Source organism: Oncorhynchus mykiss, chromosome 26 (assembly GCF_013265735.2).
Source record: "Oncorhynchus mykiss isolate Arlee chromosome 26, USDA_OmykA_1.1, whole genome shotgun sequence".
Lineage (NCBI taxonomy): Eukaryota > Metazoa > Chordata > Actinopteri > Salmoniformes > Salmonidae > Oncorhynchus > Oncorhynchus mykiss.
This window is the reverse complement of record NC_048590.1, coordinates 24,695,979-24,764,053: the sequence shown is the minus strand read 5'-3', so window position 1 is coordinate 24,764,053 and position 68,075 is coordinate 24,695,979. Positions and strand designations below refer to the sequence as shown.

General features: G+C 41.5%; 2 protein-coding genes and 2 long non-coding RNA genes across 4 annotated transcripts; all 4 read right to left on the bottom strand.

The window, feature by feature from the left end:
* Nucleotides 1–9,823: 9,823 nt before the first annotated feature.
* On the bottom strand, nucleotides 9,824–10,584 carry LOC110506229. The gene is made up of 3 exons (XR_002470934.2): nucleotides 10,489–10,584; nucleotides 10,332–10,382; nucleotides 9,824–10,129 (listed from the first exon to the last, which is right to left on the bottom strand). It is a non-coding gene; the product is annotated as an uncharacterized LOC110506229 (long non-coding RNA).
* Nucleotides 10,585–27,478: 16,894 nt separating this feature from the next.
* On the bottom strand, nucleotides 27,479–30,804 carry LOC110506228. Its single transcript, XR_002470933.2, has 7 exons — nucleotides 29,960–30,804; nucleotides 29,629–29,659; nucleotides 29,321–29,349; nucleotides 29,115–29,138; nucleotides 28,680–28,709; nucleotides 28,478–28,503; nucleotides 27,479–28,340 (listed from the first exon to the last, which is right to left on the bottom strand). It is a non-coding gene; the product is annotated as an uncharacterized LOC110506228 (long non-coding RNA).
* A 3,638-nt stretch (nucleotides 30,805–34,442) lies between these two features.
* LOC110506460 (neuronal acetylcholine receptor subunit alpha-3) lies at nucleotides 34,443–46,405 on the bottom strand. Its single transcript, XM_036964255.1, has 6 exons — nucleotides 46,193–46,405; nucleotides 45,084–45,223; nucleotides 42,115–42,159; nucleotides 38,474–38,583; nucleotides 36,468–37,719; nucleotides 34,443–36,364 (listed from the first exon to the last, which is right to left on the bottom strand). The coding sequence occupies exons 1-6, from the start codon at nucleotides 46,230–46,232 to the stop codon at nucleotides 36,239–36,241; spliced, it is 1,713 nt and encodes a 570-aa protein (XP_036820150.1). The 5' UTR covers nucleotides 46,233–46,405; the 3' UTR covers nucleotides 34,443–36,238.
* A 3,061-nt stretch (nucleotides 46,406–49,466) lies between these two features.
* Nucleotides 49,467–61,601, bottom strand: LOC110506458 (neuronal acetylcholine receptor subunit beta-4-like). Its single transcript, XM_021586083.2, has 6 exons — nucleotides 61,125–61,601; nucleotides 53,626–53,771; nucleotides 52,688–52,732; nucleotides 52,119–52,228; nucleotides 50,840–51,902; nucleotides 49,467–50,250 (listed from the first exon to the last, which is right to left on the bottom strand). The coding sequence occupies exons 1-6, from the start codon at nucleotides 61,171–61,173 to the stop codon at nucleotides 50,086–50,088; spliced, it is 1,578 nt and encodes a 525-aa protein (XP_021441758.1). The 5' UTR covers nucleotides 61,174–61,601; the 3' UTR covers nucleotides 49,467–50,085.
* Between the last annotated feature and the right edge of the window lie 6,474 nt (nucleotides 61,602–68,075).

Genomic DNA, 68,075 nt, shown 5'->3' with positions numbered 1-68,075 from the left:
AGTTATGATAGATTGCCATAGATTTTCTGTTAATTACGGAAGTTACTGAAGATTCCTGTAACCTTGGTAAATTACCAGTAGTTTTGCAACCCTAATCGGATTACATTGACCATTTGCACACGTGGCTTCCTCCAGTAACCACGAGCACAACTGTTCCTTGATTTTAACTGCCCGATTTATTCTGTAGTTTCAGTCAGAATTATCACCTTCCGTGAGAACTATGATTTATTAGCTTGATATAACTCTGAAGTGCTTACATGCATAAACAGTTTAGCCGGAGCTATAACAGTATCAGATTAAACACATGAATGAAGGAAAAATACCTCATTGGCTGCTTATTACAGAAGGGAGGAAATCAAATCTTCACACTTATTATTACTGGCATGAATTCATGCTTCATCCTTAATTATTATAACGTTCCCATCCTAACATACACACTTCAACCTTTACGAACTACACCCGAAGGCGTGAAAATGTAACTAACACAGCACGGGATTGCCTTCACACCAAAGGTGTGTTGCTACGATAATAATCCCTGTTACAACAGTTCTTAGCCACGTAGTTCCGTAAGAAAACCCTGTCAAACTGCAGCTACCGCATAATTGTTCAAATAAATTAGATTTAGACGAGATTAGGAGGGTGAGATCCTCTACTCAGACACATAGACAACAACTGTCAGAGTCGTGTGTATAGGTGGCAGGGAAGTCAGGCGCAGGAGAATCAAACTTAGTGGAATGGAGTTGTTTAATGACTTTAAACAAAACATAACTCCAAAACTATGAATAATATAAAACAAAGTAGGTACGAGGACCTGTCGCGCACCAATACAAACAACACGAAATCTGAACAACAAACAATCTCTGACAAAGACATGAGGGGAAACAGAGGGTTAAATACATAACAGGTAATGAATGGGATTGAAAGCAGGTGTATAGGAAGACAAGAAAAAACAATGGAAAATGAAAAATGGATCAATGATGGCTAGAAGACCGGTGACGTCGACCGCCGAGCACCGCCCAAACAAGGAGAGGCATTGACTTCGGCAGAAGTCGTGACAACAACTGAAAGATATGCATGTTCGCATCATGCAGGCCTATGCAACTGTAGGCCTTACAAAAAAATGTACTGCCATCACTATTATGTGGATTCATTAATTCCAGTTAGTGATGTAGGATTAAAAACGTATAGGCAGCCTAGCCAGCCCAATTTTGAAAATAAACTAAATTTGATCACATTCACATTTTCCCCTGACACACAAATGGACTAAAAATACATTAAGTTACCAATTAGTTTACCCTGACCAGATGGACAGGGCACATAGGCTGTATAAAGCTGCTCTTATTAGTAATCTACAGTTGATCAGACTGAAAAATTGTTTAGTTTTCATCCCATACAGCATGTCAGAATTTGAATTATTAAAACAAATATTTCACCCCTTTTTCGTGGTATCCAATTCGTAGTTACAGTGTGGTCTCATCGCTGCAACTCCAGTACGGACTCGGGAGAGGGGAATGTCGAGAGCTTAACGTCCCCCGAAACACAACCCAACCAAACCGCACTATTTCTTGACACGATGCCCACTTAACCCGGAAGCCAGCCGCACCAATATGTCAGAGGAAACACAGTACACCTGGCGACCGTGTCAGCATGCACTGTGCCCGGCCCGCCACAGGAGTCACTTGTGCGCGATGGAACAAGGACATCCATGCTGGCCAAACCCTCCCCTAACCTGGACGAAGCTGGGCCAATTGTGTGCCGCCCCATGGATCTCCCAGTTGTGGTTGGCTGCGACAGAGCCTGGACTCGAACCCAGTTTCTCTGGTGGCACATCTAGTACTGCGATGCAGTGCCTTAGACCACTGCGCATGTCAGATTTCTAATGTTTAGGTGTAGCCTATGCTGCTGCAACCTTTATATCATAAGTTTTTGCTTGTGTCTGTTTGGAATGACATCCAGGGGTTGACCAGGACCAACTCTGTTTAGCTTCAGAAGTAAACCAGCAGTGGGATGCGTTGTGGTATGCTGCTGGCCTGTTTATGTTAGCTTTATTGTCAAACTTGAGAAATACAATTTTTTGAAGCACACATCCTTAGCTAGATGGAAAATGGGGCGACTAAGACTTCCTCACCCAAAAAACTACAAAATGACGGAATTATTGTTTTATCTTTAAATCAGACTGTCATGAGGCAGAAATGGGATTCAGCAGACGATGTCACCTAGATAATATTTTTGAATTTTAGACAGCACATTGCAGCTGAACTCCAGTACTTTTGATCAATCCATTACTCTTTGTGACATAGAAGACAGATCAGTGCAGGCAGAATTGACGCTCTGTCTAATGTAAAAACAATGGTATCAGAGTACATGTAGCCTTTTTTTACAAAGCAATATATTGGCAAAAATAAAATCTGAATTGACAAATATAATAGTATAGCAATCTATGCATTTAATCAACACAAACATACACTACCGTTCAAAAGTTTGGGGTCACTTAGAAATGTCCTTGTTTTTGAAAGAAATGCACATTTTTTGTCCATTAAAATAACACCAAATTGATCAGAAATACAGTGTAGACATTGTTAATGTTGTAAATTACTATTGTAGCTGGAAACTGCTGTTTTTTTAATGGAATATCTACATACAGAGGCCCATTATCAGCAACCATCACTCCTGTGATCCAATGTCACGTTGTGTTAGCTAATCCAAGTTTATCATTTTAAAAGGCTAATTGATCATGAGAAAACTCTTTTGCACTTATGTTGCCAAAGCTGAAAATTGTTGTCTTGATTAAAGAAGCAATGAAACTAGACTTCATTAGACTAGTTGAGTATCTGGAGCAACAGCATTTGTGGGTTCGATTACAGCCTCAAATGGCTAGAAACAAAGAACTTTCTTCTGAAACTCATCAGTCTATTCTTGTTCTGAGAAATGAAGGCTATTCCATGCGAGAAATTGCCAAGAACCTGAAGATCTCATACAACACTGTATACTACTCCCTTCACAGAGCAACGCAAACTGGCTCTAACCAGAATAGAAAGAGGAGTGGGAGGCCTGAGCAAGAGGACAAGTACATTAGAGTGCCTAGTTTGAGAAACAGACGCCTCACAAGTCCTCAACTGGCAGCTTCATTAAATAATACACCAGTCTCAATGTCAACAGTTGCAAAGAAAAAGCCTTATCTCAGACTGGCCAATAAAAATCAAATATTAAGATGGGCAAAAGAACACAGAGGAACTGCATCACGGAATCGCCTTTACACTGTATTTCTGATCAGTTTGATGTTATTGTAAAGGACAAAAAATGTGCCTTTCTTTCAAAAACAAGGACATTTCTAAGTGACCCCAAACTTTTGAACGGTAGTGTACATTATACACAAACATTGTCAGAATCTTACATTCCACATCTGCATAGACCTGAAAGACAAGATAATTCTCCCTGGTTGAGTTCACCTGACTAGGTATGAGTTTATTTCTCGTGTACACACAGTTGTGGTTGCCTGAGTCTTCTCTTGTAACATCAATATGGGTGAAAATAGCATCATTCTTCCTTTCTCCAGCGCTGCAATTCTTATCCCAACTCCATTCTTGCAAAGGTAAACATGAACCTTGTCCTCAGATCCTCTGACGCCAGTAGTGCTACATTTAAAATCTACAGTCCCCCCCTTCAGTCACATTAGATGGTCCCTAGAGCTTTGTGGGGTAGATCTCTGCATGAAACAAAATACTAAATAAGGGGTGAACTGTAACTTCTACTTAAAAAAGAAAAAGCAGAATATTTCATTTAAGTGGTGTCACGGATCCCCCTGGAACCTTCATTGCGCACACCTGGCCCCTATTCCCACTGATCGTATTTATATATATGTCCCCTTTGTTCACCATAGTGGTGTTGATTATTGTTACTATGTCCGTTAGTCGTGTGAGAACCTGTGCTGTGTGTTCTGGGCTTTCGTGCCCTTGTGGATTGCGCAGATGATTACGGGTCTCGTCCCGTGTGATAATAATTTATAATCATTTGTGTCATTTATTCGAGGTACTCCTCGCTTTTTTGTGTGGGTTTCAACCCTGTGTTTTGTTACGTGTTTGGTCTTGTCCCCGTGCCTTTAAACTGCACGCCGTAATTTGGGCTGAATAAAACCCCTATTACTCATTCCTGCGCCTGTCTCCCGAATCACTCATGCCAACGTGACAAGTGTAAGTAAAAATTTGCCCATAAGTGTAAGTTGATTTAGTATCAATAATGTAATTTGTGGTTTAACAGTATATGCTGTATTTTTGTGTCTGAAGAAAAAATACTTGATAAATTCTGAATATGCACAGCAATCCACTCACCATTGTTTCTAATCATTACAAACATACACACACATTAACAAAAGCTTACTTTCTTCCCCATGGACCTGGATGACTAGTAAATTCTCGCCTGTTTACTTCATTTGATCTGGTAGAAGGTTATCTCTGGTGTACACACAGCTGTAGATCCCTGAGTCTTCTTTTGTAACATCCTTCATGGTGAAACTGGTGTCATCTTCAGCTTCTTACAGAACAGTCATTCTTATCCCAACACCATTCTTACAAAGGTAAACCTGAACCTCGACCCAGTGTTGTTCCAGGTCGACAGTGCTACATTTAAAATCTATGTTACCCCCTTCTCTCACCATGAATGTTGAGACAAAGAGCCTCAAAGGGTAGGTATCTGCATAGATCAGAATACTCAATAAGTAGATAACTCCCAAGAATAAGTGGATGATAAACAACTGTTTGTTTGAATAAAATGTCATTTTTTTGTTTTCTGAGTACTGTATATAATGTAGATGCTATATTTTTAAACATATATACTTTACCTGTGTATTCAGATTTGGCAAGTTTGGATGCTGTGACTACTTGGAACTAGAATACTTGATTAAGTCCTGTTTCTCTATGATGCAGATGAGCTTTGTAAGATACTATAAACAAAGATCATTAAAATAAATGTTGCTCTTGATCCTTTCTATCACTCGAAAAGTAGAACATATTCACCATGTGAGTCCTAATGCTGCCATGATGTATTGTCTGTCACGCCCTGACCGTAGTTATCTTTGTTTTCTTTATTATTTGGTTAGGGTGTGACATGGGTGGTTTGTGTAGTTTTGTATTGTCTATGGGGTTTTGTATGTTTATGGGGTTTTCTAGTCTAGGTGTTTGTATGTCTATGGTTGCCTAGATTAGTTCTCAATCAGAGGCAGCTGTTTATCGTTGTCTCTGATTGGGGACCATATTTAGGTAGCCATATTCCTTGGATAGTTTGTGGGTTGTTATTCTACGTTTAGTTGCCTGTTTGCACTAGTCATATAGCGTCATGGTTCATGTTATTGTTTTGTTCAGTGTTCGTTCTTCTCATTAAAAGAGTTATGTACTCTTATTGCGCTGCGCCTTGGTCTCCTCATTATGATGGCTGAGACATTGGGTAGAGGTTTGGTCTCAGAGAAATCCAATGTTGATGTGCCTCAAAATGTAGACTCACAACAGTAACCTCACATTGTACGAATAAAAAAACAGACTATAGCCGATAACGTTCCTCATATGCTGAGAATGGATTCAGCCATACTTTTGTAACAAAGTGTTCAATCCCTTATTATACGTTCAGTTTCAAGAGTAGGCGTGTCATTAGAGAAATGAACAGGTTCTGTAATATTCATTGTGCTAGATGGCTAACTATACAGTTTCACATGTAGCTATACTGAAAAAGAAAAAAGACAAATAAGAGAAGAACTGTGCATGTATCTTTGCATAGACAAAAACTGTGTGAATTTTAAAAAAACTCCACTCAAAAAATATATGAATTAGTCCGTTGTTGATAGAGTCTAAAAATGTTTTGTATGTCAGCAATGAAATTTTAAAGATATGTCACTTTCAAAATACAGAAATCTGGCCTGTATGATGCATTTTGTATCAGATGCTGCATTTGGCATTATATGATGCAATATGTATCAGAAATAACTTTAAAATACAGATATCTGGCACTTATCTTCAAAACTTGATTGATGACATGCAAAACATTTTGGGACAATATCAACAATGGACTAATTAAACAAATACCAAAATATAGTTTTTGGGTAGAGTTTTCCTTAAGATGCATTATAAACTGGGTTGTTCCAGCCCTGAATGCTCATTGGCTGAGAGGACGTGATATATATCAGACCTATACAACGGGTATGACAAAACATTTATTTTTACTGCTCTAATTACATTTTTAAACAGTTTATAATAGAAATAAGTCACCTTTGGGGTTTGTATATGTATATGGTATCCATAAGAACAGCCGTTAGCCGTGGTATATTGGACATAAACCACACCTCCTCATGCCTTATTTCTTAATTATACCAATAAACAATCTATACATTCTTAAGCATTCTGTCAATATATTCAGAATTAATTCCTTCATAGTGAATGTCACTACCCTATAGAATCAGGTAATGTTACAACAAACTTATAGCAAAGAATGCTAAAAACAGTACTATAAATAACCATTGAGCAAAGTAACATTGGTTATTGATTGTATGTTGCTCATTCATTTCCCACATTTTCTTGACAAAAGGCTGTCCCTGTAAAGCTAACTTGCCCCCTGCGTTCACTGTCATATTGTTCCATTGGACCAGGTTGGCAGATTACAGTACATACTGCTGTAGTCCTTTTTAGCTTCAGTGCCTGTGAAAATGAAACAAAGTCCATTGTTTCAATATCTCTTGTTGTGTAACACTAGTATGGAGACGATAATAGACTATTATTAGGCTTACCTCAAGTATCTTCCTTGGGCACTTGCTGCTTGGCTCTTTTCTCTACAATATATTAACACATATCTTAGCATGTTAATAACTTTTGCCAAAAGACAAATAAAAGCCTATTGATCATTTATATCCCACTAAAATGTAACAGCATAATCCCTTGTTGTAGGTTCAATTACAATTATGCCATGTGTGAGGAGTACAGTAAAACTAGTATTTAATGCTTCATGAATGTAGTTATATTTAGGAGCAGTTATTAGCTGCTGCAATTATGTGTTATGCATGTCTCATAAGGCATTATACAGTGAGTATACCTAACATTATGAACACCTTCCTAATATTGAGTTGCACCCCCTTTACCCTCAGAACAGCCTCAATTCGCCGGGGTATAACGTTCCTACAAGGTGTCGAAAGCTTTCCACAGGGATGCTGGCCCATGTTGACTCAAGTGCTTCCCACAGTTGTCAGGTTGGCTGGGTGTCCTTCAGGTGGTGGACCATTGATACACACAGCAAACTGTTGAATGTGGACAACCACAGCAGTGTTGCAGCTCTTGACACAAACCAGAGCGCCTGGCACCTGCCACATTCAAAGGCTCTTAAATATTTTGTCTTGCCCATTCACCCTCTGAATGGCATACATACACAATCCATGTCTCAAGGCTTAAAACACTTTTTTAACTAGGCAGGCCAGTTAAGAACATATTCTTATTTACAATGATGGCCTAACCCATCCAAACCCAGACTACGCTGGGCCAATTGTGCGCCTCCCTATGGGACTCCCAATGACAGCTGGATTAGAACAAGGTACTGCATTAACACCTCTTGCATTGAGATGCAGTGTTTTAGACCACTGCTCCACTCGGGAGCCCCATCTACACTGATTGAAGTGGATTTAACAAGTGACATCAATAAGGGATCATAGCTTTCACCTGGTCAGTCGATGTCATGGAAAGGTGTTCTTAATGTTTTGTGCACTCAGTGTACTTGTTTGTAATGCATTATGAAGAGAGTATTAACAGGAAGGGTTACCAACAGTTGTTATCTGTCAGTAGATCACTACTGTATGTCATCCAGAAAGACATATTAATCATCTTAATTACCTCTTTTTGAACAGCAGGAACTAACAGCCACCACAGTCAATAGAAGAATGACCACAACTGTTGAACTTATCAGTCGGATTACATTGACCAGTATCACACCATGTGCAGCCTCTGAAATAGAGACCAAATGTAGACAGATGCATCATCATTTAGACAGATCTTATTCTAAGTGTATCCATGTGGTCAATGACATGGAATAAACCCCCCTCAATCTTTCACACCCTAAAACTTCCCCTATAACATCAATAAGGAGAAATCTTACTTCAATGGAAGTATAAAGTATATAATCGGCCAGAGAACCTGTGTGCATGCGTATATTGTGGTGAATTTAACTACAGCTAAATGTATGGTAAATGCTCGCTAATGCAGCAGCATTTAAGAAGTAGTGACTTGGACAATTTCTATGATATGATGTTTTGATTACAATGCAACCCAAACATGTAATGTATTTGTTCAATCAGTTACTATGGGTTACTACTTTATCATCTTCTTTGACTTTCTAGGACTCCGTCACCTCGATACCTGTATCATTACAGTTAGAGACTCGAGGCTGTGGGATTCATATGTAGTGACTAATGGTGTAGGTTGGTATCTACTGATGTGGATTTAATTTTTTTCAGCAACATTAGATCTTTGAGTCTGTTTTAGCTAGGGCTTTGTAAGTGATGGGGAGTCACTGTCAGGAACGATGCTGGAGATGACAAGCAGGTACAGGGAGTGAAAATTGAATTAACCACGGACATTGAACAGGACAGGACAGCGTCTGGACAGGAACACACAACAACATTTATGCTGACACAGGGATCTAACCAAAGAAACAGACAGATATAGGAGGGGAAATCAATAAGGTAATGGAGTCCAGGTGAGTCCTTCTAGGGGCACCACCCGGCGTCCCACCTAGGCGACCCTGACGGGCCGGCCGAGGCATGGGCGCTGGACAAGCCGGCTGGGGCGTTGAAGCCGACGGCAGAACAAAATCAATTGGCGAATATCACAGTCAATCAATACACTGGTGGGTAAGTAATACTGTGAAACACTATCATTCCACTATTACTACAGATATATTATGAATATTTTCTGAAATTAAAATACAAAATTCAACAACAACAAAAAACCTGTGTAGCACCTTTAAATTAGAATTCAATCTTCAAAATGTCAAAAACATACTAGAACGTTTCTGGTTAACGATAACAACGTTAATGAAACAACGTTGACATACCTTTTGTTTGGGCTATGGCCTCTTACGACAAGGAATAAATTGCAAAACGTGAAACAAATTTAAAGTTAATATTGTTACAAAAATATGACAAAACAGGTTAATTATTTGAAATATACTCCCCCAGGATAAAGACATGATCATGGTGTTAAAGTTTTGTTGAAACGTTAGATAACTATCTCTACCTTGTGTACTTGTGGAATGGGCCAAAATACCAGTTTTCTATAGAGACAGACATCTTTACCAAATATGGGCAGAGTGTAGTCAACTGAATGATTCAATTTGAAGAAACACATCAGTCCTCTGACCTCTTCTTCATTGTTTATGGTGTTCACATCAGCAACATTGAAATGTGTCTGATACAGTGTAAATAATGATTACCCTTGCAGTGCCAGTCTAATTCCCTGATATAATTATCCGTAGGTTGCAGTTGGACTATGTCTATGTTGTACAGCAGTGGATATTCAAATATAAATCCATTTGTTAATATATGTATTATTTATCACTGGGCTTTGTAGTTGCATACAAGTAAAAAATAAACAACTGTCTGTGAGATTCACATATTTAACTTGTTGCTCAGTCAGAGTATGTAGCCTTTCATTACAAAGCAATGTATTGGCTGAAAATGTGACTGAATTACGAATATTCAAACAGCACTGCAACAAATGGACAAATATACCGTATGAATAGCTATCTTATCATTACAAACATACAATATACAAAGATATTGACAGAATCTTACCTTTCCATTCTTCATCAACCTGAAAGACTACTAAATTCTCCCCTGTTGACCTCAAGTGACTGGGTACAAGTTTATCTCTGGTGTACACACAGCTGTAGTTGCCTGAGTCTTCTCTTGTGACATTCTTCATGTCGAAAATAGCATCATCTTCACCTTTCTCCAGCAGCGCAATTCTTATCCCAACTCCATTCTTGCAAAGGTAAAAATTGAACTTGTCCTCAGGTCCTCTGATGCCAGTAGTGCTACATTTAAAATGGATGTTTACCCCTTCAGTCACGCTAGATGGTCCAAATATCTTTGCTGGGTAGATCTCTGCATAAAAACAAAAACCAATAAGGGGTGAACCCTTCATTTTCTTTTTGAAAATGTGACTTAAGTGGAAGTTAGGATTTTCCTTAAGTGTAAGTGTGTGTATTATTTCTGTTGTAAAAATATATACTGTATTGTATACACTGATGTATTAAATATTTCCAAAACACTAATCACTACAAAACAATAAACAGAAATACTTTACTTTTGTGTTCAGATGTTGCATCTTCACATTTGACAAGGATGGATGCTACGGCTGCATGGACAAATGAATACACTCAGGGAAAGTATTTTGTTCAGGAAATTAACATAAATATTAATTTGAAAATGTTTGTATTATTTGAAAAGTAGAAAATACTCACAGCTCACAAGCCATAGGAGTCCTAATGCTGCCATGATGTTGACTGAGACTTCAGTGGTGGTTTCAGCGAAATGCATTGTTGACGTACCTTACCTATTCAGACTAATGATGGTAACCACACATTGTACAAGTCAAAACCCGGGAACATAGGTCTGTTCGGTGCGTTTTCTCAAATACTTTAGACATATTTAGGCATACTTTTGTAACAAAGCCATTTTGTCATTACAGTGTCACATCCTTATGTTGCAGAGGAGAAGTGGCCTGTTACATAAGCTACCATTGAAATCATCAGCAACTTTGTATCAAATTTGTTTATTTATTAAATATCACATTTTTAGTAACATTTACAGGCTTTCCTTACAGATCTGCTAGTGGACTAATCTACAGTTACAATATATAAACGAATATCTTGCTAAATTTGACTTGTTTACAGATTAGTTTATAATAACTCCAAATTCTACATTCAAAACACTATACCAGTTTGGCAAGTTAAGGAGTTCAATACAGTTGATTCAATTCTCAGTTTATATACTTTATTGAACATTCTATCACCCATCCTACCAGAGGTCCAATTGATTGTGACTGCAACCATGTTGTACTTTATGTATCCCACTGTAGAAGTAACAGTTTTAAATACACTAAAATGTGAACCTACAACATCTGCTTGTCGAACATGTCATTCCAAAATCATTGGCATTAACATGGAGTTTGTCCCCCCTTTGTTGCTATAACAGCCTACATTCTTCTGGGAAGGCTATCCACTAGATTTTTGAACATTGCTGCGGGGACTTGCTTCCATTCAGCCAGAAGAGTATTAGTGAGGTCGGGCACTGATGTTGGGCGATTAGGCCTGGCTCGCAGTTGGTGTTCCAATTTATCCCAAAGGTGTTCGATGGGGTTGAGGTCAGGGCTCTGTGCAAGCCAGGCATGTTCTTCCACACCAATCTTGAAAAAACTATTTTTGTATGGACCTCGCTTTTTGCACATGGGCTGTGTCATGCTGAAACAGGAAAGGACCTTCCCAAACTGTTGCCACAAAGTTGGAAGCACAGAATGATCTAGAATGTCATTGTATGCTGTAGTGCTAGGATTTCCCTTCACTGGAACTAAGGGGCCTAGCCCATCCCATGAGAAACAGCCCCAGACCATTATTATTTCGCCACCAAACTTTACAATTGGCACAATGCATTCGGGCATCCGCCAAACCCAGATTTGTTTGTCGGACTGACAGATGGTGAAGCTTGATTCATCACTCCAGAGAACATGTTTCCACTGCTCCGGAGTCCAATGGTGGCGAGCTTTACACCTCTCCAGCCGACCCTTGGCATTGCGCATGGTGATCTTAGGCTTGTGTGCGGCTGGTAGGCCATGGAAACCCATTTCATGAAGCTCCCAACTAACAGTTCTTGTGCTGACATTGCTTCCACTAATTTGAAGGTGTGTCCACATACTTTTGTATATATAGTGTAGTTCTCAATAAAAAAATATGTATCTGTCAGTGCATTACTACCGTTTATCATCATGAGAGAAAAAGACATCATGATTAGCCTACTTTTCAGTAACTATCAGTCACTACAGTCAGTAGAAGTATGACCACAATGACTGAACATATCAATCAGTTTTAGGGTTGCAAAGGGAGGGTACTGTCCCCTACACTCAACAATAAATAATCAATAATATTTCAACCAGACCGTAGCTTTTTCAATAGGAGAGAGAGAGAAAATGTCTGCTCCAAGCTGTTGCGCATGCAAAACTCTGCTGGCACCCAGCCATCCACCGATGCGATGTGATAGTTCTCGCACATTTTTCAGAATAAAAGGCTGAAACTATGTCTAAAGACTGTTCACACCATGTGGTAGCCATAGGGAAATTAATCTGGTTGATATCCCTTTAAGTGGAGGGAAGGCATGCAATGGAACAGGGAGCATTCAAACTAAGAGGTACTTCCTGGTTGGATTTTCCTTAGGTTTTCACCTGCAATATCCGTTCTGTTATACTCACAGACAATATTTTGACCGTTTTGGAAACTTTAGAGTGTTTTCTATCCTAATCTGACAATTACAGTGGGGCAAAAAAAGTATTTAGTCATCCACCAATTGTGCAAGTTCTCCCACTTAAAAAGATGAGAGGCGCCTGTAATTTTCATCATAGGTACACTTCAACTATGACAGACAAAATTAGAAGAAAAAAAATCCAGAAAATCACATTGTAGGATTTTTTATGAATTATTTGCAAATTATGGTGGAAAATAAGTATTTGGTCACCTACAAACAAGCAAGATTTCTGGCTCTCACAGACCTGTAACTTCTTCTTTAAGAGTCCCATCTGTCCTCCACTCGTTACCTGTATTAATGGCACCTGTTTGAACTTGTTATCAGTATAAAAGACACCTGTCCACAACCTCAAACAGTCAAACTCCACTATGGCCAAGGCGTAAGAGCTGTCAAAGACACCAGAAACAAAATTGTAGACCTGCACCAGGCTGGGAAGACTGAATCTGCAATAGGTAAGCAGCTTGGTTTGAAGAAATCAACTGTGGGAGCAATTATTAGGAAATGGAAGACATACAAGACCACTGATAATCTCCCTCGATCTGGGGCTCCACGCAAGATCTCACCCCGTGGGTTCAAAATGATCACAAGAACGGTGAGCAAAAATCCCAGAACCACACGGGGGGACCTAGTGAATGACCTGCAGAGAGCTGGGACCAAAGTAACAAAGCCTACCATCAGTAACACACTACGCCGCCAGGGACTCAAATCCTGCAGTGCCAGACGTGTCCCCCTGCTTAAGCCAGTACATGTCCAGGCCCGTCTGAAGTTTGCTAGAGAGCATTTGGATCCAGAAGAAGATTGGGAGAATGTCATATGGTCAGATGAAACCAAAATATAACTTTTTGGAAAAAACTCAACTCGTCATGTTTGGAGGACAAAGAATGTTGAGTTGTCCCCAAAGAACACCATACCTATTGTGAAGCATGGGGGTGGAAACATCATGCTTTGGGGCTGTTTTTCTGCAAAGGGACCAGGACGACTGATCCGTGTAAAGGAGAGAATGAATGGGGCCATGTATCGTGAGATTGAGTGAAAACCTCCTTCCATCAGCAAGGGCATTGAAGATGAAACGTGGCTGGGTCTTTCAGCATGACAATGATCCCAAACACATCGCCCGGGCAATGAAGGAGTGGCTTCGTAAGAAGCATTTCAAGGTCCTGGAGTGGCCTAGCCAGTCTCCAGATCTCAACCCCATAGAAAATCTTTGGAGGGAGTTGAAAGTCCGTGTTTGTTAAAGGATTTTTTATCAATAATGACTAATTATGTATACATTTCAGTCAGGACTGACTAATCAGAATACTATTATGTTATTGTATAGATGTATGAATTTTATTTTAACCCTAGTACTGAAGATAATGTGTGTAAATATAATCAAGAATTAGAATAATGACTGTCTGTTCCTTGGTAGAAATGAATGAACTTATAGCCAGACTGGCTAGAATGCTTATCTACACAGGCAGACGTTGGCTCGGGTCGTAAATTATCTTAGTAGGGAAGGACGATGTGGGAAGACTTGAGAACTATACTGCCACTGTACTGGAGAGGAGACGAGACAGGGTAGTACGAAAACTAATGACGTCATTTTCAGTTTATAAACTGTATCATGTTCAGTACTCTCGAGAATAAACGCTGCTGGTTGATTTTGAGACTGGTCTCTGTCCATTTTATGCAAATAAGAGTCTTACAAATTCTTGGGAATTGACAGAGTGTTTAATTTTAATTGGGTATTAAAACAGAGGAATTTAATTCCTGTAACAGTGTTGCCCAGCAACAGCCCCAAAACATCACTGCTCTAGAGGAGATCTGCATGGAGGAATGGGCCAAAATACCAGCAAGTGTGTGAAAACCATGTGAAGACTTACAGAAAACGTTTGACCTCTGTCATTGCCAACAAATGGTATATAACAAAGTATTGAGATAAACTTTTGTTATTGACCAAATACTTATTTTCCACCATAATTTGCAAATAAGTTCATTAAAAATCCTACAATGTGACTTTCTGGATTTCTTTTCTCATTTTGTCTGTCATAGTTGAAGTGTACCTATGAGGAAAATTACAGGCCTCTCATCTTTTTAAGTGGGAGAACTTGCACAATTGGTGGCTGACTAAATACTTTTTTTGCCCCACTGTACATGCCCATAAAGTTATCAAATTAAATCATCAGAAACATGAAGAACATTATATCAAATGTGTTTATTTAATAAATGTTCCATGTACTGTAGAATGTACATGTTTTCCTTGCAGAACTGCTCGTGGACTAATCTACCATTATAACATGTAAACAAATATCTTATGTTACTAAGCTGTTCATTTTACACCAAAGAACAATTACTATATTTTGATTAACTTCACTGTTAACAGATTTGTTTATTAAAATTCCATATTCCACATTCCAAACAGTAAACCAATTTGGCAAATGACAAGTTCAATACAGTTGACATGATTAAAATCTCAGTTTCTTAGTTTATTGAACATTTCACCTATCACCCATCCTACAGTCAGAGATTCAACTGACTGTGTGTGCCACCATCTGGTACTTTATGTATCCCACTGTATAAGTAACAGTTTTAAATACATAACCAATTATAGGTTCAATTACAATTGTTCCAGATGTGGTAAGTACAGTAAAACATGTATTTTATATGGTATAACCACATATTATTCAATATCAGAGCATTATCTTGTGGCAGATTGTGTCCCTTCTATGCGACGCTCGTCCCTCAATCAATCTGTCTTGTAGGATGTGGAACTCATATTCATATATTGATCATCCACCATTCAAATTGTGAAAACATTGTTCCATATGTTTTTACTACAAAAGCGGTGACAGTGATTTAATAGTTTGTCATTGTGAAAAATGCAAAACAAAGCGTTGGCTATCTCCTGCAAAAACTATATGCAAGGACATTGGCCTCCAGTGCAGTAAATCAAGTTGACCAGCTGCTTAGTTTACTGCTGTAAACGTTAGCTAGCTAGTTTAGTGACATAGCTACCTTAGTCTACCTTGCTTTGTTGGGTCAGCTTATCACAACGGCTTACTCGGGACAGAAGGCTACAATATCTCACGGCAGAACAGCTGCTTCATGAAAACTCTGAATAATTTTAGAATCAGCACTACTACAGTAACTTGCTAGTTAGATAGCTTTTGTTGAAAGCATTCAATACTGTGGGCAGCACTAAGCAGGTAGCTGGTTGGTTTGCAGCATCATTTCACTGACTGGCTCAGCTAACACGAGCAGGCTGCTAATGTTGGACACCTTATTATTTGTTTATTTTTTACCCTTATTTTACCAGGTAAGTTGACTGAGAACACATTCTCATTTACAGCAAAAAGCTGGGGAATAGTTACAGGGGAGAGGAGGGGGGATGAATGAGCCAATTGTAAACTGGGGAGGATTAGGTGGCCATGATGGTAGGAAGGCCAGATCGTGAATTTCGACAGGATACAAGGGTTAAATGGGTGTCCTGAATCTCTGTGGTCACTAAAGATCCCATGGAAGTTATCGTAAGAGTAGGGATGTTAAATCTTCTTCAGGATTGGTGGGTCTCCTGCGGGATGGTTGAACTTATGTAGGCTAATGCGATTAGCATGAGGTTGTAAGTAACAAGAACATTTCCCCAGACATAGACATACAGTGCCTTGCGAAAGTCTTCGGCCCCCTTGAACTTTGCAACCTTTGCCACATTTCAGGCTTCAAACATAAAGATATAAAACTGTATTTTTTTGTGAAGAATCAACAACAAGTGGGACACAATCATGAAGTGGAACATGGAACATTTGTCCCTAAGTGTAAGTTGTTCTAGTATCAAGAATGTAATTTGTGGTTTAATAGTATGAGGTATTTTTGCATCTGAAGAAAAAAAAATACCAGACATCAAATTGATAAATTCCAAATATGCACAGCAATCCACTCACCATTATTTCTAATCATTACAAACATACACACTCATTAACAAAAGCTTACTTTCTTCCCCGTAGACCTGGACGGCTAGTAAATTCTCGCCTGTTTACTTCATTTCATCTGGTAGAAGGTTATCTCTGGGGTACACACAGCTGTAGATCCCTGAGTCTTCTTTTGTAACATCCATGAAGGTGAAACTGGTGTCATCTTCACCTTTCTCCAGAACTGTCATTCTTATCCTAACTCCATTCTTGCAAAGGTAAATCTGAACCTTGACCCAGTGGTGTTCCAGGCCGACAGTGCTACATTTAAAATCTGTTACCCCCTTCTCTCACCATGAATGTTGAGACAAAGAGCCTCAAAGGGTAGGTATCTGCATAGATCAGAATACTCAATAAGTGGATAACTTCCAAGAATAAGTGGATGATAAACAACTGTTTGTTTGAATAAAATGTCATTTTTTTGTTTTCTGAGTACTGTATATAATGTAGATGCTATATTTTTAAACATATATACTTTACCTGTGTATTCAGATTTGGCAAGTTTGGATGCTGTGACTACTTGGAACAAGAATATTTGATCAAGTCCTGTTTCTCTATGATGCAGATGAGCTTTGTAAGATACTATAAACATAGATCATTTAAAGAAATGTTGCTCTTGATCATTTCTATTACTCGATAAGTAGAACATACTCACAGGTCACAAGCCATGTGTTACGCCTGTTGTCGGAAGGAGTGGACCAAAGCGCAGCGTGAAAAGTGTACATGATTTTTTTTATTATCAAAAAACACTCTAACAAAGTAAAAGTTCTGTCAGGTAACAGAGACTAAACAGAAAATAACTACCCACAAAACACAGGTGGGAAAAAGGCTGCCTAAGTAGGATTCCCAATCAGATAGATAGATAGACAGCTGCCTCTGATTGGGAACCACACTCGGCCAAAAACAAAGAAGTAGAAAACATAGAAATAAAGAAACTAGAATGCCCACCCTAGTCACACCCTGGCCGAACCAAAATAGAGAATAAAAGCCTCTCTATGGCCAGAGTGTGACACCATGTGAGTCCTAATGCTGCCATGATGTATTGGCTGAGACATTGGGTAGAGGTTTGTTTTCAGAGAAATACAATGTTGATGTGCCTCACAAATGTAGACTCATAACAGTAACCTCACATTGTACGAATAACATAGTAACAAAGTGTTCAATCCCTTATTATACGTTCAGTTTCAAGAGTAGGCGTGTCATTAGAGAAATGAACAGGTTCTGTAATATTAATTGTGCAATATGGCTAACTGATACAGTTTCACATGTAGCTATACGGAAAATGAAAAAAGACAAGAGAAGAACTGTGCATGTATCTTTGCATAGACAAAAACTGTGCGAAATAAATGGCTATTAAAGAAAAAGTCCACTCAAAAAATATATTCATTAGTCCGTCGTTGATAGAGTCCAAAAATGTTTTGTATGTCAGCAATGAAATTTTAAAGATATGTCACTTTCAAAATACAGAAATCTGGCCTGTATGATGCATTTTGTATCAGATGCTGCATTTGGCATTATATGATGCAATATGTATCAGAAATAACTTTAAAATACAGATATCTGGCCCTTATCTTCAAAACTTGATTGATGACATGCAAAACATTTTGGGACAATATCAACAATGGACTAATTAAACAAATACCAAAATATAGTTTTTGGGTAGAGTTTTCCTTCAATATACAAAAAAACGTATTATACTCTTGAATCTTAAACTGCAATATAAACTGGGTGGTTCCAGCCCTGAATGCTCATTGGCTGAGAGGACGTGATATATATCAGACCTATACAACGGGTATGACAAAAGATTTATTTTTACTGCTCTAATTACATTTTTAACCAGTTTATAATAGAAATAAGTCACCTCTGGGGTTTGTATATGTATATGGTATCCATAAGAACTGTCACGAGTCCGACCGAGGGTGGTTCCCCTTCCCGGGCGGGTGGCGCTCGGCGGTCGTCGTCACCGGCCTATTAGCTGCCACTGATTGTCTTTCCTCCCCCTCCTTGTATGTTTATTGGTAGCACCTGTTTATGTATAATTAGTTTGTCTTTATTAGACAGCCGGCCCGCCTGGTTGTTGTGCGGGATTATTTCAGTGTAACCTTCGGCTCTGTTGTAGAGGTACGTGTTAGTGCCTGGTCGTGATTTTTTCCGTTGTACATTTTGACTCCCTGTGTTTGGGAATGTAACTATGGTGAGCACCCTGTAGTGCGTTGGTGCTATTAAAGACACACAGCATTGCACTCTCTGTCTCCTGCGTTTGACTCCACACCCACGACACCCGGAGCATTACAAGAACAGCCGTTAGCCGTGGTATATTGGACATAAACCACACCTCCTCATGCCTTATTTCTTAATTATAGCAATAAACAATCTATACATTCTTAAGCATTCTGTTAATATATTCTGAATGAATTCCTTCATAGTGAATGTCACTACCCCATAGCATCAGGTAATGTTACAACAAACTTATAGCAAAGAATGCTAAAAACAGTACTTGTCCCACCCTGACCATAGTTTGCTTTGTATGTTTCTATGTTTTGTTTGGTCAGGGTGTGATCTGAGTGGGCATTCTATGTTGGATGTCTTGTTTGTCTGTTTCTGTGTTTGGGCCTGATATGGTTCTCAATCAGAGGCAGGTGTTAGTCATTGTCTCTGATTGGGAGCCATATTTAGGTAGCCTGTTTTGTGTTGGGTTTTGTGGGTGGTTGTCTCCTGTGTCAGTGTTTGTACCACACGGGACTGTTTCGGGTTTTCACGTTTCTTGTTTTGTAGTTTATTCATGTATAGTTTCATTATTAAAGAACCATGAATTATAACCACGCTGTATTTTGGTCCGCCTCTCCTTCACAGGAAGAATCCCGTTACAGTACTATAAATAACCATTGAGCAAAGTAACGTTGGTTATTGATTGTAGGCTGCTCATTCATTTCCCACATTTTCTTGACAAAAGGCTGTCCCTGTAAAGCTAACTTGCCCCCTGCGTTCACTGTCATATTGTTCCATTGGACCAGGTTGGCAGATTACAGTACACACTGCTGTAGTCCTTTTTAGCTTCAGTGCCTGTGAAAATGAAACAAAGTCCATTGTTTCAATATCTCTTGTTGTGTAACACTAGTATGGAGATGATAATAGACTATTATTAGGCTTACCTCAAGTATCTTCCTTGGGCACTCGTTGCTTGGCTCCTTTGACTACAATATATTAACACATATCTTAGCATGTCTTAGCATCTTAGCATCTTATTAATAACCTTTTGCCAAACGACAAATAAAAGCCTATTGATAATTTATATCCCACTAAAATGTAACAGCATAATCCCTTGTTGTAGGTTCAATTACAATTATGCCATGTGTGAGGAGTACAGTAAAACTAGTATTTAATGCTTCATGAATGTAGTTATATTTAGGAGCAGTTATTAGCTGCTGCAATTATGTGTTATGCATGTCTCATAAGGCATTATACAGTGAGTATACCTAACATTATGAACACCTTCCTAATATTGAGTTGCACCCCCTTTACCCTCAGAACAGCCTCAATTCGTCTGGGCATGCACTCTACAAGGTGTCGAAAGCTTCCCATGTTGACTCAAGTGCTTCCCACAGTTGTCAGGTTGGCTGGGTGTCCTTCAGGTGGTGGACCATTGATACACACAGCAAACTGTTGAACGTGGACAACCACAGCAGTGTTGCAGCTCTTGACACAAACCAGAGCGCCTGGCACCTACTACCATACCACATTCAAAGGCTCTTAAATATTTTGTCTTGCCCCTTAACCCTCTGAATGGCATACATACACAATCCATGTCTCAAGGCTTTAAAAAAACATATTTAACCAGTCTCCTCCCCCTCATTTAACTAGGACGGTCAGCTAAGAACATATTATTATTTACAATGACAGCCTAACCTAGCTGAAATTGGGCCAATTGCGCGCCTTCCTATGGGACTCCCAATGACAGCTGGATTAGAACAAGGTACTGCAGTAACACCTCTTGCATTGAGATGCAGTGTCTTAGACCACTGCACCACTCAGGAGCCCCATCTACACTGATTGAAGTGGATTTAACAAGTGACAGGGATCATAGCTTTCACCTGGTCAGTCGATGTCATGGAAAGGTGTTCTTAATGTTTTGTACACTCAGTGTACGTGTGTTTGTAATGCATTATGAAGAGTGTATTAACAGGAAGGGTTACCAACAGTTCTTATCTGTCAGTAGATCACTACTGTATGTCATCCAGAAAGACATATTAATCATCATAATTACCTCTTTTTGAACAGCAGAAACTAACAGCCACCACAGTCAGCAGAAGTATGACCACACCTGAATTTATCAGTCGGATTACATTGACCAGTATCACACCATGTGCAGCCTCTGAAATAGAGACCAAATGTAGACAGATGCATCATCATTTAGACAGATCTTATTCTAAGTGTATCCATGTGGTCAATGACATGGAATAAACCCCCCTCAATCTTTCACACCCTAAAACTTCCCCTATAACATCAATAAGGAGAAATCTTACTTCAATGGAAGTATAAAGTATATAATCGGCCAGAGAACCTGTGTGCATGCGTATATTGTGGTGAATTTAACTACAGCTAAATGTATGGTAAATGCTCGCTAATGCAGCAGCATTTAAGAAGTAGTGACTTGGACAATTTCTATGATATGATGTTCTGATTACAATGCAACCCAAACATGTAATGTATTTGTTCAATCAGTTACTATGGGTTACTACTTTATCATCTTCTTTGACTTTCTAGTACTCTGTCACCTCGATACCTGTATCATTACAGTTAGAGACTCGAGGCTGTGGGATTCACATGCAGTGACTAATGGTGTAGGTTGGTATCTACTGATGTGGATTTAATTTTTTTCAGCAACATTAGATCTTTGAGTCTGTTTTAGCTAGGGCTTTGTAAGTGATGGGGAGTCACTGTCAGGAACGATGCTGGAGATGAGAAGCAGGTACAGGAGAGTGAACATTTAATTAACCACGGACATGGAACAGGACAGGACAGCGTCTGGACAGGAACACACAACGACATTAATGCTGACACAGGGATCTAACCAAAGAAGCAGACAGATATAGGAGGGGAAATCAACAAGGTAATGGAGTCCAGGTGAGTCCAATGAATCGCAGCTGCGCGTAATGATGGTGACAGGTGTAAGTAATGAAGGCAGTCTGGCGCCGCAGGCGTGACAGTGTTACATTAGACCTTTTTGCAATGTGTAACACACAGTCTTCCTATTAATTTTCAAATGCTGGGTTCCAAACTCCACAGGCCTATGATACTGAGCTTATAAAAAGCTCACACCAACACATTTATAATGAATAGAAACATTTCCAACAATAGTGTCCAACAATGATACTGTAGTATGTAGTACTCTAGAAAATGTTTTCATCCCTTTCAAAACTCTCACTCAAGTTCCACTACTTCACAAAATGAAGTCCACAAAAATAGGCAATCATATCAACTAGAGTTTGCAAGAGAGCATATGTAACGTCTCTATTTATGTTGTATGTCTTATGATTATACGAATGGAGGTCGGGCCTTTGATATCCTTTGAACTTTACTGAAACCATTGCAGGGATTCATACATTGTTATTCACTAGCTCAGTAGCTCAACTAGTGCACGAGTGAAACATGAAATGGAATGCTGAGTGTATCAGTTCTCAACATAATGAAAATGTGGACTTGAAAATAATGTGGACTTAACAATAATGTTCACTACATTAAACTACAGCATGCAAGGAGTGAGTAGACAAAACAGATATTGTACACTTGCACAATGCAAGATAAACAGTCCACGTGTATGGCTTAACAAAAGATTGCAGTTTGCTGTTATTAAATGTACTGATAACATCCTGTGTGGTCTGGTACACGGCTTCTGCTTAAGGCCCTTCAGTTGCTGCATCTGAGAACAAAAACCACAGAAAAAGTCAGGTCCACGTCCTTCATTGTGACTTGACATGTGGATGGAAGCTATGTGTGGAGAGACCCCAAGTCCTATTTATATTCCTGTGTTCACCATTATACATTTTCACTCCTGTGCTTCTCTGTAAACAGCAAAGCGTGTGCAATACTGTGAGACAGAGCTCGTGGCTAAAAATAGGAATGTGACTGAATAGGTCTACATCTGGACAGGTTTTCTATGCAAACGGCCTCTTGCACCTCTCATGATCAGAAATAACACCCCCAACAGAGAAACGTAAAACTTACTACCTGACTTTTGTGAAAATCCCCAAACTATACCAAAGTTCCCTGTGTCCCATATATCAAGACATTGAGCTCACCATGTCTGGACAGTAGTAACTAACAGTCAGTAGAAGTACGACCACAACAGTTGAACTTATCAATCAGATTACATTGACAAGTCTCACATTATGTGCAGCCTCTGAAATACAGAGTAGATAGATGAATTACCCTTTTTTTGTCAATTTGTTGGTCTATTGAACTCTTCCTTTCATATAGTGACTATGAATAAAAAGTGTTTTGCAAAGTTTTAAGCTATACATTCTCACCATTAACCTGAAGAAAGGCTGAATTATTTCCATATCATTTCCTGACTGCATTTTCCAGGGGTTTTGATTGCAGATCAAGCACACAACTGTAGTTGCCTGTGTCAATGTTAATAACACTGTTAATCATAAAAGTTGCCCCCATCCGATTAACATCAAACTCCTCCATCTGAACAGCAGAGCCATTCTTGCAGAGGTAAGAATGACTGGTCATTTTAATTCTCTATAGTTTGTTAACAAATTCCTTGTTAACAAACTATAGTTTTGGCAAGTCGGTTAGGACATCTACTTTGTGCATGACACAAGTAATTTTTCCAACAATTGTTTACAGACAGATTATTTCACTTATAATTAATTCACTGTATCACAATTCGAGTGGGTCAGAAGTTTACATACACTAAGTTGACTGTGCCTTTAAACAGCTTGGAAAATTCCAGAAAATGATGTCATGGCTTTAGAAGCTTCTGACTTCCAAACACCTGAAGGTACCACGTTCATCTGTACAAACAAAAGTACGCAAGTATAAACACCATGGGCCCACGCAGCCGTCAACCTGCTCACAAAGGAGACGCGTTCTGTCTCCTAGAGATTAACGTACTTTGGCGCGAAAAGTGCAAATCAATCCCAGAACAACAGCAAAGGACCTTGTGAAGATGCTGGAGGAAACAGGTACAAAAGTATCTATATCCACAGTAAAACAAGTCCTATATCGACATAACCTGAAAGGCCGCTCAGCAAGGAAGAAGCCACTGCTTCATGGGGACAAAGATTGTACTTTTTGGAGAAATGTCCACTGGTCGGTCTGATGAAACAAAAATAGAACAGTTTGGCCATAATGACCATCATTATGCTTGGAGGAAAAAGGGGGAAGCTTGCAAGCCGAAGAACACCATCCCGACCGTGAAACACGGGGTTGGCAGCATCATGTTGTGGGGGTGGTTTGCTGCAGGAGGGACTGGTGCACTTCACAAAATAGATGGCATCATGAAGGAGGAAAATTCTGTGGATATATTGAAGCAACATCTCAAGACATCCGTCAGGAAGTTAAAGCTAGGTCTTGGCAAATGGGTCTTCCAAATGAACAATGACCCCAAGCATACTTCCAAAGAAATAAAAGCTGAAATAAATCATTCTCTCTACTATTATTCTGACATTTCACTTTCTTAAAATAAAGTGGTGAACCTAACTGACCTAAGACAGGGAATTGTTACTAGAATGAAATGTCAGGAATTGTGAAAATGAGTTTAAATGTAGTTGGCGAAGGTGTATGTAAACCTCTGACTCTAACTGTATTGTATCCATATGTTCACTCTTTCTAACAACGATAACATATCCAGAGAGTAAAAAGATCCCATCACTTGGATGGAAAGTGAATGATCTCCTTTTTCTTGCTCTTCAGAGAGTGGATATTGGGTTTTAGAGAACACACAACTGTAATTGCCCTTCTGTTGGCTAGTCCACATATACTGCAACCCCATCCAAACACAAGTACACATGTACCACTTCTGACTCATCCTTGCGCCCAAATGTACTATATTTTACTACTCGGTCACTGTCCTCCATTATTCTTGTTTCTGTCCCATAGATCTTTGCTGGAAAAATGTCCTTAACTAATATCTGAAAAAAGGAAAAGTAGTTGGCACATAGAACATGCATATACAGTATTTTTGTGTTCCATATTATATTGAAAATATCATTCAAAAATCCCAGTGGCTAGATGTGTCAAGCTTATAGAGACATACCCCCAAGATACTCGCAGCTGTAGTTGCTGCAAAAGGTGGCTCTATAAAGTATTGGGGGGTGAAAATAGTCTGGGTAGCCATTTGATTAGCTGTTCAGGAGTCTTATTGCTTGGGGGTGGAAGCTGTTTAGAAGCCTCTCGGACCTAGACTTGGCGCTCCGGTACCGCTTGCCGTGCGGTAGCAGAGAGAACAGTCTATGACTAGGGTGGATGGAGTCTTTGACAATAAATAGGGCATTCCACTGACACCGCCTGGTATAAAGGTCCTGGATGACAGGAAGCTTGCTCCCGGTGATGTACTGGGCCTTACAGACGGAAGAACAAAATCAATAGGCGAATATCACAGCCAATCACAACACTAGTGGGTAAGAAATACTGTGAAACACTATCATTCCACTATTACTACAGATATATTATGAATATTTTTTTAAATTAAAATACAAAAACTCAACAGTGGAATTCAATCTTCAAAATGTCAAAAACATACTAGAACGTTTTTGGTTAACGATACCAACGTTAATGAAACAACGTTGACATGCCTTTTGTTTGGGGTATGGCCTCTTACGACAAGGAATACATTGCAAAACGTGAAACAAATTTAAAGTTAATATTGTTACAAAAATAGGATAAAATAGGTTCTTTATTTGATAAATACTCACACAGGATAAAGACAAACATGATCATGGTGTTAAAATTTTGTTTAAACTCTCTCTACCCTAAAAGTATCTTAAATTGTGTGACTTTCTGGTCTGCATGACTCAAAACACAGACAGCAAGATTATTTATAATTAAATATACAATATTTATTACTTGCCTGCCACCATACATTCATTTAACAAAATAAATTAAATTATGTACACTTTATTGAACATTTTACCCACCACCCCAACCACAAAACCAAAGGCCTGATTGATATCGACAACCACCTAGTCTGGTAGGTTCAATGAACATTCTTTCAAATTCAATTATAATTGTGTCATGAGGGAGGAGCACAGGGAGATTTAGGCCTACTGTAGATTACATGTAAGAATTACCAACTAAATGGTATTGTTATTCTGTCAGTGCATCATCCAGGAAACACATCATTATATGTTTGGACAGTAGTAACTAGCATACATTACAGTCAAAAGAAGTATAACCACAACAGCTGAACTTATCAGTCGGATTACATTGACCATTCTCACATCACGTGCAGCCTCTTCATGGACCTCTTGATGAACCTCTTCTGAAGTGCAGAACAGATAGACATGTACATATGTACACAGAGCTTGCCATATAGTCAACATTAACAATTTAATATCCATCCACATACAATACAAAGTAGGTCCTACCTTCTCCATCCCTGTAGACCTGAATGATGACTAGATTGACACCTGTTGCGTTCACTTGACTGAGTTTGAGTTTTTCTATGGTGTACACACAGCTGTAGATGCCCGAGTCCTCTCGTTCAACATCCTTGATGGTGAAAATGGTGTCATCTTCACCTTTCTCCAGCTCTCTTACTCTCATCCCAATTCCATTCTTGCAAAGGTAAACATAGACCTTGCTCAATGGTTTTCTGCTGCCTGTAGTGCTGCACTTCACATCAACAGTCTTTCCTTCTCTCATGTGGGTACTAGCTCCAAAGAGCTTTGCTGGGTAGATATTCGCTTCATCATTAAAGAGTGAAAAATACAATTTATGAACAAAAATGTAAATCTCACAAGTTCCAATGTTTACAATGAATCTTCTCAGACATTAGCTAATAAAATGACAGATTTGACTATTTGTGTTTTAGAATTAAATTATGTAAAGTGTACCTGTCTCTGCCAAGTTAACCAGTAAAGCTGAATTTGGAAACAAATAGAGATAACAGTTGGTATAACCAGGTTGAATATTGAAAATAAAATTAGACCAAATGTATGCTTTACCTTGATCAATACTGTGAAAACACTCACATATTGTGAATAAGATAGGACTCATGGTGTGATCTTCAGCCTGTTGTGATGTTTTCACACATAACATACTGTGTCTATAACCATGTAGCTTTGTGAATTATGGTAAACTGTATAGGACCAAATTAGAAGCGTCTAACCTTCATGCAAAGTTTCTTCACAGAGCTTTGGCTTGGTCCTAGGCAGCTCATTTTGAAGAAACACATCAGTCCTCTGACCTCATCTTCATTGTTTATGGTGTTCACATCAGCAACATTGAAATGTGTCTGATACGGTGTAATTAGTGATTAGCCTTGCAGTGCCAGTCTAATTTCCTTATATAATTGTCCGTAAGTTGCAGTTGGACTGTGTCTATGTTGTACATCAGTGGATATGCAAATGTAAATCCATATGTTAATATATGTATTATTTATCACTGGGCTTTGTAGTTGCATACAAGTAAAAAACAAAAAACTGTCTGTAAGATTCACATATTTAAGAATGGCTTATTTTAAACTACAATGTATCCTTGCATGTTTTAGAGGGGGACTGTAGAATGGGACAGCCTTACATTATTGGTTAGACCAAGTGAGCCCACAGTCTTCCTTGTTATCAAGGGTGATATTCTAAACTGCTGTGCCAACTGAAACTCTGCCTATAAGACGAACACACAGCTGTCATCTAATGTGATACCACATTCCCAGTTTGAGAACATTGAAACATATTTTTTCATGAGGGAGAATGCAATAGTATATCCAGCAATAATACTTCATGTGGTACTTCAAAATGATTCCAAAAAATGTTTATTACTCCCACTGAAGATATAATACAATGCACCGCAAATGTCAGGTCACAAAACAATTTGGCATCATCGTCAACTTGAACATGCAGGGAGTAGTCCAACACATTGAATACACAATACATCAAATACAGATTTATAGATACTGTAAACCATGAAGTACACATGCACTACTGCTATGAACTAATGCCGATCTAATGAGGATTAAGGCATGTATTGATGATGTCTTTTCTTCTTGCATAACTTGGCATACACAACTTCTGTATATGGGCCTTGATTTGCTGCATCTGTGGATGAAAAGTCCCCAACATATTATATCCGGTCCAACAAATCCTTTGTCGCGTTAGATGACAGCTGTGTGTTCAGTCTTATAGCAGAAATGTTTCCGTTTTCAGGATATTGTAGGATCCAAGATGAGGTAGGACAATGACATTAAGGCAATGACTAAATAGGTTTACCACAGAAGCAATGCTAAATTGAAGAGTGTACACCACATGATACACTGCAGCTCTGAGGAGAAGGTCTCAAGCCTGTATTCTCTGCACAGAGGATATATACCCAGATCATGATGTAAACCATTCTTATCTTGGGTTGCTTTATGTGAAGTACAAAGAATAGCAAGAATGTTACTGAATGCATCTGTGGTTTCCTATGCTACCTACTTACGTGTCTAACTATCAGAAATTACACCATTGACGTAGAAAGTGAGACAAGATATTTTGCATGGTCCGCTAGATACCGTGAAACAATACCTGACTCGTTCTGTCTGACGTATGGAAATCCCCATAAATACACCTAACTTACTATTATTACTATTTCAAACTATTGAACTCACCTCGAATACGTGCTATAACGTGTTTAATTTTCCGTGTTTCAACCTGAAATATAAAATTACAATAGGCGCGAAAAGTACAAGAGGAAGAAATTGAGTCTAGACCTGTAAGCCTATACAACTAAGAGTCAACATAATCATTAGTTATCATTAGTCAAAGCTCATTTGGAACTCACAACTCACCAGAATTTCTTGGTACGTGGCATCCACTGTTTCAGAGATAAGAAGATGGAAGTTAAATGTATATAATTAAAACATGTTATTTAGCAAAAAAAATTGGCCAAGGCCCTGCAGTCTGTTAGATCACCATTTACCCAGTACTGTAAATGTCACAATATAATCATTGCATTTCTATGGAGCTTCATAATATCTAAGCATTTCTCACCCATGTCATGGTTTGTATCAATCTCATCACCTGATTAGAAGATATTAAGATGTGAATTATTTTCACTCAAGATGTGGCATATTATTTTAGTCATGACCATTTACCCAGTATCAGAAAAACATACCTATTCAAAATTGTAATAATCGTTATTATCATAATTTTTTAAAACTTAATTATCTAGCATTTCTCCCCCAAATGTTGGTATGTTGTATCACATGTGTAGGAGATTAGAAGATTAAATATCTTATTTTCTTATTAAAGCAATGTATTTAAATATCCTTCTTTTAAATTCAAGATGCTAAAAATATCTATATATTTTTTTATTTACATTTACCCAGTATTGCAAATGTAAGAATGAAAAAACATACCTATTTTTCATTTACATCATAATTAGTAAATGTTTGTGCAGCATCATATTATCTAAACATTTCTCACCAACATCCTGGGACTCCTCCCCACCTGTTTAGGGGGATAATAAGACCACAATTATATTTTAAAATAAGAAATATAGGCACTGAATCTAATTTCATGACCACTTACTTACTATCAGCATGGTTAGTATTTTAAAACACACTTACATTTAATTTAAAGCATAGTTAATGCAGCTAACCATTATCCAAACGAAATAAATATTATCTTACCGGCCACACTGTCAAAGGCAAATTCATCACTGACAAATAAACAACATACAGTGTATTATACATTGGTTGTGGTTATTAGATAGTCACATTCCGTTATATTAATCTTATTCATATACACCTTTATATAGAAGCAGCACACTGCAGTATTGCTTGCTTGTTGTTTTTTGTTGTTTCTCCAGTGCTTCATTACAGTATAACTACAGAATGTAGTCTGTGACATTTCATTTCAAAGAAAATAATACAAATAAACACAAAGAAATCAGTTTTATTTCATAAAATAAAATGTCAAATATACATGATTTTTCTACCTGGATTCTTCCTCCACATTTGACGTTCCGTCTAAGACAAAATAAATATCCCAGAATGGGGAAAAAAATGTTAATTAATAGAACAATAGTTTTATCGGCAAGAGCTTAAAAAAACACATTTACCATCACCATCACCCTCCCCGGTCATTGGCGCAAAAAAAGAAATGTAACATTATTGGTTAAAACTCAAGTTAACTATCATGACAATGACATTAGAAAAGCTCCAGATAGTTCATTCAATCCAGATATGAAATGTATTAGTTTGATAAACATGATTCTATATGAATCAAAGCCGTATATCCAGAGTAATGTCCATGTTAAATGGCCTCACCTTGTTTAATGAACAGCCACCATATGCCCACTATCAGTGATAAGACCAGAAGAAAACAGACGCAGTACACGAGTGGGATTAAGTGACTCCAGACGCAGTACACGAGTGGGATTAAGTGACTCCAGACGCAGTACACGAGTGGGATTAAGTGACTCCAGACGCAGTACACGAGTGGGATTAAGTGACTCCAGGACACTGGAAAGCAAAACAGGCATGTAACTTGTTGTTATAGATCTCATTTCTATAGTAACAACGTACTGCAACCATGAACCATCAACAATGATTTTCTAATAACAAAACTAGATATGTATGTAGTGATTATATTATTTCAATATGTAAGTATTTAGAGAAACACCATACATTCTTACCATCAACCTGTAGAGAAATACTGCATTATTTCCATATAATCTTTTGTCTTTATCTGTGAGGGGTTTTGATTGCAGGTCAAGCACACAACTGTAGTTGCCTGTGTCATTCTTTAATAAACGTTTCATCGTAAACGTTGCCTCCGTGCTCTTTACGTCAAACACCTGGATCTGAACAACAGAGCCATACTTGCAGAGGTAAGAGTGAACTAAGTCACTGGTATTTTTTGTTTGAAAACTGGGGTCTGAAATAGTACACTTAAACTCCACACCTTCTCCCTTTCTCACAGTTCTTGAGCCTGCAAGTGATATGTCTGCAGGGAGTATACGGTCTGTATGAGCAGGAAAAGACAGGAATCATGTAAGGTGTAAAATATGTTTGCAGCCACCTTGAAATATACATGTATCAAAAACATTGAAAAGGATAGTATATCCATATTCACTGAGTGTACAAAACATTAAGGACACCTGCTCTTTTCATGAAAGACTGACCAGGTGAATCCAGGTGAAAGCTATGATCCCTCATTGATGTTACTTGTTAAATCCACTTCAATCAGTGTAGATGAAAGGGAGGAGACAGGTTAAAGAAGGATTTTAAGCCTTGTGACAATTCAGACATGGATTGTGTGCCATTTAGAGGGTGAGTGGGCAAGACAAAATATTTAAGAGCCTTTGAAAGGGCTATGGTTGTAGGTGCCAGGCACACCGGTTTGAGTGCATCAAGAACTGTAACACTGCTGGGTTTTTCACGCTCAACAGTTTCCCATGTGTATCAAGAATGGTGCACCACCCAAAGGACATCCTGGCAACTTGATACAACTGTAGGAAGCATTGGAGTCAACATGAGCCAGCATCCCTGTGGAATGTTTCGACACTGTAGAGTCCATGCCCTGACGAATTGAGGCTGTTCTGAGGGCAAAGGGGGGTGCAACTCAATATTAGGAAGGTATTCCTATTGTTTTATACACTCAGTGTGTGTCAAATAATGTCTAACAGCAATGACCTATCCAGACAGTAAAAAGATCCTGATTATCTCCTTTTGCCAGCCTGTTGGCCAGTAACACTTTTCATGGTGAAAAGGGTGTCTTCTTCTATAGTTTTCTTCTGATCCACTGCAACTCCGTTAATGCACAAGTAAACATATGCCACTTTATCTTCCTTGCGCCCATGTGTACTACATTTTACAAATAGGTCACTTCCCTCCATTATCGTTCCTGTAGAAGTCCAATAGATCTTTGCTGGAAAAATGTCCTTGGCTAATATTTCAGAAAATAAAAAGTATTTGAGGCATAACATATCTGCAATATGTAAATCATTTATGTGTAGAGTATCACATTGTAATTATCTAAACGAGAATTCAATCATCTTCAATAATTAATGGATTTGAACCTGCCTGTGTTTTGGACCATGGTCTCTCTTGACAAGGCACCTTAGAAGAGAAAATACATTCAAAAGATACAACATAGACCCATCTAAATAGCAAAATGTGGAATACATTTGAATTCAATTAAAACTAAATCAATATCAGGTTAATTTTCATAAATATACTCACACAGGATGAGGATGAAAATGATCATTGTGTTCAAGTCTTGTTGAAACACTTGTTGGTTGACTCTTTCTACCTTGGGTCATGACGTTGCCCTGTTGGTGAGGTTTATGACACCCATAAATACCTTCCCCCATTTCTCTCTCTACTCTACAGATTGGACTCTTAGAAAGGCCTTTCTTAACATCGCGAGAGTGACAATACTTCTAGAAGTAGTGGGTGGAGGAGTCAGGCGTGGAGAGCAGGGTAGTAGATACGTGGATAGTTTATTCCCAAAGCAACAGTGTCGGTCAACGCCACACACACGGGCGCTAAAAGACCCAGTCCAAAACAACAGGATGAAACGGTTCGGGAAAAATAACATCCACAGAAATCACACACACCAAATAACAGAAAACAAGCCCTCACAAAAGCCGGCGGGCCTACGGGGTTTAAATAGCCCAAAACCAAAACCTAAACAACAAACAGGTGAAACTAATCAGACAACACTAAATGAAACAGAAAAGGGGATTGGTGGCAGCTTGTAGGCCGGCGACGACGACCGCCGAGCGCTGCCCGAACAGGAAGAGGCACCATCTTCGGCGGGATTCGTGACTGAGAGTCTGGTAACATCAAAAGGGTGGGGAACGGAACCATATTTTGGTAATCCAACCGGTTGAAAATATCTGTTGGTATTTAAAGAATATGTCAGATCAGTTGTCGTCTGAGACATTATTACTAATGATAGGATGACATAAACTGTATCTTGGAAAGTCTACACATTCTAGTTAACAGATTCACATGGAATTGTTGTGCAATTTAAATGTTTAAATATGAAACTATTTGTGAAAATATTAAATGTAATTTTAGCTTCTAAATAAAATAATTTTTTCATAAGTGAACTATGCTCACTCAGTAGCCCCGGCCATGTGAACAGACATTGGTTGTGAATGACGTGAGGACTGCTGTCCATACATTTAAAATGGCTAATATCAACTACAGAACAAAGCCAACCTCAGCGTGAGCTCTGGTTGCAAATGGTTGAATGACTACAAACTAACAAAATTAACATTGTGTTTCCGGGGACGTGAGGACTAATGTCCATACGTTTAGAAGGACGAATTTCAACATAGAGGTGACGATTGGCACGCTGGAAGGATGAATTTCGACTATACCAGTCAGAATATAGCATGAGCTTATAGTATGGCAACTTGGTATGAACTTTGAACAATTATTCACTAAAGAAGTGATACATCCTAGACGTCGAGTTAGCAGCAGCAGCTGTAAACGTGGGCTAGGACAGGATGGACAATCTCTTCAGAAAGACAGGGTACTACAATGTATTTGTTCTACCACACAGCGATGGTACTACAACGTATCTGTTCTACCACACAGCGACGGTACTACAATGTATTCGTTCTACCACATGACATATTCTTCAAAGGACAAGGGAGATCTCTGCTGGGCAACCCAGCCTTCCATCTATGACCAATCAATCGAAGCGCAGCTCAGAGTAAATATTTCTTGCACTTTCCTTTTCCAAATGGGCGGTTATTTAGAATGAATAGCATAGCTTCATGAGGTCCAATAGAGGCCCAATCCTTTTGTTCCTTAGTCTTCCTGCGCTTTCATTCGAACCCAACCCACTTTCTTTGTGTAACCAGCCGTCATATCGGTTCCGTCCCCTAGGGACGTTTTCTTGTATGACATAATTAGTAATCAATGTATGCTCTATCCTGTGTATATGTAATTCTGTGTGATTATTTAGTAAATAAATAATTAAACCAACATTTGTATTGGTTATTCAACTCGTGAAGATGTTACGAGAATGTTACGATTTTCAGATGAGACTGAATAAGGTGACGATTAACAATTGACTGCTATTGATATAAAAGATTACCAGGTCTTTAAGAGTTTATTCGGAAGACAACAGCGCTATAGACATTCTTCCGTGGTGCCCCGTTTTCCTAGTTATTTACATGTGCATGATTAGTTTAATCAGGTAATATTAATTGCAGAGAAATTATTTTATAAAATAGCATGTCATATCACTTACTCCGGCATAGCAAAGACACAACACTTGTGTATGTGGTATGGACCTGAAACTAGATGGGGATCATTTTATCAGAGACAGCCTGAGAATAGTGAATACGAATGATGTCATTTCCTGTATTTGTAGGACTGTAGCAGCTACAGGATATGTTTGCACCACAGACCTGGAGGATGATATGTATTGTTTAACATTGACCATCCATAACTCAAAAGATCAACAGGTGCATGGAATCAATGATCTCAACTTGCGCTCTTCTCAAGTTTCTCATGCTTTCTTCTCAAATGAAAGGATGCGAAATGATATCATACGGACAAAAACAATGGGACAATTCTTAAGTGTGACCGACAGGGACAGAACGCGGGTCACCTGCATGCAATGCAACTCTTCAGGTCTCAGACAAGGTTACTCATCACACGAGTGTGGTCATGGAACCATCTCTGTTCTATAAATGCAGTCAACCCCCCCCCCCCCCACAACCTTTTACACAATTAGTACTTTGTCTGTTACAGATCTCCCCCTCAGATAACTAGTTCACTTAAATGAGCCCTGAGTGAGCTTTAATTCAATCAATCAGATGGGGAAATGTTATCAGAAGTGATGGAGTACTACATACAGTATGTGACTGTGCTTCCTGGCTAACATCCAGTTAAGATTCACAGTGACAACCTGATTACAGTTTACTGACTACAACATACAGCCACAGAAACAACATCCAGGGATTCCATGTCTGCCCAAATGTAGGATTGAAACGCTCCCCAAAAATCCTCTTTCAAATGTATCACTCTGTCATAGATACCACAGGCCATAGATATATACTGTATAACTCCTAACTGTGAATTCCCTCCTCTTGTACACCAAACTGTTTTTTGAATGATGGTACAACACAATAAGAGATCTCAACCACATCCTCCTTATTAACAGAGAGTGTAAGTGGTGTCAAGTTAAAGCAGGAGAAATGCTCTTTGGCATAGCGGTAGGATGGTGAGATGAAGACCGTAGCCCAGGCCCCAGACTAATGATGTATTTCATCACCAGGTCTCCATATTGATTGTGATCCAATAAAGCTGAAGGGGGCCCGGGGCAGAGAAGGGAGGCAGGCAGGGAGCTAGAGAGGCAGGGATGGGAGGCAGGCTGGGAGGCAGAGAGGCAGGGAGGATGTAACAGGGTTATACCCAACCTCTATACGGCCTTGTTGCTACTGATAATCACATCTACATCCTGCCTGCCAGCTGGACCTCCAAACTCAATTTTCATATGGAGAGAAATATCGATTTGGAAATGCAATGAGTTTAAAGGTAGGTTAGCATGTGTTCACTCCTCTTCAGAAGTCACTTCATCCAATGACCATGGATCATGGCAGACGTTTCGGATGAAAGAGCCTTTGGAGAGCTGTTTTCAAAGTTGTCCAAATGGAGTGCTTCGCCAAACCAAATGAAAAACGCAAAATGAAGACACAAAATCTTGTCTTTGATTGCAGACATATGGTAGTGACCTCTGGATCATATTGTGGTCAGTTGTAGTAGCAGAGAATAACCACATGGTGTCACCCCTCACAGCACAATGAAAAGCATTTCAGGTTGCTTTCAGAGTTACCCACATGGTGTAATAAAGTTACCCATCCTGCATCATAGCCATTTAATTTTCACCAGTTTGTGATTATTATAATATGTGACACTGTGGTTCATTGAAATCTTAATGAGCATTAGAATCAGATTTGAATGATACTGTACATAAGAACATACAGTAAGTTTATAGAAGACGTGAATATTTCACAAATAAACAATGTCAAAATGACTCAGCGATGTTCAACATTTGAAAACATGATATGAATTCAATAAGCTGTGAAATTGACTTGAGAGACTTGTGTACTTCTGGAAAGCCCTTTTAAGCAGTCATTGCTATGTACATGTTGGGGATCCTTTGGTCCAATCGATGTTCCTTTAGCCATGGTCCTTTTGTTGACGATAGTGTGTTTCTTTGTGCCAGTCATAATCAAGTCACACTATGATGAAGTCATTTACACAGAGCAAACATAAGGGAATGGGTAGGCAGCAGTACAGAGTTACACGTTGACATGGTTTCAGAGTCTGGTCCTTAGCAACTAAGAGATCACTACTACACCACACTTTAGCAATCAGAAACGTATCTACATACAGAGAAGTGACATGGACCAGCTGGCAGCAGCTTGCCTTCCTCCATAATCTGGTTCCCTTCCGTTCACAGAATTGGTTCGTCTCAGCTTCTTTGGTCCGCATCACTGGGTGATCCACAACATGACTGTATATGTATGATTTAAAACACTCAGTCACTGTGTAATTGTTGTGTGTATGAGTGGGTCACATATCGAACAATAAGAGGGGCTGGATAAAGAGCCCAGCGGTCCCCAGGATACACACCAAGATGAACACCCAGAGGAATATCCTGTCGATCACCATGGCAACATACTTCCAGTCGTCCTGGACCTGAAAGACAGTTGTCAGAGACACTAAATGGTAGATACAGTATAGACCTTGAATATTTTCTTAGCTATTGTGAATGATGTACATGTGATACGTCTCGACTTACCTCCTTGGCTTCATTCTGTATTCTCATGTTTTCGGCGATGTACTTGACACTTTCCATGGCCTCCCTGACCTCCGGTGAGAAGTGAGGGGACAGGGTCATCAGCCTGCCATCCAAAGACTCTGAGCTGGAGCAGGAGCTTCCACCGCCTCCACAGACCCCCCCAATCCCAGCAGCCCCTCCTCCACTGTGGGTCCCGATGCTCCCCACCCCGCCACTCCCTCCTCCCGTCTCAGTGGGCAGCTTGGTGGACCTCTGGCGCCAGCAGCAGTTGCAGCGGCCCTCGCGACACAGGAAGCTGGAGCCCGCATTGACCGAGTCACCACCACCACCAAGGCTAAGGTTATTGAGGTTGGTGAGCTCCGTGCTGATGAAGAGGCGCTGTCGCTGGGCCAGGCTTGGGAGCACACTGGCAGCCACGGTGGAGACCAGGACCTGGGGCTTCTGCTGCCCCTGCAGGGTTCCTGTTGTGTGGACCACACAGGGCCGCGAGGCTGGGGGCATCAGCTGCTGAACAACCCCCCCAGGCTCAGGCAGCCTCTCAGGGTCCCTCTCCGGCCGGGTCATGAACATGACCCTGGGTAGAAGCCCCAGGAAGACGCTGCGCACCCAGCACGGCATGGTGTGGGTCTTGGGCGTTCGGTAGTGCACGTTCAGCACGAACACAGTGATGACGATGGAGAGGGTGACGAAGATCATGGTGAAGAGGAGGTACTCCCCGATGAGGGGGATGACCAGCGACGTAGACGGGATGGTTTCGGTAATGACCAGGAGAAACACAGTGAGAGAGAGGAGGACGGAGATACAGAGGGTGATCTTCTCCCCACAGTCAGAAGGCAGGTAGAAGACCAGCACAGTGAGAAAGGAGATGAGCAGACAGGGGATGATCATGTTGATGGTGTAGAAGAGAGGCAGCCGTCTGATGTACAGGGAGTAGGTGATGTCTGTGTAGATCTCCTCACAGCAGTTGTACTTGATGTCGTGTTTGTAACCCGGGGCATTGATGATCGTCCACTCGCCACTCTCCCAGAAGTCATGGAGGTTGATGGTGGAGCCAATCAGAACTAGGTCTATCTTGGCCTTGTCGTATGTCCAGGAGCCAAACTTCATGGTGCAGTTCTGGTAGTCGAAGGGGAAGTAGGTCACGTCGATCTTGCAAGAGCTCTTGAAGATGGCCGGAGGGATCCAGGTCACATCCCCATTGTAGCGAAGCAGGGCCTTGGTCTTATCGTCCACCTGGAAATCTCCTACTGCACTGTGGCACAGAGAGAGAGGGAAGGTGAGGAGACAGAGAGAGAGAGATGGGGTGAGAGAGAGAGAGAGAGAGAGAGAGAGAGAGATGGGGTGAGAGCGAGATGGGGTGAGAGAGAGAGATGGGGTGAGAGAGAGATGGGGTGAGAGAGAGAGATGGGGTGAGAGAGAGAGAAATGGGGTGAGAGAGAGAGAGAGATGGGGTGAGAGAGAGAGAGAGAGAGATGGGGAGAGAGAGAGATGGGGAGAGAGAGAGAGAGAGAGATGGGGAGAGAGAGATGGGGAGAGAGAGAGATGGGGAGAGAGAGAGAGATAGATGGGGAGAGAGAGAGAGAGAGAGAGATGGGGAGAGAGAGAGATGGGGTGAGAGAGAGAGAGAGAGAGAGGCAGACAGAGAGAGGGAAAGACAGATAGACAGAGAGACAACAGGGAAGGAGGAGGGTGGATGAGTCATTGAAGATTACTTGGTGGACCTCTGGCTGTAATATAAAGGATGTAATATAAACAACGGACTATTGTCCCTCAGCTAAATTAATCAGAAAGAAGCCCTGAGGCTCCATCATTTGATAACACTGTCTGATAGGCTTTACATGCACACCATTATAAATAATCTACAGTATATGAGGGCCTTACTTAAGAAATGAGTGTCATGTCCTGGTTTTGTATCATCTACTCAGTCATTTCAATGTCAAAGAAGAAATCCTTGAACTCAGTTATGCACGGTACATATTATTATTGCAATTGCATGTTTAACTCACTTATTGTACAGCACGATATCTGGCTTCCATATCCTGCTAGAAGGCACTCGAATGAACTCCACTCCTCCAAAGTTTTTGGGATCCCACCTCAGTTTGTAGTCATTCCAGATCTGAAGAGGTAGTAGGTTGTCTCATATCATTAGATAAAACTCTTTTATAAAACCCACACACATTTCAAATGACACGTTCTATATTTTTGATCCATTGACAGTTAACGGATGGCCACGTTTTTTGAACCAAATATCCACATCTGTGCTTAACCCTCATTCATCTTATACATGACCATCTGTTTGTCAACATGCCTAGTATAAGGGACCGTGTGTATATGGTAACAACCCAGTCACATGTCAATACAGTCGAGCCAATCACAAGAGGGTTGTGAAGAACCACTTAATCCGTTAATTGAACGGTGGAGGTCATGGGTCAAGTCTCAGGGGAGACACAACCTCTGTGCTGTAGGACTGTGTCACTTATATATTCTCCCTCTTCGGTCATGAGAAAGACATAACTCTTTCATCTAATTAACCATTCAATTAACGGATGGCCACGTTTTTCGATTACAGTTTTTCTCAATTGCTAAAACACAATTTCTGAAACCTTGCTTCATTTCCTGAAAACATTAAACACAAAACCTCATCTTCAAGCACTATTTACATAACCTCTGACTCCTCTTGCAAAACGAAACATTTGCCTCAAAACAGTTTTACCTGTGTTCAAAATCAAACACGGCTCTCAAATCATAAACAAAGTGATCAAAATGATATACACTCTCAAGCAGTCGGTAAACAATACACCGAAAAATAGAAAACACATTGTTCAAAACATACAATTCTCAGGGAGAAGTACATTTTTAATCTAAAAAAAAAATCATATTTTTCCGCCATTGTCTTTTGATGAACGAAAACATGTTCTATCATAGTAGCTCAAAATGGATCAGAAATTACTACTCTGCTTTGCTCTTTGCAATTTTGTTTTTTGTTCTTCCTCCTCCTTGTACCCCTATTTTTACAGTACTGTACCCTGCATCTCACAAACTTGTCCTTTGTCTGTGATACTCTAATTCTTGTTCTTTCTTGATATGAACCTGCAACCAGTCAAAATCGATTGAGCAGTCAGTACTGTTAATAAATGGAAATCACAATGTTCAGGGCCGTACAATTTGTCCATTGTACAGTATACAGCCTACAATGCACTGTACTACAGTATCCATTCTCAGACTTTCCCCTTCCCACCTTCAACAACCTGTTTGCTCTCTGAACTGGCTTATATTGGTTGTGTCACATCATTTGAAACAGGTTAAATCATTTTTGAGTGGTTGTGTTCAATCAATGACATATGTTCTCTATTTGTATTTGATTGTTGCCACTTGTGTTTACCAGTATGGATGACATGTGCATTAGAGTGCAGAACGTGTTTTGAGAATGAGAATGTGTTTAGACTTTTGCTGAAAAGTCTAAGGTAGATCTGAAAATTATGTTTTACCACGTGAAATAGTTTAAGTTATTGACAACAGACTGCATAATTAGCTAAATGAGTCCAGGCAACTGAGAACTTTGTTCAGCCAATGGGTTATAGTGTTTTAGCAATTGAGAAAAACTGTAAGTGGTTCTTCACAACCCTCTTGTGATTGGCTCGACTGTATTGACATGTGACTGGGTTGTTACCATATACACACGGTCCCTTATACTAGGCATGTTGACAAACAGATGGTCATGTATAAGATGAATGAGGGTTAAGCACAGATGTGGATATTTGGTTCAGATTGTTATATATCTGGATACCAGTTCCGTTTCATTTCCCTCAGAATGAGCTCATCTCAGCGTGTATCACGACAATATCAGCAGCACCAGGTGGGGTCAACCATGTGACAAAACCAGAAAGCCATGCAACAGTACAGTCCCTTGTATTCTCTGTAGCCCTACACTATGTGATCATATGGATAGAAATGTAACCCAGTCATGGCATATTATCTCTGGATAGAAATGTAACCCAGTCATGGCATATTATCTCTGGATAGAAATGTAACCCAGTCATGACATATTATCTCTGGATAGAAATGTAACCCAGTCATGGTATATTATCTCTGGATAGAAATGTAACCCAGTCATGGCATATTATCTCTGGATAGAAATGTAACCCAGTCATGGTATATTATCTCTGGATAGAAATGTAACCCAGTCATGGCATATTATCTCTGGATAGAAATGTAAACCCAGTCATGGCATATTATCTCTGGATAGAAATGTAACCCAGTCATGGTATATTATCTCTGGATAGAAATGTAACCCAGTCATGGCATATTATCTCTGGATAGAAATGTAACCCAGTCATGACATATTATCTCTGGATAGAAATGTAACCCAGTCATGGTATATTATCTCTGGATAGAAATGTAACCCAGTCATGACATATTATCTCTGGATAGAAATGTAACCCAGTCATGGTATATTATCTCTGGATAGAAATGTAACCCAGTCATGGCATATTATCTCTGGATAGAAATGTAAACCCAGTCATGGCATATTATCTCTGGATAGAAATGTAACCCAGTCATGGTATATTATCTCTGGATAGAAATGTAACCCAGTCATGGCATATTATCTCTGGATAGAAATGTAACCCAGTCATGACATATTATCTCTGGATAGAAATGTAACCCAGTCATGGTATATTATCTCTGGATAGAAATGTAACCCAGTCATGACATATTATCTCTGGATAGAAATGTAACCCAGTCATGGCATATTATCTCTGGATAGAAATGTAACCCAGTCATGGCATATTATCTCTGCATATCATCTCTGGATAGAAATGTAACCCAGTCATGGCATATTATCTCTGGATAGAAATGTAACCCAGTCATGGCATATTATCTCTGCATATTATCTCTGGATAGAAATGTAACCCAGTCATGGCATATTATCTCTGGATAGAAATGTAAACCCAGTCATGGCATATCATCTCTGCATATCATCTCTGGATAGAAATGTAACCCAGTCATGGCATATTATCTCTGGATAGAAATGTAACCCAGTCATGGCATATCATCTCTGCATATCATCTCTGGATAGAAATGTAACCCAGTCATGGCATATCATCTCTGCATATCATCTCTGCAAATCATCTCTGGATAGAAATGTAACCCAGTCATGGCATATCATCTCTGCATATCATCTCTGGATAGAAATGTAACCCAGTCATAGCAGGGTAAATCTATGGCTCATAAATCTGTGTCAGAAGGCTAATATCCGGAGTGTTAAAAGCATTTTCCTGATGAATAATGTAAGATATCATTATGGCCTCCAGGAATCATGTATGATAGTTTTTAGTTTTTATTTAACTAGGCAAGCCAGTTAAGAACAAATTCTTATTTACAATGACGGCCTACCTCGGCCAAACCCTAACCCGGATGACACTGGGCCAATTGTGTGCCACCCTATGGGACTCCCAAACACAGCCGGTTGTGATACAGCCTGTGATTGAACCAGGGTCTGTAGTAACACCTCTAGCACTGGGATGCAGTGACTTAGACCGCTGCGCCACTCTGGAGCCCAGTAGGTCAAGTAGATGTAGTGGAGTGATTTGTTTAAACAGTAATTCATATACACATACAGTAGGAGATGGATGAAGATTATACTTACATGTCTCAGCCACAGGTTTGTCTCCATAATCTGGTTAACTTCATCCTGAGAAAAAGAAAAGAAGAATTTACTCTCAGAAGGACAAGTTGACCAGAGGCTAAATGCGGGGGTTCATGAACTGTAGGAATATTTCAGAGTTAGAAAGGGGGCATGCTGTCAGGAGCAATCATCTTCCATACAGGATGGCAGGGTGAACAGAGCGTTCTGTCCTGGGTCTATCCCTGGCTGGAGTTACACAGGGAGGGGACACTACACTGAGAGGAACACATGGGTCCTCCAGCCCACTATATGACAGCTTCAGCCTCTAGGCCCTTGTCTGCAGGCTGTCACTCACGATGTGCTGGTTAGGGCCTGACACTGTCTCAGCTCAGGTGGAAAAGAAGAGGGGAGTATGGAAAAAGAAAGAAATAGAGAAAGAAGAAGAGAGAGGGAGCTTCTCAATTTGTCAAAAGTCTGTCCTTTCCTCAACTCCTCTGTCCTCCTCTCCTCCATGACCCAGAAACCGATAAATGATTGAGTGGTCGAGGAGAGTGTCAATTCGTTAGTAAGCGAACGGAGAAGTGTCCTCCACTCCTCGATATCCTCCTCTCACCGAGGATACTCATAAGTATCCTTTTGGTGGCTAGAGTGGAAGTGTTTTAGAATCTGTGACACACCCTTTGAATCAGCTGTTGTTTTTTACAAGGAGAAAAGTATGGACACATTTAAAAATGATACGCTACTTAAATTGTTATCTATAATATGTTTTCTACAGCCAGCTTAATTCATTTTTGGCACTTATTTATGGATTCCACCCCTGTAAACATACTTTTCCTGAGTGGAGAAGGAGAGTCTCATTTCATACAAGCAACCAAGTTTCATACAACCAAGTTTCCTCTCCTCACCTCCGCTCCTCAATTACCTTTGTGGACGGAGGATAGGAGGCGAACAAAAACAATTTAGATTTTCCCAGACAGCCAGACAGACAGCGACAGACAGACAAACCAAAAGACCAACAGACAGACAGAACCCAGCTCATAACATTAACCATTCATGTGTCCTGATGAGCTCCCAGGAGACACGCCAGGTGTTGGCTCTAAGATGAGGAAGACTGCTGCAGGTCGATACAGTGCAGGTGGTTCTGGGGTTGCAGAACTAGGTCAGCCCTGTATGTCCCTCCAGGCAGACTGAGGAACCATTATTTAAATGAGAGATTATGTCTGAGCCACCTGGAAGAATGGGCGTTTTAAATAAGCTAATAGTCCAGCTATAAGCAGGCTGAAGTATCCGAGTTGTAGAGGGGTTGGAAGAGTGTGAGGCGTGGGGAGGAAATCATGGTCATCCATAAAAACAGGAAGCTCTTCTGTGCTGTTAAATGGGCTGAGGTCAGGGAAATATGTGTCATGTGTCCTGTTCAGAAACGAGAGGTTCTGGATTGGAGCCCAGTTCCTCCACAAGAAAGCTCTACAGAGGATATTTACTGAAATGGAATAGACTCGTGGTGTCCATGTTTTATTCGACATTTAACAAGAACCTGCTCAAAATGTGGAACCATAATAAACACTGATCATGACAAGACATGGATAAGTGGTCCTTAACTGAATGTACCTAGCTTCTATATGTTACACTAATCACACAGGTTATTCCACTGCTAGTTGTATAAGGCCTGATGTAGCACAAAGTGGCCCAAATGTGTTGTTCATCTATGTTATAAAGTATACACAGGGAGTAAGTTCCTGAGGGATTTTATGTGGCAATACCCAGCACATTAAGATCCCTGTTACATAAGGGGCCAGGCAGTATTGTGGTATAATAATACATCTGTTCATTTGTGAGTGACGCCCTTCTTCCCTCCCCTTTTAAGTGTAATTAAAGTCATCCACTCTGGAACAGTTTGAGGCTGGCGAAACAGCTGCCGCTCTCCTCGTCAAATCTCCTCACAGCGAGCCCCCGGCCAAAACCAGGCATTAAAACCAAGGGCACTCATGTGAAGTGGCAGTGATTGAGCGAAAGGGGCTCAGAGATGGGAGGAGTGAGGGAATCAGAGAGCTGACATTTCCCATCTTCTCTTGACCAATCAGACACCCACTCAGCCGTTCAATCTGACAAGCTCTGTTGGGTCCAGGCTCAGGCTGATATCCCCCACTAGCCCCAGAGAGTCTCATTTACAGCAGGGCACATCTCAGGTGTCCTGGATAGAACCCGGAACATGCCACTCTTCACTTGGGTGTGTCATATGAGACCATACACATATAGTTAAGTTGAGACCCATCCATCCACCCACACACAGCTGTTCTCAACATTGGCTTTCATCGCCCAGAATCAATGCATATTAATTTAAGAGAATGCACAGAGGCTCTGTGCTCAATACGTTATTTATGGAATGATTTGTTTCTCCCTGTCAGAGCCTGGCCTCTCAAAGTCTGTACTGTGTGATATACGCTCCACTGTCCGAGAGTGGAACTCTCAAACACCAGGGAGACATACAGCATAGCAGCACAGCAGAGGCACTGAGGACGCAGTCGCCATCCCTCTCTCTCTCTCTCTCTCTCTCTCTCTCTCTCTCTCTCTCTCACACACACAAGGACATACACATTCTCTAACTATCTCTGTCTCTCTCTCTCTCTCTCTGTCTCTCTCTCTCTCTCTCTCTCTGTCTCTCTCTCTCTCTGTCTCTCTCTCTCTGTCTCTCTCTCTCTCGCTCTCTCTCACACACACACACGGACACACGTGGACACACACATTCTCTCTCTCTCTCTGTTTCTGTCTCTCTCTCCCTCTCTCTCTCTCTCTCTGTTTCTGTCTCTCTCTCTCCCTCTCTCTCTCTCTCACACGCACACACACACACATTCTCTCTCTTTCTCTCTCTCTCTCTCTCTCTCTCTCTCTCTCTCTCTTTCTCTCTCTCACACACACACACACACACACACACACACACACACACACACACACACACACACATGCTCACACAAGCTCACACACACACTCACCACTTTGACCAGCTGGGACATGGACACCTCAAACTGCACGATAACTGGGTCAGACACATTCTCCACTGGCCGGATGTACTGATTGTAGCTGGAGAATATCACTGAGAACAACCTGTGTTCTGCCTCAGAGCAGGAGCCTCCTGAATAAGAGAGGTGGGGATGGAAGGTTAGACACAGACAACATCAGTTGCACCTGTTGTAGCCTATGGTGATGGAGTGGACAAGTCCATCTTTCAGTATTCTTGTTGTAGAGTAGACTGATCCTGAGTGACTAAATCTTTTGGACTTATTTGGTGTTCTCCTTAGCCAATGACACTCCCTCAATTGTCCCTATTTTCTAACTATATACTATATATTCGTCCCTGAGTAAATTCAACAGGTAGGTTAGTTTATTCGTTTCAGTTAGACTGTTTTTCCCGCTTAGATTGCCAAGCAGGGAGATCGGCATTATTTTCTTTGAAGTTCAGATGTCATACAGTAAGTAGCCTAATACAATTGACTCAGACAGTAGGCTACCTTGGAATCAAAGAAATCACACATCTGAGTGACCGAAGATTGACATCAAATGTCAGCAACATGCTTTGCTTTTCAATAAACGAAATAAATGTACAACCATTTATTAACGGTTCATATACAATGAATGGCACGTACTGTTTAAAATAAAAAATAGGTGCGACAAATATCTGGGAATGGTTTATAACATTGCCGTCTTTGCTGAAAGTATTAGGCTATAGCCCATAAAGAACGAAACATCAGTTCTCCAGATTTTGAGGTTCACTAAAAGCATGAGGAAACCACACAAATTAGATATTTAAACGGTCTATTTCTTAATGACATCCACGAGAAACAAATGTTAAAAAAACTATTTAAAATAACAATAAGCCAATAACTAAAATATAAAATGTTATTTATATTAATTGTGGGCTTTCTAGGCGTTCCAAGTATAGGCTATCCATGCAAGAATATTCCGTTTTATCATTGTCATTATTGGCCAGCATTATGTTCAGTATCTGATATTACTTGAATTGAATACAGTATGATATTAATTGAATACAGCATTAAAGCAACAAGTAGATGGCTCATATGAAGTTAAACTGTACGCTACTCACCCGACAAAATTGAAAAAAAGAAGAAAAAATGGGCGTTCATTGTTAATTAAGGATTGCAGAAAATGAATCCTCAATCTATCAGGATACGGAGGCAAAAGAAGAGAGAAAGTGGGAAGTGGGAGTAATGAAAGCGCGCGGTGCCGACAAGCTGCTACAGACGCTGGGAAGCAAACTGCGCGCGGGTTGAGGGACGGTTGCAGGAAAGGGAGGGTGCGAAAACAGGGTAGTCAATCATAACGTCGCCGCTTTAACCCCCACAGCCGGGTACTTTCGGGAATTGGAGTCACCTCGCACCAGACTGCTTTCACAGTCGACGTTTGTATATACTGTATCACTAATAACGAACGTCATGTATTTGATTTCTGGCCTAGGCCTATAGAATGCAGTCTATCATCTCAACAGAATTGATAACTCATCGTTCCATTCTATTTGGGTGGGGCTAGGAGACTATATGGATGGGGCTAGGAGACTACATGGATGGGGCTAGGAGACTACATGGATGGGGCTAGGAGACTATATGGATGGGGCTAGGAGACTATATGGATGGGGCTAGGAGACTATATGGATGGGGCTAGGAGACTACATGGATGGGGCTAGGAGACTATATGGATGGGGCTAGGAGACTATATGGATGGGGCTAGGAGACTACATGGATGGGGCTAGGAGACTACATGGATGGGGCTAGGAGACTATATGGAGGGGCTAGGAGACTATATGGATGGGGCTAGGAGACTATATGGATGGGGCTAGGAGACTACATGGATGGGGCTAGGAGACTATATGGATGGGGCTAGGAGACTATATGGATGGGGCTAGGAGACTACATGGATGGGGCTAGGAGACTATATGGAGGGGCTAGGAGACTATATGGATGGGGCTAGGAGACTACATGGATGGGGCTAGGAGACTATATGGATGGGGCTAGGAGACTATTGGATGGGGCTAGGAGACTACATGGATGGGGCTAGGAGACTACATGGATGGGGCTAGGAGACTACATGGAGGGGCTAGGAGACTATATGGATGGGGCTAGGAGACTATTGGGATGGGGCTAGGAGACTACATGGATGGGGCTAGGAGACTATATGGATGGGGCTAGGAGACTACATGGATGGGGCTAGGAGACTACATGGATGGGGCTAGGAGACTATATGGAGGGGCTAGGAGACTATATGGATGGGGCTAGGAGACTATATGGATGGGGCTAGGAGACTACATGGATGGGGCTAGGAGACTATATGGATGGGGCTAGGAGACTATATGGATGGGGCTAGGAGACTACATGGATGGGGCTAGGAGACTATATGGAGGGGCTAGGAGACTATATGGATGGGGCTAGGAGACTACATGGATGGGGCTAGGAGACTATATGGATGGGGCTAGGAGACTATATGGAGGGGCTAGGAGACTATATGGATGGGGCTAGGAGACTACATGGATGGGGCTAGGAGACTATATGGATGGGGCTAGGAGACTATACGGATGGGGCTAGGAGACTACATGGATGGGGCTAGTAGACTACATGGATGGGGCTAGGAGACTATATGGATGGGGCTAGGAGACTATATGGAGGGGCTAGGAGACTATATGGATGGGGCTAGGAGACTACATGGATGGGGCTAGGAGACTATATGGATGGGGCTAGGAGACTATACGGATGGGGCTAGGAGACTATTCAGTTCACAAATTCAAACGAAATTCCTTGTTCAAATCAAATGTATTTATATAGCTCTTACATCAGCTGATATATCAAAGTGCTGTACAGAAACCCCAGCCTAAAACCCTAAACAGCAAGCAAATGCAGGTGTAGAAGCACGGTGGCTTGTTGACATTGAATCAATGATTCGTTCAGATGTATGAAAGTGGCTGAAAATACCTGGTTGACTTGGTGTAGACTGTTGTATAATGTAAAGTGGCACACTATGTGAGTGTTAGAACTGAGGGCAAAAGCACAGTATCTGGCGTTTCAAAGGCGAGACCGCTTCAATTCACGCAAAACAAGAGTTCATCGCCATGGACAGAGGTATACTGTTGCACCACTCGGTCATCGACGACTTGGGGTAACTGGTAACGTTTTACGTACGTGATACAATATACTATTGTTCTTCAAGTCACAATGGACAGAAGTAAAGCCAGGAAAAAGGGTAAACAGCAGCGTTATGATAAAACAATTACAATGCACCAATGTGTTTTACAGTGTGTGCAAGGTATTCAAGCAAAATCACATTAAAGGAAATAATAATAGTGCCAAGAGAAGTCATCCACTGAGTCTGAAAGATGCTCTCAACTGCACTCACACCACACCAAAGCTCACACAAAGCCCAGGCCAGGCATCCCCAACCCCCTCTTGACAAGCAGCCTTCACATACCTCATATCGGAGCTAGACTTCCATTAACCTGCAGCCCCCTTTTAACGTATTACTGTGGATGCAGCTTTAAACTATCAATCCACTTTCATTAAGAGTACGAATCCTGCCTATTACCAAGGTCTCTCCTAAGGTATGACAAAAACAATAATGGCCTGCTGCTGTAAAAAAATCGGAGGACTGTGTTAACATGTTACATCTGTGCTTATCGAGCTGAAAGAACAGAAGACGTGTGCTGTTATGTTATTGTCATGCCAGTGTGGCTGTATAGATAAAGCATTATTCACAATTATTTGAACACTATTATTGTAATTTCACCCCCAAAATTCAGACAAAACAGAAACCAGAAAGATTAACATCAGGACATAGGTATAGTACTATAAACATTGGCAAGACAGACCAACAAAGATGATAAAGATCCCATTTAGTAAAGAGGCTACTCTTTCGGAGAGGTGTAAGCATGTTAGAAGGGTACAATCAATCATCATATTAGGTTAAAAGTACCCAGCTTGCACATTTCCTAGAAGCCAGTGCGGTATTCCTAAACTCCCCAGTAGGCAGGCTGATGTTTAAACTGTCAGTGTAATCACATCTCATCATAGTTAGGAGATTCACATGTTTAATGAGTCAGGAACAGAGCTGCTTTGCCTTGTCATTAGCAGCTGATGTGACATAAAGTCACAGGGTTCTGGCGATTGATCGAAGGAGAGAGTGATACCTATAGCCAGAGAGTCCATGCAATATCAATGGATGTGATGCCAGAGTGGGCATTAAAATGTGGCCAGTAGATGGCACAATACGTATTGTGTGTCTGTGTGTCTTGTGTGTCTGTTTCACTATTAGGCTCACTGCCTTTATGTTTCTGTTTATGGTTAAATCAGGAAACTTAGACATAACAAAATAAACAGTACAAATGTGTTTTTTTAAACTGGAACTGTTTATTGCATCAAAATAATACATCTGTGGGGAATATCCCCAGTAATTCCCAGGTTATAGACCAGGTGTATCAGGTGTATCAGTTAGGAGGCCTCTTTATAACACCCTAGCTTGAATCATAATGTTCCGTGCTACATGATTTTGCCCAATATCCATCTTATCAATGTGACCTAGCCATCATTTCATGTAGTACCCCACCACTTTAGACTTTATTGGGTGTTAATGCATTTAATCAAACTCACTGACCTTTTTATATATTTATAGATTTTTTTTCCATTACATTTCCACAACAGGGTGATATAACATGGGAGAGAAATCGGGAGTCAAATGATATCTGACGTATTATTTGGGTTATTACTCCACGCGGGTAACGTTTGTACTTTCAGTCTGGTTTTAGAAGGACATCTTTGCATCTCTGCTTCAACTATATGGAAAAAGTCAACTCTTCCTTGTACCGATGTGCCGTGTTAAGACCAGGTAGTAGAAACAGAAAGAGATACAGAGACTTGTATTGCTGTAGGCCACATGGCATTGGTTGATGTTCTATGACCCTTATTTCTATGTATGACCCCCATACTTCTTGGGGGGTGTTCAGGTACGGGGTGTGTCTGAGCTGGGCTGCTGGATGGGGACTATTGAATGCTGAAATAGAGGCTGGAGGAAGAGACCCAGGGTTCCAGTCACACACACTATTATAAAGATCCACAGGAACATACGGTCCACCACCATTGCCACATACTTCCAGTCCTCGATCACCTGGGAACACAAAGAGAACAAGGTATGGTCACATTACTGTCATGTTCATACGGTAACACCTGCGGCATGCAGAAATTGGGTATGGAGTACAATATGTGATTGATGAGTTTAAAAGTGATGCAAATGTAATATAAGATGAAGAAACAAAGAGAAAGCACCAGTGTAAATATTACTGAGCCAGACCTTGTAGCAGCTACTGACCCTTTCACCCCTCTCCTCTGCAGTTTTTGAAGGTGGACATTTTTCAAGCCTGGTCACCTCACTTTTACATTGATTTATTTATGAAAACAATCTATTACAACAGTCTGGGTTATTTTACTGGACTGTATTCTCAACTACCCCACATCCCAGTATTCTTCATTCCTGGTCTTTGAGGACTACAGTGTGTGCAGGCTTTTGTCCTAGACCAGCACTTACACAACTGGTCCAGCTGATCAAGGTCATGATCATTAGTGGAGCCAGGTGTTAAAAGTACTAAGCTGTACACACTACATCTCTCCAGGACCAAGGATAAAAAACACTTATTTGAGTTCTAACTCCAGCTCATTTCACAACACTAACCCCACTGACAACGTCATGGATCACTTACATTCTGGTTATCATCGTCCCCCATCATGTGATCAGCCACGAAGCGGACCCCGTCCACTGCCTCCTGAACATCTCCCCCCCAGTCTGGGCTGCCTCTATGGCGGAGGTCCTGGGAGGAGGGGAAGCTGTTGGGCAGGAACTCGGTGGAGCAGGCTTCCCCCTTTGTGAAGGTGTGGGTGTACCCCAGCGGAGCTGTGACTTTGTTGTAAAAGTGTCCCGGAGAGGAGAAGGCAGAGGCAGAGGAGGAAGACATGGCAGCAGCGGTGGCTGTTTTGGACATGGCGGTGGCAGGGTAGCCCAGGTCCGCCAGGATGGATCTGCGAGCTCGGAGTTGTCTCTGCTGGCGTAGCCGCTGGCGGGCAGAGTTATTCTTCGGGCGTCTCATGAAGAGCAGATGGGGCAGCTTGTTGAGGAACACTACCTTGACCCAGGAGGGCATGGTGTGTGTGCTGGGGGAGCGGTGGTGCACGTTGAGCACACACACACTGGTGATGATGGAGAAGGTCACCAGCACCATGGTGAACATTAGGTACTTCCCGATCAGAGGCACGTCCAGCGAGGTGGGAGGGACGATCTTGGAGATCAGGAGGAGGAACACAGTGAGGGCCAGGAGGACTGAGATACACAGAGTCATCTTCTCCCCACAGTCAGACGGCAGGTAGAACACCAGGATGGCCAGAGAGGTGATGAGGACACAGGGGATGATTAGGTTGATGGTGTAGAACAGCGGCTTCCTCTTGATGATGAAGTCATAGGTGAGGTCCACGTAGGTAGGATCCAGAGGGTTAACCGTCCGCCTGCCCGGCAGGGCCAAGATGTCCCATTCCCCACTGGGAGTGAAGTCGTCCATGCTGGCCACCCCTGTCTTCAGGACCAAATCGAGCTCGGTGTGGTCGTAGGTCCATGACCGGAACTTGAGCGTGCAGTTCTGCTGGTCAAAGGGGAAGTGCTTGACCTCGATCTTGCAGGCACTCTTATAGATGGCCGGAGGGAGCCAGAAGATGCTGCCGTTGAACTGGACAATGGCATTGGTGAAGACTGTTACCTCATAGGTTCCATCCGCACTATGGAGAGAGTGATGAGGGAGGTAGGGGGAGAGGACTCCATTACAAAAACGTATTATGTCTTCATGAGAAAATGTATTACAATCACACATTTGATTTTCATGATCCGTAAATTACATGAGAAAATGTATTACAATCACACATTTGATTTTCATGATCCATAAATTACATGAGAAAATGTGTTCGTCATTTGGAAAATGAATAATGCTTACTTACTTGTTATAGAGCACAATATCAGGTAGCCAGATGTGTCTGGAAGGAATACGTAGCTTGTCAATGCCATCATATTGAGAAGGGTCCCATGATAGCCTGTAGTCATCCCAGTGCTGAAGAGACAGGGGGGTTAACATTTCAGTAATTTAGCAGACGCTCTTATCCAGAGGGACTTAGATGAGCAATTAGGGTTAAGTGACTTGTTCAAGGGCACATAGAGAGATGTTTCACCTAGTCAGCTCGGGGATTCGAACCAGCGACCTTTCGGTTACTGGCCCAAAGCTCTTAACTGATAGGCTACCCTCACTGTTCTAACTGTTGCACTCAGTCACATAAGGACCTCTCCCAACACCAGATCATTCCCAATGACACACTTAATTATCATTGAAATGAAAAGTGGTGAATGGTGTGGGCACAATTATCAGTCTGTTCTGTTCCGGATTGTCTGAGTCAGAGGCATGGTTCTGCTTTAATTCAGGTTCAGTGACAAGGACACTGGAGCTGGAGATGGACGAGGGGACAGACTGAGTAATGAATGATAAATAGGATAGGGCCATAATCTTCACGCTTACCTGTGTGAGCCAAACATTGGTGGTCATAATCTGCTCTCTCTCATTCTGGAAAGGAAAATGTCAGTGTTAGCTTCATTTAAAAACAGACTATTTACTATACGACACACAAAGCATGTTTAATGACAAAACTCAGACACACGTACAGACTCCAGGACACATGCATTCCGCTAGTGCACATGCTTGATTTAGAAGAGAGTAAAAGTGAGAGATGTGTTTCCATGCTGAATAAATTCCCTGCACATGGGATCAATTCTTAAGATAAATGACACCCTTCGCCTGGGACACATCTGCCATCTGAGTGCCGTTGGTCCTGTTGATAAATCGACAGAGCGCTTGCATCAACTCTGAACATCAAGTAAAACGAACACCCCTAAAAAGGAGTGGGCAGCAGAGTGGGCAAACCTCCAATGCACGCAGCAGCACAATGCTTTCAAACAACTATATCACACTTCTCATACCATTACACTTTACAGGACATTCAAATTTCAATTACCAAAGAAGAGGAGGACAATAAGAGGCCATAAACAGAGGACGTATGTGTCGTGCTGTTATTCTCTGGGCCATGCCTGGGCTGAAAGGAAGGGAGGGAGGGACCCTGTAAATCAGTGTGGGACTCCAACGTCCTCTCCTGCAGCAGCTTTTACAGCTCCTTCTAACGCAATGTGCTGAAGTTTCAATCTGGACATGACAGAGATGGAGAGCATAGCCCTGCCAGATCCATCCTATACCCATGCTGTCATTAGGGCCAGGGCCTTTCAGTAGAATGTGTGTAAGTAATTAACATGGTTGCCACTGACTCCTCTGAGCTCTGCTCTCCCTTTCTGTTCTCTCATCTCTGCTCTCTCCTCTCCCTCTGTGGTCTCACTCATCTGCCCCATCTCTCCTCTCCGTCTCAGGGCCTCTAACTGGCTCTATGGAATGGCTATCATGAGACTCACCACACTGATGAGTTGGGCCAGGGACACCTGTAGTTTGACAGTAACCCGCTCTGTCCTGTTCACAGCTGGGCGGATCAGCTTGTTGTAGCGATCCTTTCCCAGCAGACAGTTCATCAGACGCTCCTCTGAGTCCGCACAACTGCCCCCTATGGATAGAGTCAACAGTGATTTGGAGATAGTTACGGGAAATAGTCACAGTTGTTACCTTTATTGAAATTGTGTTATAACAATGACAAAACTAGATTACTGTGTGATAAAAAAAAGACCCACTGGCTGTATCTGTTGTGTTTAGTCACTGGTTTTATAGCTGGACTGTCACGCCTGTCTTTTTATGTTGTTTCATGGAGCATGTTTTATGGCCCAGTGTGGACTGGATGAAAACTGTGTTGCCGACTCTGCAGTGTTTCAGTGTTTCAGCTCCCCAACCCAGGACAAAGAGGAGCAGAACAAAACACCTACTGTGACACTTCCTGGTTTTTATACCCTTGTACCTGGAGGTGTTTAATAGCACTCCAAACAAACTGCATACTAAAGTGTGAGACAAACTCCCACAGGGGAGAATGCATGTCTGATAGTTCTTGGGCTTTGTTAAATATATAGTAAAAAAATATATGAGGGCCTTGGAGCTATCTGCCGAATAAATAACATCCGGGATATGGGAGGGGAGATGTTTCTGCACTGTTAATGATTCTGCATGTTGCAGAGCCAGAGCCTAAAGCCACATGATCAGCCTTTTGTCTTATGTGAGCTCCAGCCAGGAATAGCATCACATGAAACAAACCAGCACACCCTCTTCTCCTTGATAAACAACGCGCAAGTCAACCCCCCTACCCCCCCCCCCCCCCGAGGGAGGAAGGACAGGGAGGCGTAGATGATAAAACACCCTCTCTTCCACCAACAACCCTCTCTTCCCCCACCAGCCCTCCTCTATAGTGAGTAATGCTCTGTCATACAGTAGCAGAGAGTAGCTGAGTAGCCCAGAAATTGTTTTGGAGAAAAATGCTTAGTCAAATGGTACATGCCCTGAAGTAATCTTTACAATAGCTGCTAAGACTGTTGCACTGAAAAATATTAATTTGAAGATTCATGATGTGGTATTTGGTATTTTATTAGGATCCCCATTAGCTGTTGCGATAGCAGCAGCTACTCTTCCTGGGGTCCACACAAAACATGAAATAATACTGAACATTAATAGACAAGAACAGCTCAAGGACAGAACTACATACATTTCAAATGTTACATAGCCTACATATCAGTACATACAAACAATATCTAGCTCAAATAGGGGAGAGGCGTTGTTTTTTTTAAACCAAATTTGCTGTTTACTTGAGCAATCTTTGATGGGAGGGAGTTCCATGCAATAATGGCTCTATATAATACTGTACATTTTCATAAATTTGTTATGGATTTGGGGACTGTGAAAAGGCCCCTGGTGGCATGTCTGGTGGGGTAAGTGTGTGTGTCAGTGCTGTGTGTAAATTGACTATGCAAACAATTTGGAATTTTAAATAAATTGTTTCTTATAAAAACAAGAAGTGATGCAGTCGGACTCTCCTCTACTTTTAGCTAAGGGACACTGGCATGCATAGTATTGATTCACATTTATGGATAATGATAGCTAAAAATAAGATACACGTTTTGACTATAGATCCCTTCCCAATAGTGTATTATCAGACAGGCCCATGTGCCAGTTTGTGCCAGGCAATTACCACAAATCCTAATTATCGAGGTATAGCTTCATGTAGAGTTGAGAGTTGAGTGTCCATCAGGACTCCCTCATAGACTGGTGCATGTTTCCATGGCTCCCCTATCATCAGTCAGGTGGAATCTACAAGACAGAGGTCCTCTACAAGACAGATGGCATGTTGTCAAAGCCCTGGGAGGCTGCTGTCAAATATCCACACTCTTTACCCAGAGGTGAAGGGCACTGGCCAGTGGGAGAGCAGGCAATTTAAACAAGTAATCACTACCTGCTGAGAAGGGCTATTACACTGTGTGTGTGTGTGTGTGTGTGTGTGTGTGTGTGTGTGTGTGTGTGTGTGTGTGTGTGTGTGTGTGTGTGTGTGTGTGTGTGTGTGTGTGTGTGTGTGTGTGTGTGTGTGTGTGTGTGTGTGTGTGTGTGTGTGTGCGCGCGTGTATGTATGTATGTATGTATCAACTGGGTCTTGAAAGGGGAGACAGGCTATAGGGAGGTCAGAGACCTGGCAGTGTGGTGCCAGGAGAACAACCTCTCCCTCAATGTGAGCAAGACAAAGGAGCTGATCGTGGACTACAGGAGAAGGAGGGCAGAACAGGCCCCCATTAACATCGACAGGGCTGTAGTGGAGCGGGTCGAGAGTTTCAAGTTCCTTAGTGTCCACATCACCAACGAACTATCATGCTCCAAACACACCAAGACAGTCGTGAAGAGGGCACGACACCACCCCTCAGGAGACTGAAAAGATTTGGCATGGGTCCCCAGATCCTCAAAAAGTTCTACAGCTGCACCATCGAGAGCCGGTTGCATCACTGCCTGGTATGGTAACTGCTCGGCATCTGACCGTAAGGCGCTACAGAGGGTAGTGCATATGGCCCAGTACATCACTGGGGCCAAGCTTCCTGCCATCCAAGACCTATACACTAAGGGGTGTCAGAGGAAGGACCAAAAAATAATCAAAGACTCCAGTCACCCAAGTCATAGACTGTTCTCTCTGCTAACGCATTGCAAGTGGTACCGGAGCACCAAGTCTAGGTCCAAAAGGCTCCTTAACTGCTCCTACACCCAATCCATAAGACTGCTGAACAATTAATCAAATGGCTATTCACATTGACACTGTTTATTATCTATGCATAGTCACTTTATCCCTACCTACATGTACAAATGACCTTGACTAACCTGTACCCCCGCACATTGACTCGGTACAGGTACCCCCTGTATATAGCCTCGTTAGTGTTATGTCATTTTCTTGTGTTACTTTCTGTTTTTTGTCTTAACTCCATTTCTTGAACTGCTTTGTTGGTTAAGGACTTGTAAGTAAGCATTTCAGGGTAAGGTGTATGTGACAAATAACATTTGATTTGATTTGAATGTACATGCCTTTTAATGACAACACTTTAAAAGTGTGGCATTGACATTATCTTGATTGGCAGCAGAGGGCAGCGGGGTTAATATAGTGACTGAATCAGCAATGGTTGACTTTTAAAAAGGTCACTCTGCTCTATGCTCCAAAATACTGCATTCTCAAAAATTACATCTATGACGAGATTGGGAGGTGCATAATAACCCTGTCTTTTGACCCAATAGAAACAGCAGGCAAAAAACATCCTGTCATCTGGATTTCAGTAAAGGCCCTCAAGACATGCCAGAGGTCCTACTGATTACAGAACACTGTGGCATTTATCTGTATGGTTAGAATATTACTGCCAGGTTCTCCATGCTGAGCACAGACAGACTATGTAGCCTGGTCACCAGCCAGGTCTGTGTGCTTTAGCCAGTTCTCCTGGCTTTATTTTCAGGCCATACATGTTATGACAGCGTACCAACAAGACAGAGTGGACAAGTAAAAAGATACACATAGCATCTATCCCAGCTGTCAAATTTACTTGCAAGAAGGTGCTGTAAATGGCCAGTGTACTGTATAGGCAAAGTGTGATATATGATCCTTTACTCTCTCAGTGACTTCCCAGTGACTTTCTCTTCCTGAGAAGGGCCGGTCTAAGCTCCTTCATCTGTGTTATTGTGGTAGTCATGCCCATTTAATGCCCATTTGTTGGAAACCTTTTAACCAAACCCCTCCTCCAACCACAGCACAGTGAATACACACATGTTTTCTATGATAATACCCAGAATGCACTTATGACTGATTGTAAAGGCTACTGAAACATAATAGGTTTGACTTTTCCCACATTTTGTTACATTACAGCCTTATTCTTTCTTTCCTCATCAATCTACAAACAACACAAAATCTGGCCCTTTACTCAGTACTTTGCTGAAGAACCTTTGGCAGAGATTACAGCATCGAGTCTTCTTGGGCAAGACGCTACAAGCTTGGCACACCAGTGTTTGGGGAGTTTCTCCCATTTTTCTATGCAAATATAGTCAAGCTTTGTCAGGTTGGATGGGGTGTGTTGCTGCACAGCTATTTTCAGGTCTTTCCAGAGATGTTCGATCGTTGTCTTGGCTCTGTGCTTAGGGTCGTTGTATTGTTGGAAGGTGAACCTTTGCTCCAGTCTGAGGTCCTGAGTGCTCTGGAACAGGTTTTCATCAAGGACCTCTCTGTACTTTGCTCTGTTAATCTTTCCCTCGATCCTGACTAGTCTCCGAGTCCCTGCCACTGAAAAACATTCCCACAGCATGATGCTGCCACCACATAGGGATGGTGCCAGGTTTACTCCAGACGTGACGCTTTGCATTCAGGCCAAAGAGTTCAATCTTGGTTTCATAAGACCAGAGAATCTTGTTTCTCATGTTTGGAGAGTCTTTAGGTGCCTTTTGGCAAACGCCATGTGGGCTATCATGTGCCTTTTACTGAGGAGTGGCTTCCGTCTGGCCAATCTGCCATAAAGGCTTGATTGGTGGGGTGCTGCAGAGATGGTTGTTCTTCTGGAAGGTTCTCCCGTCTCCACGGAGGAACTTTAGAGCTCTGTCAGAGTGACCATCAGATTCTTGGTCACCTCCCAGACCAAGGACCTTCTCCCCCGATTGCAAAGTTTGGCTGAGCGGCCAGCTCTAGGAAGAGTCTTGGTGGTTCCAAACTTGTTCCATTTAAAAATTATGGAGGCCACTGTGTTCTTGAGGACCTTCAATGCTGCAGAAATGTTTTGGTATCGTTCCCCAGATCTGTACCTCGACACAATCCTGTCTCGGAGCTCTACGGGCAATTCCTTCGACCTCATGGCTTGATTTTTGCTCTGACATGCACTGTCAATTGTGGGATCTTATATAGACAGGTGTGTGCCTTTCCAAATCATGTACAATCAATTTAATTTACCACAGGTGGACTCCAAATCAATCAAACATCTCAAGGATGATCAATAGAAACAGAATGCACCTGAGCTCAATATCTAGTCTCATAGCAAAGGGTCAAAATACTTATGAAAATGAGTTATTTATCGTTTTAATACATTTGTAAAAAAAAATCTAAAAACCTGTTTTCACTTTCTCATTATGGAGTATTGTGTGTAGATTGCTGGGAATTGTATTTATTTTATCAATTTTAGAATAAGGCTGTAACGTAACAAAATGTGGAAAAAGTCAAGGGGTCTGAATGTTTTCCGAATGCACTGTATATATAAAAGTATGTGGACACCCCTTCAAATGAGTGGATTTAGCTATTTCAGCCACACCCATTCTGACAGGTGTATAAAATGAAGCACACCCCCATGCAATCTCCATAGACAAACATTGACAGTAGAATGGCTTTACTGAAGAGCTCAGTGACTTTCAATGTGGCACCGTCATAGGATGCCACCTTTCCAATAAGCAATAAGTCAGTTTGTCAAATTTCTGCCCTGCTAGAGCTGCACCGGTCAACTGTAACTGTGGTTATTGTGAAGTGGAAACGTCTAAGAGCAACAACGGATCAGCCAAGAAGTAGTAGGCCACACAAGATCACAGAACGGGGCCGCGAAGTGCTGAAGCACATAGTGCGTAAAAATCGCCTTTCCTCGGTTGCAACACTCACTACCGAGTTCCAAACTGCCTCTGGAAACAACATCAGTACAAGAATTGTTCGCTGGGAACTTCATAAAATGGGTTTCCATGGTTGAGCAGCCACACACAAGCCTAGGATCACCATGCGCAATGCCAAGCGTCGGCTGGAGTGGTGTAAAGCTTGCCACCAGTGGAAACGCGTTCTCTGGAGTGATGAATCACACTTCACCATCTGGTAGTCCGATGGACAAATCTGGGTTTGGCGGATGCCAAGAGAACGCTACCTGCTTGAATGCATAGTGCCAACTGTAAAGTTTGGTGGAGGAGGAATAATCATTTCTGGGGCTGTTTTTCATGGTTCGGGCCCCTTAGTTCCAGTGAAGGGAAATCTTAATACTACAGAATACAATGACATGCTAGACAATTCTGTGGTTCCAACTTTGTAGAAACAGTTCAGCATAACAATGCCCCTGTGCACAAAGCGAGGTCCATACAGAAATGGTTTGTCGAGATCGGTGTGGAAGAACTTGATTGGCCTGCACAGAGCCTTGACCTCAACCCCATCGGACACATTTGGGATGAATTGGACTGCCAACTGCGAGCCAGGCCTAATCCCCCAACATCAGTGCCCGACCTCACTAATATTAAATGGAAGCAAGTCCCTGCAGCAATGTTCCAACACCTAGTGGAAAGCCTTCCCAGAAGAGTGGAGGCTGTTAGAGCAGCAATGTTCCAACACCTAGTGGAAAGCCTTCCCAGAAGAGTGGAGGCTGTTAGAGCAGCAATGTTCCAACACCTAGTGGAAAGCCTTCCCAGAAGAGTGGAGGCTGTTATAGCAGCAATGTTCCAACACCTAGTGGAAAGCCTTCCCAGAAGAGTGGAGGCTGTTATAGCAGCAATGTTCCAACACCTAGTGGAAAGCCTTCCCAGAAGAGTGGAGGCTGTTATAGCAGCAAAGGGGGGACCAACTCCATATTTAAGTACATGATTTTGGAATGAGATGTTCGATATGAGATGTTACTTATGGTATGGTTACATAAGACAGAAGGTTATTTAAGACAAAAAATGAAAGGTGGGTGGGCATATAATGCAAACATCTAGCAACCCAAAGGTTGTATTTTCGAATCTCATAACTAACAACTTTTGCATTTTAGTTAATTAGCAACTTTTCAACTGATTACTACTTTTTGATACTTTGCAAATACTTAACATATTTGCTAACCCTTCCCCTAACCATTTTAGCTAACCTTAACCCTAACTCAGCTAATGTTAGCCAGCTAGCTAATATTAGTGTTAGCCACGAAATTAACAGTAGTCACAGCAAATGTAGGTTTTGCAAATTCGTAACACATCATACGAATTGTAATTAATAACATATCATGTGAAATGGTTGACGGATATCCACAAATGAATACATGCCATACCAAACATAACATATCATACTAAATGGATTGTGTCGGATTAATGTAAATAATATGAAATGCTTTTAGGTCAGGTTGGCTGACTAGCCTGTGAATGTGCTTCACTGCTTGTCCTCCTATGTGCGACCTAATAAAGAGTAACACAAATATTGTGTTATTCTCTTGACAGTATTGTATCTAATTGATTTTGTTGAAATTAAGGCATCAATACATGTTGAACTATGTTCCTCTCTGATAATAAAAAAAAACACGTTTAATCACTCATGGAAACTTGGCTAACATGAAATTAAATAGTGTATTACATGCACTGTAGGTGAATTACAAAAGTGAACCTCCTTTCTGAAGGTACAATTCTAACAACTTCAGCAAGAACAACCCATTGTAGAGAGAATATTTTTCAACTGAACTGACAATGCAATCGAAATTCACATACATGAAATACTTACATTTTATACAAGTGAAAAGGAAAGCGAGGAGAGTGAGAGTCCGTGTCATTTTGACAGTGCCACGATATCCATCCGTGTCCTCATTCAGGAAGCCTAATAAGAATAGGATCTAACGTGCTTACCGAGCATTTCCAACTCCTAAAAAGCTCCATACACGTGCGCCTGTCCGGCTCTACAAATAACGACACCCGCATTAGTTAGAACAAATGTTTACTGAAAACGGTGTGTCTGTATCAGATCGAGATTTGCAGGTGAGTTGGGATAGAAACGAGACCCTTTCCCCAGCATACACCGTTCCACTTTCCTCACTCGTTGCGCATCGCTCTCACACACAAAATGATCTCCTGAGCGCAAATCTTGGATAGACTAATTGCTATTTCCATCCTTCCATCAGTGTTGATATTTAGTCATATGAGCTGTTATAGGTTGTAAGCAGGTTTCTATGATACCACTTAGGCTATAAACAATAACATTTATGACAATAAAAATGATTTGTTTTCTTGATTTATTAACCAACAACAAAATCTATAAAAATCTATATTAATTTGACCATATGTTACCATAGTGACATGGGTTGAATCTAGGCCACTATATGCATGCCAAAACACCAATATGGGTCACATGATAATCTAAATGACCCTACATGAGGATTTCTCACTTAAATGATAATCAAGTATACTGGAGCCTTTTATTAAATGTTTTGTTAGTGTCCATATTGTGTTAGATGACCAGAAGAGTGTCTGTCCCCTCATCAGATGAATGAGTGTGATTATTTATCTCTCGCTCCCTCCCTCTCTCCCTCCCTATCCCTATCCCTCTCTCCCTCCCTATACAAGCCCTAACACACTCTCTAATCCAACACTGACACAGAATCTGACATCTCAGTTCAGTTGCTTTTACATCTGAATGCTCTGACCAGATAACCACAACTAATTAAACTTGTTTGTTTCCTGCCACACATCTTCTCTGGCTATCATGGCAGATGTATAATGAGTTGGGTGATTCAGTAACGTCACACAGGTTTGATGAGGACATTTGCAATGTCCAGTGATATGTTGGGTGATAAACAACCCTGTGTTTCTGGATGGGACAGATTTACAGTAGTGGTCCCAAGTCAGTCCAATGGCAGAGCAATTTCAGCCCAGCAGATTTACTATCTGCCCACTGCTTAACCCCTCATTATTATGCCCAATGAAGGAGCTGTATCGGACAGAGAGAGCAAGTCCTCATTGTAATGAACAACAAACACACTGCATCTAACTTCCTGGTATTGTTTTCTTTTTAAGGTTGCCTTGATTGTATTACTGTTGATGATATGTGGAAATGTGCATGTACACCCTTATGCTAGCCCCAATTCTAATGTGTGCTCTGATATCTGTTTCACTGATTTCTGCTCTCGTAAAAGCCAGAGTTTTCTGCACGTTAACACTAGAAGCTTATTACCTAAAATGGATCAATTGAAAGTGTGGGTTCACAGCTCCAATCCAGATGTGTTGGTCATTACTGAGACGTGGTTAAGAAAGAGTGTTTTCAATACCGACGTTAACCTTTCTGGCTATAACCTTTTTCGGCAAGACAGATCTTCCAAAGGTGGGGGAGTGGCAATCTTTACCAAGGATCACCTTCAGTGCTCAGTTGTCCTGCTAGGTGACCTAAACTGGGATATGCTTAAACCACCTGACCAAGTCCTAAAGCAATGGGACTCCCTAAATCTTTCTCAGATTATTACCAATCCCACAAGGTATGACTCCAAACACCCAGAAAAGGCTACTCTCCTTTGTTATCCTCACAAATAATCCTGATAGGTACCAGTTACCACTGTTTTCTGTAATGACCTTAGTGATCACTGTTTTACAGCCTGTGTCCCTATTGGCTGCTCAGTGAAACGTCCTGTCCTGATTTGTCATAGACGCTTGCTAAAAAACTGTAATAAGCAAGCCTTCGTTCATGACATGGGGCCTCATTTATAAACGTTGCATAGGCACTGTTGGAAGATTTGGCGAATTTTTGAGAGGGTCCGACCTTCTGAATTTTCAGAGACCAGCAACATTTACTGGCCAATGATGATGAGTGGCTTATGAGCCGGGTTCCGATTACCAAGACCTTTTGGCCTCCACTTTTATGTCAGACCACTTTTTTTCCCTGAGAGGGTCCGACCTTCTGAGCCAGCAGCATTCACAGCGTCCGCATCATGCTGCCACTCTAACGCCTATTTGGCATTTGTAATGTTCGCCAAACAATATCAGTGTTCTTGCTTCAACCGCCCATACAATACATTTTTTTTAGCTTTTCTGTCGGGATTTGCAGTCATTGTTGTCACACAGTGATTATGGATGAATATTAATTAAGGGCGTTTCACTGACTATTTATAGGCAACTATGGGCATTAAACAGGTGGGACAAGACGCTCGCTCACGAGCGCCAAATTTCGAGTTGATTGTTATTTATAAAGTGAAAACGGCGTGGGGCGTGCATGCACACTGTGTTATAAATCAGAATGCGTCCATATGCGTGAATCCTCTACACAGCTTTATAAATGAGGCCCTTGGCCTCTGTAAATTGATATAGAATCAGCTTGATCCCCTCTGTCAAAGAAGCTTGGACCTAATGTTTTGATATCTTCAGTGATATTGTTAACAAACACGCCTCCATAAAGAAAATTAGAATTAAAAACAGGTTCAGCCCCTGGTTCGACTGTGATCTTGCAGAGTTACTCCACCTCAAGAATTGCATTTGGCGAAAGTCTCCGCACAAGCATACTCAGTGAGTGCACTCAGGCTATCCGGAAGGACAAAGTTAGATAACTTAAGGAGCAGTTCTCTCTCTGGTTCTAAACCCAAGAAGTTCTGGAAAATGGTTAAAGACCTGGAGAATAAACCCTCCTCACAGCTACCCATGTCCCTTAAAGTTGATGATGTCGTTGTTACTGACAAGAAGCACATGGCTGAGCTCTTTAATCACCACTTCATTAAGTCAGGAATCCTATTTGACTCAGCCATGCCTCCTTGCCCATCCAACATTTCCTCATCTCCCACCCCTTCTAATGCGACTAGCCCCGATGCTCATCCCTCCTTTTCACCTGCCCAACTACAAAGTTTCTCCCTGCAGGTGGTCACTGAGTCCGAGGTGCTAAAGGAGCTCCTTAAACGTGACCGCAAAAAAACATCTGGGTCAGATGGTTTAGACCCTTTCTTCTTTAAGGTTGCTGCACCTATAATTGCCAAGCCTATCTCTGATCTTTTTAACAAGTCTCTCCTCTCCGAGGAGTTTCCCATTGCTTGGAAGGCAGCCACGGTTTGTCCTTTATTTAAAGGGAGAGATCAAGCTGATCCTAATTGTTATAGGCCTATTTCTATTTTGCCCTGTTTATCAAAAGTATTGGAAAAACTTTCTTGATATCTACAGTATTCTCTCTGTTATGCAATCTGGTTTCCGCTCAGGTTATGGATGTGTCACTGCAACCTTAAAGGTCCTTAATGTTAGCATTGCCCTTGATTCTAAGCAATGTTGTGCTGCTATTTTTATTGACTTGGTCAAAGGTTTTGATACGGTAGACCATTCCATTCTTGTGGGCCGGCTAAGGAGTATTGGTGTCTCTGAGGGGTCTTTGGCCTGGTTTGCTAACTACCTCTCTCAGAGTGCAGTGTATAAAGTCAGAACATCTGCTCTCAGCCACTGCCTGTCAACAATGGTGTACCCCAAGGCTCAATCCGAGGCCCCACGCTCTTCTCAATTTACATTAACAACATAGCTTAAGCAGTAGGAAGCTCTCTCATCCATTTATATGCAGATGATACACTTAAACTCAACTGGCCCCTCCCCGGATTTCGTGTTAAACGCTTTACAACAAAGCTTTCTTAGTGTCAGACAAGCTTTCTCTGCCCTTTTAACCTTGTTCTGAACACCTCCAAAACAAAGGTCAGGTGGTTTGGTAAGAAGAATGCTCCTCTCCCCACAGGTGTGATCACTACCTCTGAGGGTTTAGAGCTTGAGGTCATACAAGCACTTGGGTATGGCTAGACGGTACATTGTCCTTCTCTCAGCATATATCAAAGATGCATGCTAAAGTTAAATCTAGACTTAGTTTCCTCTATCGTAATCACCCCTCTTTCACCCCAGCTGCCAAACAAACCCTGATTCAGATGCACATTCTACTCATGCTAGATTATGGAGACGTTATTTATTGATCGGCAGGTAAGGGTGCTCTTGAGCGGCTAGATGTTCTTTTCCATTCGGCCATCAGATTTGCCACCAATGCTCCTTATAAGACACATCACTGCACTCTATACTCGTCTGTCAACTGGTCATCTCTGTATACCCGCCGCAAGACCCACTAGTTGTTGCTTATTTATAAAACCCTCTTAGGCCTCACTCCCCCCTGTCTGATATATCTATTGCAGCCCTCATCCTCCACATTCTCGTTCTGCCAGTCACATTCTGTTAAAGGTCCCCAAAACACACACATCTATGGGTCGCTCGTCTTTTCAGTTCGCTGCAGCTAGCGACTGGAACAAGCTGCAACAAACACTCAAACTGGACAGTTTTATCTCAAATGGTTCATTCAAAGACTCAATCATGGACACTCTTACTGACAGTTGTGGCTGCTTTGCGTAATGTATTGTTGTCTCAACCTTCTTGCCCTTTGTGCTGTTGTCTGTGCCCAACAATGTTTGCCAGGAGCCGTCAGTCAGCCAGGCGATGCCAGAATCGCCCTTCACTCCGGCGCTGCCGGAGTCTCCCGCCTGTCCGGCACTGCCAGAGTCTCCCGTCCATTCGGGACCCGTTTTTCAGGGTCCCCAGTCCGAGGTCGGCGGTGAGGGTCGCCGCTCGTAAGAGGAGGCGGACAAAAACTGGGGTCCACGTCACGTCCACGCCAGAGCCGCCATCGCGGACAGACGCCCACCCAGACCCTCCCCTACAGGTTCCGGTTTTGCGGCCGGAGTCCGCACCTTTGGTGGGGGTTACTGCCACGTTCTGACCTTTATTCCTTTGTTTTGTCTTTATTTAGTATGGTCAGGGCGTGAGTTGGGGTGGGCAGTCTATGTTAGTTTTTCTATTTCTATTTCTGTGTTTGGCCTGATATGGTTCTCAATCAGAGGCAGCTGTCTATCGTTGTCCCTGATTGAGAACCATATTTAGGTAGCCTGTTTTCCTTTGTGTTTTGTGGGTGGTTATTTTCAGTCTTTGTGTGTTTGCACCAGATAGAACTGTTTCGGTTGTCACTTTGTTGTTTTATATTTTTTAAGTGTTCAGTTGTTTATTAAAAAGATGAATACTAACCACGCTGCGCTTTGGTCCTCTCCTTCTTCCACCCAAGACAGCCATTACAACACTGTATTTCTGATGAATTTGATGTTATTTTAATGGATAAATGTGATTTTCTTTCAAAAATGAGGACTTCGTGGTTTAGTAGCCTGAGTCTTGTCTCATTGCTACAACTCCCGTACGGGCTCGGGAGAGACGAAGGTTGAAAGTCCTCAGATACACAACCCAACCACACTGCTTCTTAACACAGCGCGCATCCAACCCGGAAACCAGCCGCACCAATGTGTCGGAGGAAACACCGTGCACCTGGCAACCTTGGTCAGCACGCACTGCGCCCGGCCCGCCACAGGAGTCGCTGGTGCGCGATGAGACAAGGATATCCCTACCGGCCAACCCCTCCCTAACCCAGATGACGCTAGGCCAATTGTGCATCACCCCACGGACCTCCCGGTCGTGGCCGGTTACGACAGAGCATGGGAGCGAACCCAGAGTCTCTGGTGGCACAGCTGGCACTGCAGTACAGCGCCCGTAACCACTGCGCCACCCAGGAGGCCCACAAGGACATTTCTAAGTGACCCCAAACTTTTGAATGGTAGTTTACGTGGGTTCACTCTGTATTTCCCGCTCTTTATCTGTCCCCACACCTTTCTATTGTCTACCAAGCCTACAGGTTAGTCCACTTGGGTCCTTTCATTACATTATGTTAGTATTCAATACTATTATGTGTGTGTATGTATTTCTGCATGATTATTTCATTACTTAGTAAATAAATAATTAAGCCAATTCATGTAAACTGATTCATCATGTAGACTAGGGTTAGTGCAGATTTATAAGATATTACGACGTTCAGAATGAGACTGATAATTATTGATTGATTGATGATGGGTAGTATACCGAAATATTCTTGAGTTAATTTGGGAAATGGTAATTCATTAAACAAACATTTTCCGTAGTGCCCCAGATTACTAACTAATTAATTGTTACATGATTCATTTAATCAAGTAATAATTAAACGTGGTATGTAATCATTCAATGGATAACCAGTCACCATATTAAACGATAGTAACGTCACGACACTGCCCGGCCAAACTGAGCATTTGGGGGAGAAGGAGCTTGGTCAGGGAGGTGACCAAGAATCCAATGGTCACTCTGACAGAGCTGTAGAGTTCCTCTGTGGAGATGGGAGAACCTTCCAGATGGACAACCATCTCTTCAGCGTTCCACCAATCAGGCCTTTATGGTAGAGGGACCAGATTGTAGCCACTCCTCAGTAAAAGGCACATGACTGCCCACTTGGAGTTTGCCAAAAGGAATCTAAAGACGATGAGACCATGAGAAACAAGATACTCTGGTCTGATGAAACCAAGATTGAACTCTTTAGCCTGAATGCCAAGCGTCACGTTTGGATTAAACCTGGCACCATCCCTACGGTGAAGCATGGTGGTGGCAGCATCATGCTGTGGGGATGTTTTTCAGTGGCAGGGACTGGGAGACTAGTCAGGATCGAGGCAAAGATGAACGGAGCAAAGTCCAGAGAGATCCTTGATGAAAACCTGTTCCAGAGCGCTCAGGACCTCAGACTGGGGCCGATAGTTAACCGATAGTTACACCTCAGCATTGTGTGAAAGCGTTATGATGTGCCGCCAAATAGGTCTACCCCAGCTTTTTTAGACTGATGTTAATTTAG

What these genes read in the sequence shown, in the direction of transcription:
- LOC110506460 (XM_036964255.1), bottom strand. Translation starts at nt 46,232, where the DNA reads ATGAACGCCCATTTTTTCTTCTTTTTTTCAATTTTGTCGG. An exon ending in CTTTTTTTCAATTTTGTCGG is followed by an intron (nt 45,224 to 46,192) that starts GTGAGTAGCGTA and finishes TCTCTTATTCAG; the next exon opens with GAGGCTCCTGCTCTGAGGCA. An exon ending in TACAGAATGAAGCCAAGGAG is followed by an intron (nt 36,365 to 36,467) that starts GTAAGTCGAGAC and finishes ACTGTCTTTCAG; the next exon opens with GTCCAGGACGACTGGAAGTA.
- LOC110506458 (XM_021586083.2), bottom strand. Translation starts at nt 61,173, where the DNA reads ATGACACGGACTCTCACTCTCCTCGCTTTCCTTTTCACTTGTATAAAA. An exon ending in CCAATGTTTGGCTCACACAG is followed by an intron (nt 52,229 to 52,687) that starts GTAAGCGTGAAG and finishes CTGTCTCTTCAG; the next exon opens with CACTGGGATGACTACAGGCT. An exon ending in GGGACGATGATAACCAGAAT is followed by an intron (nt 50,251 to 50,839) that starts GTAAGTGATCCA and finishes TTGTGTTCCCAG; the next exon opens with GTGATCGAGGACTGGAAGTA.